This window comes from Phascolarctos cinereus, unplaced genomic scaffold (genome assembly GCF_003287225.1).
Source record: "Phascolarctos cinereus isolate Bilbo 61053 unplaced genomic scaffold, phaCin_HiC Scaffold_3;HRSCAF=262, whole genome shotgun sequence".
Lineage (NCBI taxonomy): Eukaryota > Metazoa > Chordata > Mammalia > Diprotodontia > Phascolarctidae > Phascolarctos > Phascolarctos cinereus.
The window spans coordinates 162,614,648-162,686,736 of record NW_027555736.1 but is presented as its reverse complement, the minus strand read 5'-3'; the positions used below and the strand labels follow the sequence as shown (position 1 = coordinate 162,686,736).

General features: G+C 38.1%; 1 protein-coding gene and 1 non-coding gene across 2 annotated transcripts; both read right to left on the bottom strand.

The window, feature by feature from the left end:
• Positions 1 to 42,332: 42,332 nt before the first annotated feature.
• Positions 42,333 to 70,309, bottom strand: CYP19A1 (cytochrome P450 family 19 subfamily A member 1). Its single transcript, XM_020985835.2, has 9 exons — positions 70,093 to 70,309; positions 66,767 to 66,917; positions 57,510 to 57,664; positions 55,164 to 55,340; positions 53,091 to 53,205; positions 48,439 to 48,553; positions 45,646 to 45,808; positions 44,858 to 45,099; positions 42,333 to 42,749 (listed from the first exon to the last, which is right to left on the bottom strand). Exons 1-9 carry the CDS (start codon positions 70,235 to 70,237, stop codon positions 42,504 to 42,506), a joined length of 1,509 nt encoding a protein of 502 aa, XP_020841494.2. The 5' UTR covers positions 70,238 to 70,309; the 3' UTR covers positions 42,333 to 42,503.
• On the bottom strand, positions 51,507 to 51,611 carry LOC144456471 (U6 spliceosomal RNA). The gene has a single exon (XR_013485559.1). It is a non-coding gene; the product is annotated as a U6 spliceosomal RNA (small nuclear RNA).
• Positions 70,310 to 72,089: the final 1,780 nt, after the last annotated feature.

Sequence of the window (72,089 nt, the reverse complement as noted above, 5' to 3'; positions counted from 1 at the left end):
TGTTCTATTGGTGGTCTCCATGAAATGTTAAAAGATTAGAGGTAAGCACATGGGGGAGATCATTTATAGAAGATTCATAGGAAAACAGAGACAAGAGTCACACAGAATGGGTAGTCATGAATAGGTTGCCATTTGAACTGATGGAGGAGTTACTCACATTGATGAGATCACAGAGCTCCTAGGGCAGGGGTGGGGAATCTGTGGCCCTCTAAGTCCTCAAGTGTGGCTCTTTGAATCCAAAATTCATAGAACAAATCCCCTTAATAAAAGGATTTGTTCCGTAAAACTTGGACTCAGTCAAAAAGCCTCACCCAAGGACCTAGAAGGCCACATGTGGCCTTGCGGACACAGGTTCCCCACCCCGTCCTCCTGTATTCTTTAAGAAAACAGGGCTGTCTGTGCTTTCTACTTTAATACATATGGAAATCTTATAACCATTATCTTCCTCCGCCCTTACCACTGATTAAGGAGAGACTTTTTTTTTAATCTAGGCAGGTAATTGGAGTAGTAGAGTACAGAATTAGGAATCAAGAAGACCTGTGTTCAAATTTGGCCTTAGTTAATTCCTAGCTATACGACCCTGGGCAAGGCACTTAACCTCTTAGCCTTACTTTTCTTACCTATAAAATGAATGGCACCTACCTCATAGGGATTGTTGTGAGAATCAAATGAGATAATACAGACAGCTCCTACTTTGTGCCAATAATGAATCCTGTGAAGTGGTCACATGGTCAGCATTCCCCCATATATTTCCATTGGACTGGAACCTATCACCATATTTTTACATACCTATAATTTTAAATCATATGAATTCAACTACGTGAGACCACTGCAGGGGATTCATTATTCACAATAATCAGGACTGGTGGTATATGTAAAACACTTTGCAAACCTTAAAGCCCTGTATAAATATTAGCTTTGAATATTATTATTAAAGTCTCAAATGTGCATTTTGACATGAGCTTTTGATGATGGCAGATCAGTTGTTCCTTGAAATTTTGGGCTGTCAAAAGCAGACACATTTTCCCAACACAGCTGCATTACCTGGAATAGCATTAACAATAGTGCCTGATACCTGCTTAGACTGCTGGGGAATGTTAGCGTGCATGTTTTGTGTGTGTGTGTTTGCATGCATGCTCACGTGCGTGTATGTGTTTTGTTCTATTTTCCATCTGGTGACTTTTGTTTTCTTCTAAATAGTGCCGTTGAAATCCTTTCCATAAGCGCAATCTTGACAATAAACACCATGAATGGGTAGGAAGAAAAAAGGATACATTCTGGATGCAGATCATTGCTGAGTGTTTCCCTAAATTGCTGGTAGAGGGTATGCTGAACAGATGAAGAGAAGGCAAATGTTGAATGCCAATTGAAAGACCTATCACAACTAGAATATTTATCTGGTCTAAATAAATTAGATACTAACTAGTTATATGCCCTGGACAAGTCCCATACCTCCCCTCGTCCTCAGAAATTGCATCTATAAAATGGAGATAAAAATAGCACCTGTCTCATAGAGCAGATTGTGTTAGACGCAGCTTACTGCAGTGGTGAGAGCACTAGTTCTGACATCAAAGAACTTGGGTTCAAATCCTGTCTCTGGTGCTCCCTACCTGTGTGACTTTGGGCAAGTCATTTGCTTAGCCTCCCTGGGCCTCAGTTTCCTTATCTGTAAAATGAGGGAATTGGAGTAGATGATCTCTGAGTCCTTTCCAGACCTAAATCTGTGATCTTATGAAATGGTAACTAATTATCTTTATTGAAAAGCAGGTTTCTTCAACAGGTCAATCAATGAACTAGGGAGAACTAAGCAGCTGGCCTCATAACTGGCTGCCACTGCTACTTCCCTTTATTCCCCATGTCTGGATTTCAGGATTTCCAGTAGAGAGATCAGTGTGACTTGGACATGACTCTGAGAGGTCTGTAATTGAGGAGGTGGAAAATCAGTGTGATCCCAAAGGAGAAACTGAATGAATAAGATCCTTGTAAGTTGGGTAAATTATCTTTACCTAGCCCAGGGGTGAGGAACCTGTGGCCTAGAGGCTACATGTGGCCCTCTAGGTCCTCAACTGCTGCCCTTTGACTGAATCCAAACTTCATCGAACAAAATCGCCTTAATAAAAGGGTTTGCTCTGTAAAACTTGGACTTAGTCAAAAGGTCACACTCAAGGACCTAGAAGGCCACTTGTGGCCTCAAGGCTGCAGGTTCCCCATCCCTGAACTAGCCCATAAAGATGACTCCATCTACCCAAAGGAAAAAAAGTTCCCCCTGGAACTGCTTTAGGTGTCTCATAAGTTTTAACATGCCGTCTCATGATCAAAAATTTATTTGATGAACTTTTCTATTGTATGTACAATTTGTTCCTTGTCCCAAAAGTTCTTTAGAATTATTTCATTTAGTCTCGTATTATTTTAAAAACCATCCTTTAAGGGACTTTTATTGAATATAATTTTGTTGCATTATAATCAGTAAGTAATGTGTTTAGTATTTCTGCTTTTCTTTTCTTTTCTTTCTTTCTTTTTTTTTTTGGTAAGGTTTTTATGCACTAACATACGGCCAGTTTTTATAAAGGTGCTATGTACAGCAGAAAGTTATGTAAATTATTTTCTATTTCTGGTTTAGTAATTGCCAGAGATTAAATTTTTCTAAAGTTCTATTCAGATCTTGATTTTCTTTCTTGTTTATCTTTTCATTAGATTTGTCTAGGGTTGAATATGGTACACTAAATTTCCTCACTATGATGGTTTTGCTCTCTATTTCTCCATACAATTCAATTAACTTTTCCTTTAAGTATTTAGTTGGATATTGTGTGAATATAAGTATTGATATTGATTCATTATCTGTGGTACCTTTATGAACAATATATTTTCCCCAACTATGTCTTTTTATCTTGTCTATATCCAATTTATTGTAACCTTATCTGAAAACATGATTGCTACCTTTGCTTTTCTGAGTTTATCTAAAACATAATTGATTTTACTCAGCCCTTCTACATGAATCTTTGTGTTTCTTGTAAATAACATATTGTCAGATTCTGCTTTCTCTATTATCCTTTTTTATTTTATGGGTGAATTCATCCCATTCACACTCACAATTGTTAATTGTACATTTCCCTCTATCTTGTCCTCTTGTAGTTTTTCTCTCTTAGCTCCTACCTCACTCTTTACAAACAAGAAGGTGACAAGAGAGGGAGTTTGTCTGACTCTTGTGATCTTAGAAATAAAACAACCTATATCCTCTCTGCTTGAGCTTCTCTTTTACCCTTACCTTACCCTTTCTACTCCCAGGCTCTTATTCTTTCTTGTTTTCTTTCTAATCATCCCTCTATGTTCTTTCCTCCAACAATTGAGTTTGTTTTGCTTTTCATTACTTCTTTACTTCTTTTACCTTCCCTCATAGATCCCTATCTTCTACTCCCTTGTCTCTGTCCCTTACTCTGTCCCTTTTGAGTTCAATATATTTCTATACTGAAATCTTTATGTGTGTATATGTATTGTGTGTGTGTGTTTGTAACTGTGTTTAATCTTCCTTTTTCAGATTCAGATGAAAATGCTTCATAAGATACCTTTCTCCTCAACCCTTCCACCATGATTATGTATCCTTTATCCTATGTACCTCTATTATGCAACAATGATTTCCTTCCACTTATTTCTTTTTTCTTCTGCCAGTATGTCCCCCATTCCTTCCATTTTTGTCTTCATCTAATACCATTAAAATGTAGCAAAACCACCCATAGACCCTCTGTCATTTTAACTTTTCTCTATGTCCCTTAAATATATTAGTGTTTTGAGAAGACATTTGTTTCTTAGCTTCCTATTAATATCTAAACAATTCATCCTCACAAATTCCCTTTCAATTAAACAGATGTGTATACCTTTCTATCTTGTTCTTGGCACCTGTGTTTCTGTCTTAAAATGTCTATTCAGTTCTGACCTTTTCATCAGAAATGCTTGGAAATACTCTATTCCACCAAAGGTCCATTTCTCCTCCTGTATGACTGAGCTTAGTTATGGTGGCTAGGTGATCCTTGGCTGTATGCTGTTATCTCTTGCCTTTTCAAATATCCTATTCCAAGCTCTCTTCTTTACAGTAACAATTCTTGTGTTATTATTGTAGCCTCTGGGAACTCAGACTCCTTATTTTTGGTTATTTGTAGTATCTTTTCTTTGACCTGGAAGCTCTGGGTTTTGGCTATGAGATATAAAACTATTTTTTTTCACTTTGGAGTTTATTTAAGGAGATGACCAGTGGATTCTTTTCTTTTTCTCTTTGTCTTCTGGTTCTAAGAATTTTTAGTAGTTTTAATTTATAACTTTTTAAAATATGGTTTCCAGATTTTTTCCCTCTTCCGGATTGTGGTTTTTAGAGAGTCCAATAATTCTTAAATTATCCAGGTCAATTGTTGTTCTTCTCATTCACCTTGATATCTAGGTTAGAGTGTCTACCCTTGAATGAAGTTCCCCAACTGAATGGTATGGATAGGATCTACTGGTCCTGTATGGTTTAATATAGTGGCCCAGGCTAGGACAGTTCTTAAAGGGACTGCATCTGCTCAGTGTTTGGCTCTTCCTGGGAGCTCTTTCTTGCCATAGGGCTCTCAGACCTCTCCCTGCTGTAGGCTGTATCTGAGGTCCTTCCGCCGTGACGCTGTCTTCAGGGGCTACTCCCTTACTGAGTTCTTACTCCAGGTGTTATGGACTGCTTTTACTGGATTTTGCTTAGTGTTTTTCCCTTGCAGCTGAGTCACTAGTCTCATTGGATCTACTGGGATGAGATTTCTTTTTTTTTTTTGAAGCATTTTTGTTTTTTTATATACAAAATACAGGAAAGATTTTGTAAAATCTAAAACATTACAATTACTATGTATATTGGTACTAGCCATGAGGGGAGAAGAGCTAATGGTACAAGTGGCAAGAGAACAAAAAGGAGATAAAAACAGGTTTACGACAATACATTTTTTGCTACAATAGACAATCTGAAGAAAATGTCCTACCACATGTACTGTACACAGCTTTAAAAACATTGAAAAAAAAAGCCATCACTGGGTTGGGACGAGATTTCTGTAGGATTGTAGTCATCTCTGCAGATTCCTGGGTTTAGTGGAGGAGTCTAGAGTTGATTCTTCCTATGTTTTTCTAGAGTGCTGTACCTCTAAGCATCAATGGAATTCTTTCAAAAGATCTGGGATTCTTTGCATCCTAGGATGCTACCATCTGTTTATAATCCCCTCTAAAATCTACTATCTACTTCCTTTGCCACAAAGCTAACTTTGTATTTTATGCTGGCAGCAAGTCTTTGATAATGCTAGAGATTTGATACAATCCAAATTTAACAAAGATCTGTGAGGTATCTTGAAGCACAGGATGAAGATATAGAATATAAATGCTACCAGGAGGTACATCCATGCCAACTGCTGTGTCTAACAATAGCTATCTTATGTTACCCAGGATTCAATTGTTTTGATGTTGAACCAAGTCTTGTGTTTATCATACATTTTGAGATCCTGAACAAAAGAGAGAGATTAAAGAGTGATGCTTGACTCAGCCTTGAACTCCTTGGCTGACACAAGTGTTGAATGTTCAGGGAGGAGCTTAGCACCATCCTCAAAAAGCAGCTGTGTGATCTTTGTCCTAAATGGCCTATAGGTCACTTTGAGCTTTTGTGGAATTGCCTCATGTCATGTAGGTCACTTCTTGCTCCTCAGTTTTTGATTCCTACAAACCGTATCAGGAAGTATCATTGAGTACATTGTTTAACTTAATGGCGTATCAAATTTTGTTATTTCGCAGTTGATCATTTATCCAATCTAAGTGTCCACATCACCTAGAGTTGACTGTGAGCTTCCACTGTTTCCATCAATACCCTAATATGCCCAAACTCTAATGGATCTATGATCTTATCAGTGTGTGTATTGCAAAGATACTGATCAAAGTTCACCCAAGCTTTCCCATCCTGGACTTTTGTCCCTAGACTCCTATAAATTTATCTTATGGATTTTGTTCAGCATTCTGGGATTCTTTCTACATTTTGACATTGTGGGAATATCAATGGGGCATCTAAGCTATCCATCAAGTATACCTTACTCTGGCTACATGACCAACCTATCTTTTTTTATGGGTATAAAGTTCTTTGATAGCATCCTTCACACCATTTCTCTTACATAATTCCTTACTTGTGAAGCACTGTAGCACATATACCCATCAGAGGCCCTTTCCTTTACCTGTGAATGATCTTAACTTCAGTTCTTCAGAAGCCTTAATATTCCATGACTCATGGCCATAGAACACTACCAGAAGAATATTGGTATTAAAAATGGGCTTTTATTTGAGAGAAAAGTTTAGGGTTATTAAAAGACTTGCAGAGTTTTCCAAAAGCAATCCAGGAGAGTTTTCATCATCAGTAAAAGAATTTGCAGTTGTCTTTGCTATGTCACTGTTATTGATCTCTGAAAAATAGAGATGGGGGAGAAAGACAGACAAAGGAGAGAAGGGGGGGGAGAACAAGATTAGAGGTGGACAAAATTGTTCCACTTATAGAAAGGGAAGAATATAGATTCTTTAAATTATAGAACAGTGAACTTGATTTCAATCCATGTTTCTAAAGACACTTAGAAAGAGAGTGATCATTACGAGCCAACATGATTTCATCAAGAGCAAGTCATGTATGTGAAGGCATTGAAGACTCCCATTGTGATGTAAATATTATCTGAAAGTGAAAACCATTCAGGGTTGACTGAAAGTGATCCCTCAGTACTGGACTTCCATTGTTCATATAACTTATAGTACAAACAGAAGTCATGCTGGTCCAATGTTACTCTTCCACATTGTGGCTCTTCCTTTTGCCTCTACTTTCATTTTTTTTTTTTGGCATGGCTGTTATGATGATTGGTAAAATGCCACAGATAGAGTACATCTGGATTTCAACAAAGAATTTAACAAAGTCTCTCACATTATTTGGGTAAAGAAGGCAATGCAAGGCAAGAAACATTTATTAAGTGCCTACAATATGTTGGGCAATGTGCTAAGTGCAGGAAATACAAATATAAGCAAAAAGAAGGACAGTTATTGCCTTCAAGGAGCTTACGTTCTAATATGGAAAGACTTCACATAAATAGGAGCTGCATAGTGGTGGGGAAGAGAGAAAAGTGGTGGAAGTGATAGTACCCACATGTGGACATGGTAGTAAGGTCCAGGAAATCAGAAGCAGACCCAGGAGAGAAATGCAGGGTGACTTACCTGGGTCCCTCCTCAAAATGGAGGCCCTAGGATGAATGTACCAATACAAGAAAGGAACTGACATGTTCCGGGGTGAAAAGGGTACAGAGGTGGAAGGAGTATTTCAGGGTGAGGAAACCCCTCAATAGTTGAGGGAGATTTCAAATTAAGACAGCAACTGAAGCATGGTGGCAAAGTCCAGGAAGTCAGAAGCAGAGCTGGGAGGGAAATAAAGGTTGGCTGGCCTTGGCCCCTACCAAAATGGAGGTCCCAAGAGTTACACACAGATGAGAGGAAGGGGCTGGCACGTGGTGGGATATTACTCTAGGATGAAAAGGCCAAAGGGATAGATAGATGTTCCAAGGTAAAGAGGCCCCAGGAAGTGAGGGAAGTTCCAGGATGAAACAGCAGCAATAGAAGAAGATCCCCATGGTAGAGAGACACTCTAGGGTGAGAAGACGTCAGGGATGGATGGATATTCCATGGCCCCAGGCACAGGAATAAGACAGGGAAGAGTGGGACAGATAATCTGATTCAGAAATGATTGAAAGACTGGACTTTCCAAATAGTTACTAATGGATAAACATCAATTTGGGAAAGAATTCTCCAAAGGAGAGGCCAGGGATCTGTCCCTGACCCTGTTCTGTTCAACAATTTTTAATCAGTGACTTGGATGAAGTAATAGATGGGATATTCATCAAATTTGTGAGTGACCAAATCTTAGAAGGATGGCCAATGTGTTAGAGACAGAATCAAGGCATAATTGAAGTCTAGAGCAATGGGCCTAATCTAGTAAGATGAAATTCCATAGTCTTACATTTAAATTCAAAACATTACACAAATACAGAATACAGGCCATATGGCCAGTCAAAAAATATCTAAGGGTTTTAGAGGGCTGTAGCCTTAGTGTGAATTAATAGCACACAGAAGCAAATAAGATTAGACAATTTTAGGCCACAGCAATAGAAGCATAGGATGTAGAACAATAGAGGAGATAGTCCTCTTATACTTTGCTGTGGTCAGGCCAGACATCTTGTGTTCAGTTCCACATTTTAGGAAGGAATTGGTAAGACAACACACCCAGCAGAGGGTGACCAGGATTATGAGGGGACTATAGACAATACTATACAGAAAATTGCTAAAGAAAAACCAGAGTCAGAGCCAATAAACACATATTAAGCACCTACTATGTCCCAGGCAGAGGGAAGCTAGGAGGTGTAGTAGGTAGAGTGCTGGCCCTGGAGTCTGGAGGACCTGAGTTCAAATCTGGCCTCAGATACTTACTAGCTATGTGACCCTGGGTAAGTCACTTAACCCTGTTTGCCACAGTTTCCTCATCTGTAAAATAAGCTGGAGAAGGAAATGGCAAACCACTCCAGTATCTTTGCCAAGAAAACCCCAAATGGGGTTGCAAAGTGTTGGGCACAACTGAAAATGATTGAACACATATCCTAGGCACTGTGCTAAGTGCTGATTTTACAAAGAAAGTTATAAGACAGTGCCTGCCCTCAAGGAGCTCACAATCTAAAAAGAGGGGACAATACATACCTGAAAAATGGTTCTCTAGCCTTTGCCTGAAAACTTCCAATTGGGGTGAGGGGAGACACGGCTTCCTGAGTCAGCCCATTCCATTTTTGGAAAACTCTAATTGCTAGAATGTTTTCCTGATGTCAAGCTTAAATTTGCCTATTAGCATCTTTCCACCATCATTCCTAGTTCTGACCTCTGGAGCCAAATGGAACAGGTGCAATCCCTCTTGCACTACGAGAGCCTTTCACATAGTTAAAAGCAGCCATCTTGTCCCCCTAATTTCTTCTCCAAAGCTTATCTTCTCCAGTCTAAACATTCCTTCAAATGATTGTCATATGAATTCTGGGTCTTTCAACATGTTGCTTACCCTCCTCTGTATGCTCCCAGCTTATCAATTCCTAAATTATAGTGCCCAGAAATAAGCACAATACTCCAGAGATGATTGTCTGACCATCTAGAACAGAAAGGCACGTAGGTCAATGAGCCCAAAGGGTTTCTTCAAATTGGGAAATAAGTCTACAGGGGGAATAGCAGTTGAAGAGAGCTCTCAACCTGGAGTCAGGAAGACCTAAGTTCAAATCCAACCTAGATACTTACTAGCTGTGTGATCCTGGCTAAGTCACTTGGCTTCTATTTGTCTCAGTTTCCTTATCTGTAAAATGAGGATAGTAATGGCACAGGATTGTTGTGAGAATCAAATGAGATGATATGCATAAAATACTTTGCAAACCTTAGAGTTCTATACAGATGATAGCTATTATTATATGCTAATGATGATGATGATGATGATGATGATAGCTAACATTTATATCATGCTTATTTTGTGCCAGGCTCTATGCTAATCACTTTACAGATATTTGATCCTCACAACAACCCTGGGAGATAGATGCTATTATGATCCACATTTTGTAGATGAAGAATCATGTCTCTGAGGCTGGCTCTCTATCCACTCTGGTATGATGCCTCTCATCAAGTTTTCTCTTCCAGGAACAAAGCTGTTGCCATGTGTGAACTGCATCTGGTTGGCCGGATTTACTGTAATCTTGCCAGGTGAAACCACCCTCTGTAGTCAGAGTCCTATGGTGTAATGGAAAGAGCACAGCATTTGGAGTCAGGAGGCCAAGGTTTGAATTCCCACTCTGCTATTTGCTAGGTTGGTGAGCTCAGGCAAGCCACATCTCACTCCTTTGAATCTTGTTTTCTCTGTCTATTAAAATAGAGAGTTGAATTACATGATTTTCAAAGTCTCTTTCAGCTTTACCCATTATATGCTTGGATCCTTAAGTTGAACATGTCAGAAAATGTTATCAGTCTTTAGTATCACTGGATATAATTTTGTGTATGTTTCATCTATTTAAATCTAGGCATCTTGTTTTAATAATGCATTGCAAAGGAAATATGATTTGGAAGGAAAATCACGGGACTTCGAAGATGTATCAATTGTACACTCATACAAGCACAAAGGGGATGAAAAGCTCTCTGATGATCATCCAGGAATATTCCTCTTAGCTATTTTGGGAAGAAATCATTGTGAAGTATACCAAATAGATTAGTCACTCATGTCTATGACAGAGGTATTTTACCTCAAAGTCAATGGGCTTTCATCCCCTTCAATCAATCAAAGGAGATATGTTTATTAAGAGTCTACTATGTGCCACTCATTGACCTAGGGACAGGGGATACAAAGACAAAAATTAAATAGTCCCTGCCCTCAGGGAGCTTATATTCTATAAAGGGACCCAACAAGGTAATTTAGAGGGGGAAGAACTAGGGGCTGAGGAACATTGGCAAAGGATGCATGTAGGAGTGGGTGTTTGAGCTGAGCTTTGGAAGATGTTTGGGATTCTGAGAGGCAGGAGTGAGGAGGGCGTGTATTCCAAGCACAGGTGACAGACAGCCCATATATGCAAAGGCTTGGAGCTGGGAGATGGAACACTGAAAATGAGGAACAGTAAGAAATCCAGTTTGATTGAACTTAAGAGTGAGTGGGGGGGGGGGGGAAGCTAGGTGGCACAGTAGATAGAGCACTGGCCCTGAAGTCAGGAGGACCTGAGCTCAAATCCAGCCTCAGACCAAACACTTGATACTTACTAGCTGTGTGACCCTGGGAAAATCATTTAACCCCAATTGCCTAAAAAAAAAAATGAGTGAAGGGGAGTAATCTATGATCACACTGGGAAGACAGGAGGAGCCAAGATAAGAACTCCCAAACAGAGGAATTTGTATTTGATCTTAGAGATAGGGAAAAGATCATAGAGTTTGCAGAAAAAGAAAGTTAAATGGTCAGATGAGTGTTAGGAATACCACTTTTGGTAGCTATGCGGAATCCTACAATATTCTTCCTTAAGCAGTGCACGAATGGCCTCATGACCGGTGGGTTGTGCTCATGGGCTTAGCTGAGATATTTGATTTTGTTCATTAAATTAGTTTATAAGAAATATTGTGAAATATGTCTCTAAAGGTTTATAAGCATACTCTATGAGGAAATGGTTTTGAGAGTGGCAGATGCAGAAAAAATACCAAATATAATTCCTATAATAGCATCACCAAGCAAAGCTGTGTTCTTCTGTGGCATCTTCTTAAAAAAATTATTATAGTGAAAAGAGCATGGACTCTGGAGTCAGAGGACCTGGGTTCAAATTCTCCTTCTGTTGCTTAATACCTGTATGGCCTTGGGCAAGTCACTTCATTCTTCTAGAGCCATATATTTCTTATCTATGAAATGACAGGGTTGTACTAGATTGCCTCTGAGGTCCCTGCCCAGTGTAAATTTATGATCCAATGATTGTGCCAATATTCTCCCATCTCTTTTTTTTTGGGGGGGGGTGAGGCAATTGGAGTTAAGTGACTTGCCCAGGGTCACGCAGCTAGTAAGTGTCAAGTGTCTGAGGCTGGATTTGAACTCAAGTCCTCCTGACTGTAGGGCCAGTGCTCTATCCACTGCACCACCTAGCTGCCCCTTGTGCCAATGTTCTCATGGATGTATCTAGGAATTCCAGAGATTAGAAAGGCCACTGGTAACCAAATGGCTTGATGGAGGGAGAGATTAGGTGTGATGGAGGAAGGGTACAAAAAGTTTATGGTATGAGCATATATCCCAAGGAAGTTGGTAACAAAAAGAAAGGCCTCATATTTACCAAGATATCTATAGCAGCACTTTGTGTAATAGCAAAGAACTAAAAACAAAATAGATGGTCTTTGATTAGGGAATGTCTGACAAACTGTGGCCTGCAAATACAATGGAATATTGCTGCCCTGTAAGAAGTGATGACTGTGATCAATATGTTGTTGTTTGTCTTTCATTCTTGAAGAGGACCAATGACATCAGGAGGGGGCTGTCTTGACTTGAGTATGAATTGGATTTAAGTGAGGAGAGTTGTACAGAGTCGTCAACTTCACTCTCTCTTCCTGAGCCATAGAAGTGCAGTGGCAAGACTGAGTTAGCACGACTGGCCACGGCCGGGGTACAGTGGCTGACTGTGGGGTCTTTGATGTCTGAATAAGCTCTGTGTGCTCCACAGCGCCTGCTTTAGCTGCCTTCGTGACCGCTGGAACAAGTTGTTCTCGTCTAAGCATTCTGCTGGGGGCACTCTTCTAATGTTTGGGGTGGTCATCCTTCTAACTCACTGGTGAGTTTGAGTGTCGGTTATTCTCAACCTGGTTCAGCCTGTCCACCGACATGGTTTTACTGGGGTATAGCGGCTATGCATGCTACCGCTTCTTGAAGCCACAGATGAAGACGGACACCGAAGGTGTCCAAAGCATTAGCAGCTAAACCTCACACCAGAGGTTCTAGTCCTTCCTTAACACCCCATACACCTCAGTGATGATCAATATAGAGATGTATAGGAAGATGCATAGCACCCATACTTGGCATGCCCAGAATGGAGAAACAAGGAATATCAGGGAATTTAAACCTGGAAGGGTAATCGTCTAATCCAAAGTGAGGGCAAACTTCCTTGCCTAGCCCACTACACATAGCTGGCTCTGGACCAAGCCAGCCTTTGCTTCATATCCTTTCTAGCTGTGCACATAGACCATTTTGCCATATTCCCTTTAGCATCTTCTGCTTCCCACCTGTTGCTCTGGGCACAGTAATCATATCAATAGAACCATTGCTTTTGGAAAAGGTCTGTCAATTGACTGCTCTATGTATTAACTCACCATCCCTGGGACGTCTCAGACCAAAACTCCCTTCCTTAGCCACCATTCTGCTATGTGTGGTTTCCTTTCTAACAGAATGTATGTGTTTTGAGGGCAGGAACTATTTCACTTTGTGTTTTTGTATCTTTAATGCTTAGCACAGTGTCTTGTACATAGTAAGTGCCTGATACATGCCTTTGTACTCATTCATTCATTTTACAGATGATTTACAAAGGTCAGAGAGAAAAAGTGATTTTTCCAAGATCATACAAATTTGCAGGTGACAAAGCCAAGATTCAAATCTCTTTCTATTATAGTTCACTACCTTGGACATAGTGAAGGAGGTTAAAGGAGTGGTGATGTAATGATCTCACTCTTTTATGAACATAATTAAAGAATGTTGAAGAGAAAGAGAGAGAGAGACAGAGAGAGAGAGAGAGAGACAGAAAGAAAGAGAGAGAATTTGTAGAAATATCGTAAACTCAACAAGGATACAGGCAGGAACAGTAAAAAGGGAGATGGTGTGCTGTTGCTAGTTCCCACCAGCTCACAAGAGCTGACTGTTAAAATTTCAGTGTAAGCCTTTATACCTGAAATCAACAAATGCTACAAATTAGGGCTTGATGTATTGTTTTGTTGACTTTCTAGATTTAAGGAAATGAGGGAGGAACTGTCAATAACAGATTAAACTTTAAAATTTGTCATGCATACAATTTCTCCCCAAAAGCCCAGTGGTAAACATATACCAGCACAACTCTGGATATATGCAAGGTAATGATCATAAGCAGAACCAACTTTAACTATGGAGAGTTAATCATAAAGGGTGATTTAGAAAGTGTTGAAAAAAGTATAAGAACCAGAGGTTTGGGTCTGGCTTTGGAAAAGAGAGGACAAACATAAGAATAGAAACAGACCACTGCAATTATAAGTTTCTAACACTAATCTGTTTCATCATCTTTTTTCACCTTTTTTTGTAAAGGGAGATGGTGGGGAAAAGAAAAGAGAAAAAGTGTAAGAGGTTGTAATTGAGGAAAATACATAATTGTAACAGTAAACATAGATAGGATGAACTCACCCATAAAACAGAGAAAGGTAGCAATGGATTAGAAAGCAGAGCTCATAAAAATCTCATTTATAAGAAACACATTTGAAACAAAATGATTCACACAAAGTTAAAATGAGAGGCCAGAGCGGAACTTATTACACTTCAGGTGAATTTAAAAAATCAAGGGTAGCAATCATAATTTTAGACACGGGAGAAATAGAAAGCAAGTTTAATAATTGTGGGCCTAAAAATGTTCCCTTCAGACCTAGACAAAACTAACAAAAATTAATTATCTGGATGGAATTTTAGAAAAGTTACATGTGATAAAACTCTAGTGATTATTGAATAGGAACAGAAAAATACACATATTTTTAATTGTTCATGGCACCTTCATGAAAATGAAATTCATATGAACTGGCACATAAAAATCTCATACACAGATTCAGAAAAGCAAAACTATTAAAAACAAGCTTTATTCATCACAATGCACCAAAATTATAATCAAGAAATCTCCTTTAAGAAGGATTCAAATTCAAATGTATATAAAATACTTTAATCCTAGAGATTTTATGGGTCAAAAACAGATCATAGAAATTATAATTAACTTCACTTAAAAAAATCCCATACCATACTGAGACAATATAGTCACAGTAGTCCTAGGGCAAAATTTATATCTCTTAACACTTTCCTCAACAAAAGAGAGAAAAAAACAAATCAATTAACTGGGCACTAAAAAGATAGAAAAGCAAAAAAATGAAAAACTCCAATTAAATACAAATTAGAAATTCTGAAAGTCAAAGAAGAGATAAAGTTGAATAAATTAGGTATGTTGAATTGATAAGGAAAAGTAGGATCTATTTAAAAAATTAGCAAAATATAAACTGTCATCTAATCTGATAAAAAGAGGAAAAGAAATTCTAATATCAATAACACAAAAAAGAATCACAACAAATTAGAAGGAAATAAAATTTTAGAAAATATTGTATTCAGTTGTATGATGAAAAAACTGGTAATAAATGAAATGGATTAATATTTTTAAAAATAAAAAAATCTAAATGAACCCCACCTTTATGCCTTATTCTCTGGACTCCCCTACCTCCTAGTCATTAGCCTTCTTACCCTGGAAATGATTCTGTCTTGTAGCCTTCTCTTATGATTGGTGAGTTCCCTTGCCTGGGCTTTTTTGCTTGTATTTGCATCCTCAGTACTTAGCATAGTGCTGGACATACAGTAAGTGCTTAATAGATATCTTTCTTCCTTCCTTCCTTCCTTCCTTCCTTCCTTCCTTCCTTCCTTCCTTCCTTCCTTCCTTCCTTCCTTCCTTCCTTCCTTTCTTCCTTCCTTCCTTCCTTCCTTTCTTCCTTCTATCTTATCTATCTGAGAAAGGGAGAATCTCAGAAAAGAAATTGAACCAGAAGTAAAAGAACTCCGAAAGAAAAAAACAACAACCCAGGAACAGATGCATTTATTAGTGAATCCAATCAAATATTCAAAGAACAAATGTTTCCAATATTTCCAAAGAACAAGTAATTCCAATATTACATAAATTGTTTGCAAAAATAAGCAAAGAAGGGGTCCTAACAGACTCATTCTATGATAAAAATATGATCCTAATACCTAGATCGCAGAGAAATGAAGCAGAGAAAGAACCAAAATCTCTAATGAATAGCAATGCAAAAGCATTTAATAAAACATTAGAGGTTACAACAACTTATTTTTAAAAATTGTACACTATTACCAAGTTGGATTTGTGTAGAGGAATGTAAAATTAGTTCAATATTAGGAAAATTATTGTAATAATAGAACACAGTTATGACAAAACCAGAAAATGATAATTGTTGGAAAGGCTGTGGAAGGATAGGCACACTAATGTACTATTAGTGGAGCTATGAAATGGTCCAACTGTTCTGGATAACAATTTGGAACTGTATACCAAAATTCACTAAATCACACATACTTTTACCCAGGAGTGCTATAACCAAGTTAAACCCTAAAAAAAGGACAGAAAAAAAAAGAGTGAAGGATTCATCTGCATAAAAATATTTACAGTGTCACTTTTAGTGTTGCAAAGAACTAGAAACAAAGTATCTTCCCATCAACTAGGGAATGGCTTTGAAAAATTGTAATATAAGAATGTAATGGGATATTTTTGTGCTGTAAGAAATAAAGAAAGGGAAGAATTCAGAGAAATCTGAAAGGACTTTTACGAACTGAAGAAAAGTAAATGAGCAGAACCAGGAGCATAATTTACACATTGTAAAGAAAAATAGTTGCAAAAAACTTAAGAACTAGGATTGAGGCAAATCAATTACAACTTCAGAATACTAATGTTGAAACATGTTTTCCACCTCTTTTCAAGTGATGGACTAGAAGTAAATATATTTTCAGACATAACTAATATGGATTTATTTTGCTTGCTACCTTTTCCCCAAACCTAGACAATTCAGAGACTGGAAATTGGTTAGCCTGTTTCCACTCCATTCATAGAGAGGAGTTGATCATTATTAAATCTTTCGAAGGACATCAACTAGTCAATATTAATAAGGTAGAGAGGCAACATTGAATAATATAGTGGTTAGAAAGCTGGCCTCAGATTCAGGAAGACCTGGGTTCAACGCCTTACTCTAATACACACTGGCATTGTGCCCCCAACAAGTTATTTAACAACTTAGTGCCCCAGGCAATTCTCTAAGATTATAAAATGCAGGGGATGCTTTAATCTTTATTCCTTTAATATAAGCAGAATTTGCTTACTAACATAAATTAGTGGGTTCTTCGAAAACTTGACAAGTGAAATGTTACAGAGCTCCATTTGTTGCATAGGGACAATTTTGTTGCTGGAGAAATCTCCCAAATTATGATCCCATGATCGTTACATTAGGATTTTTGCAACATTAGGTAGGATTTGGTTCTAATAAATTAAAGATGTTTTTGGGGAACCATGTTGGTTGAGTGTAATGTGGGGTTTGACAGCCAATATTTTTCTTTTAAGTAAATTCCCAGAATGTATAACATGCTCATATTCAAATGTTAGTTCGAAGATACTTCCCCAAATCAAATAGTTTGGAATACCTGTATCTCTGTACAGATAAACAAAAGTTGGCTCTTCACATGGAACATAGGACTCAACTGCTATTTGAAGTATTTACTATGTAGCATTTATTATGATGTGAATTATCTGAGAAAGTAGGAGAGACTAATGAATAGTTGCCAGCACACCTTGATCTGAAATACTGATTTTTTTTTTGCTGAAATATATTTTCACTGTATGCCATCTACTGGTCAGTATTTAGATGACAGGGCTTCCATTAAAAACCAGGATAAGAACCAAATGAAATCAAATAGAATAGACCTGATTGGAGATTAGGCTAAACTAAAAAACACTAGACTAGAATTTTAGTGCTGGAGGGAAGCTTGGAGACCATTAGAATCTCCCTTCCACTTGTTCTAGAAATGAGAAAACTGGGGGTTCAGATAAAATAAAATAAGCAAGACAAAACAAACCCTCCCCCTCCTTGGCCTTCACCCTAAACTGCACACAATCTACGTGTCCAATGAATAGGAAGTGGCTGAATAAATTGTGGCATGTCAATGTGGTGGAATATTCTTGTGGCACCATGGAAATGACAACTCTAAAGCGTGCAAAGGGATATGGAAAGACATAGAAAGTAATGCAGAGGAAGAAAGCAAAATCAGAAAAACAACATGTAAGCTGACTATGACCATATAAAACAATAACAAAAGCAAAATATAAGATTTTTCAGGGGAAAGGAACATAGAAGCAAATGTTTTTATTTTGTTGTAACTTACACAGATTTTTTTTTTTAGGCAATTGGGGTTAAGTGACTTGCCCAGGGTCACACAGCTAGTGAGTGTCAAGTGTTTGGTCTCTTCAGGGCCAGTGCTCTATCCACTGCGCTACCTAGTTGCCCCTATCTTATGCAGATTTTAAACACGATTTTAAAAAATAAAATTGTAAATAGTTGGAACTTTATAACTTTTTGTATAATTTCAATTTGGAAATTTTGTTGGTTCTGTTGATGGTTAATCAGTTTATAAAACAAATTGTCCCTAAGTCCATTGGCATCCACACAATGTCGAGAAATCTAGAGAATGGATCTCTGCCTAGGATTATGTTCTATACCATTTGATAGAGTACTAAAATCAAAGAGATCAATCAATTAATAAATACTTATTAAGCCTCAATTATGTGCCAAATACTGAAATCACAGAGACACCAAAATATTGAATGAATAAAAATAACTTTAAAAAATTTAACATATTTTATAAATAGAGTGTATACTCCTTGAGGGCAGGGATTGTTTAATTTTTGTCTTCGTACCCTCCCACCTAATAGTACCAGGGACACACTAGGTGCTTAATAAATATATGTTGGTTGGTTGATTACTTAATATTAATTTCAAGTTCATTTAAAAACTTTTAAGTAATAAACTTTTCATAGAGAATTTATGGCAATTCTATTAAGAATTCTTAAAAAACCGTCCCAAAATTACAAAGAAGATATTTTGTGTCTTTAATTCTTACTGTGATTAGAAATCTCCTATATTCTTCAGGATGCTATCAGAATTAGAGCTGAGGTCCCTAAGACTCACCTCCAATGCCCTTGTCTCATATTCTGTCTGAGTCAGGGGTACCAAGGCACTTCTATGCCTGATGGTGTGTGTATTTCGTAGCTGTCCCTCATAGGACTCAGTGCTTGTAATCTCCCTTTCCCTCCCCTCCCAGCGTTGAAACAAGAATTTATAGCCCCTGTAAGGTGATAAGAAAGAAAGTATACAATAATCCTTGACATTTGATCATTGAGTGAATGATATTCCTTTGTAGCATTGTAGGATTATAGATTTAAACCTAGAAGGGACCTCAGAAGCCTCTTCATTTTACAAATAAGGAAACTGAGGCCCGATGAGACACTACTCAAAGTAGTGTCAGAAGTGTGACTTAATGCCAGGTTTCTGGCTCCTCTTTCCCATGATCTATGCCATAGATGAAGAGTGGGGTTGGGCAAAAAGCTTTAGGAGCAGTGTGGGGATTGAATATTGACCATAGATGGGAAGTGGATGTATGTGGAGAACTGGAGTTTGTTTCCAGAAATGATAGTCTGAGCTGGGGTGGAGGAATAAGTATTTCATACTCATTTATCATTTTAACATTCTTATCCTAAAGTTCTTAGAATTAAGTTCAACACAAACATTTATGCAGCACCTACTCTGTTACAGATGCCAAGATGAAAGACAACAGTCTCTGTTCTCAGGGAGTTTATAAATTAATCTGATGTATACATCATTACAATGATGATGATGATGATGATGATAACAATAATAATCATGACAACTATCTAGCATTTATATAGCACCTACTGCATACCAAACATCGTGTTAAGCACTTTACAAATGTATCATTTGATCTCATTTGATACAAAGGGCTTTGGCACTCACACAGATTAGTATAGCTAGGGTGAAAAGAATAGGGGTAAAGGAGCAATGGAGGCAGAGTGTCCTAGGAACATCTTAGGAAAGAGAGATCATTTACAGTTGTAGCATTGAGGAAGGCTTCATAGAGGAGTTGGCATCAGACTTTGTGCCTAGGAGAAAGGATTTCAACAAGCTGAGGCAAGAAAGGAATAAATTTCAGACTTCACCATCAGGTGGTGATGTTTAGCAAGGTTTGGACATTTAGGTGGCAAACAAAAGCAAAAGAAAAGTCACTCTCCTCCTCCTCCTCTTCCCTCTTTGGAATTTTGAGTGCAGATCAGAATCTTTTTCCAACTCCTACCTTAGCTGGCCAAATTGTGAGACTCCTTAAATCACCCTCTGCAATCTGCCCTTGAAGGAAGCCTTTGAATTGCTAAAGAAAGGACTAAGGGGAGGGAGGAGTGAACTCCCTTGGGTGAGTTATTTATCTTGAAGAAAAGCTAGAGGCCTTTTACTATCTAAATCAAACTACTAAATAGCCTAGGGTAAATACTTTTGAGTCCTGTGGCTCATCTACTCTGCTATTTAGAATCTCATAAGTGTTACTGATAAAATAAAATATCTTTTTTTTAAATTTAGTTCAGCCCTCAGCTAGGGGAAAAGGAAAAACCTGTAGCATTTTATTTCTATATACCCAAAACTATTCATTGGTTCTCTCCATTGCAATCCCACCCTATACATAATTAATAAGGGACAAAAATCACATAGAAGTTATGACCAATTATAGTTTTATATGAAAATATCAAGAAATTTAAAAAACAGATAAATGAATTAGGAAATGGCTGCCAAACTGCAAGAAGGGGAAGAGTAAGTCAGTCAACAAACATTTTGGGCGCACATTGTGCCAGGTGCTATGCTAAGTGTAGGGAGACAAAGAAAGGTTAAAAAAAAGTCCCTGCCCTCAAGGAGTTCACAGTTCAATGGTGGAGACAACACGTGAACAACTATAAACAAACAAGGTAAGTAGAGATTGGAGGTAATCTCAGAGGGAAGGCACTAAGATTTAGTAGTTGGAAAGGCTTTAGTTTCCTCATCTGTAAAAGGAGCTGGAGAAGGAAAAGGCAAACCACTCCAGCATCCCTGCCAAGGACTCCCCCAACTCTCCCCCCCAAAAAGGGGACACAAAGAGTTGGACACCATTGAAACAACTGAACAGCAACAGCAACACAGAAAGGCCAGGTCACCAGGTTATGAAGGCCTTCAAAAGCCCAGCAGAGGATTATATATGGGACCTTGGAGGTACTAGGGAGACACTGGAATTTACTGAGCCTTTGTGGGGGTAGAGGGCGCGGTCACATGGTCACCACTATAGTAGCTGAATGGAATAAGTATTTAGTTATTTATTTTTTAACATGCTTCAATCTGCATTCAAACTCCATCATTCTTTTTTTGAGTGTGGATAGCATTTTCCAACATGAGGCCTTTGGAGATGTCTTAGATCCTTGTATTGCTGAGAAGGGTTAAGTTTATCAATATCAGTCATCGCACAACTTGGCTGTTACTGTGTACAATGTTCTCCTGGTTCTGCTCATTTCACTGAGCATCAGACCATAGAAGTCTTTCCAGGTTTTTCTGAAGTCAGCCTGTTCATCATTTCTTATAGCACAATAATATTCCATTACATTCATATATCACAACTTGGTCAGCCATTCCCCAATTTCTAATTCTTTGCCACCACAAAAAGAGCCGTTATAAATATTTTCCTTTTCCCATTTGTATAATCTCTCTGGGACACAGCCCTAGAAGTGCTATTGCTGGGTCAAAGGGCATGCGCATTTTTATAGCCCTATGGGCATAGTTCCAAATTGCTCTCCAAATGGTTGGATCAGTTCACAACCCCACCAACAATGCATTAGTGTTCCAATTTTCCCATGTCTTCTCCAACATTTATCATTTTCCTGTTTTTGTCATGTTGGGCAATCTGATAGGTGTGATGTGGTACCTCAGAATTGTTTTGTTTGCGTTTCTCTAATCAATAGTGATTTAGAGCATTTTTTCATATGACTGTGGATGGCTTTAATTTCTTCATCTGAGAACTGCCTGTTCATATCCTTTGACCATTTATCAATTGGGGAATGACTTGTATTCTTATAGATTTGACTTAATTCTCTATATATTTTAGAAATGAAACCCTTATTAGAGAGACTAGTTGTAAAAATTCTTTCCCAATTTTCTACCTTCTTTCTAATCTTTGTTGCATTCACTTTGTGCAAAAGCTTTTCAATTTAATTTGATCAAAGTTATCCATTTTGCTTTTCATAATGTTCTGTATCTCCTGTTTGGTCTTAAATTCTTCTGTTCTCCATAAATCTGATAGGTAAACAATTCCTTGCTCTCCCAGTTTGCTTATGGTATTAGCCTTTATATCTAAATCATGAACCCATTTTGACTTTATTTTGGCATATGGTGAGAGATTTTGATCTATGCCTAGTTTCTGCCATGCTCTTTTCCAGTTTTCCCAGCAGTTTTTGTCAAAGAGTGGGTTCTTATCCCAGAAGCTGGGGTCTTTGGGTTTATCAAATAATAGATTACTATAGTCATTGAGTACTGTGTCTTGTATACTTAACCTATTCCACTGATCCACCAGTCTATTTCTTAGCCAGTAACAAGCAGTTTTGATGATTGCTGCTTTATAATACAATTTAAGATCTGGAATGGCTAGGCCACCTTCCCCTGCATTTCTTTTCATTAGTTCCCTTGATATTCTGGACCTTTTGTTTGGAATAAGTATTTATTAAGTAGCCACTATGTACCCAGCACTATGCTAAGCAATTCACAAATATTATCTCATTTGATCCTTACAACAACCCTTTGAGGCAGGTGCTATTATTAATCTAATTTTACAGAAGAGGAAACTGAGGCAGATAGCAGTTAAGTGACTTGCTTAGGTTCACACAACTGTTAAATATTTGAGTCTGGTTTAGGGACTCAGGTCTTCCTGACTTGAGGCTCAGAGCTCTAGCCACTGTGTTGTCGGGGAGAGACTTGAGATAGGGAATACAACCACAATGCAACTGCAATAGTCCCTGTGTTAGGTGGTGGGGTAGAACTACAGTAGACAAGAGTGTCAGTCCATTCCAACCACCCGTTTCTTCTCAGGAGTTTGAATAAGGGTGAGCAGAGGGTTCTAGTTACATTGACACCCTCTGTTTCAATCTCCATTCAAAGCATGGGCTGTGCCATTTCTATATTCCAGACTGTTAGACCATAGTCCACCATTACACTCTTGCTTCCATATATGCTTCTCTAGAAACTGAAACTGAATCTCCTGTATAAATGAGTTTCCCCCTCAGCTACCTCCATTCCACATACTTCCCCTCCAATCTCATAATCTTTCTTCCACCAGGCTAGAATAGGGAAACAGAGTCTTTCTGTACCATACTTCACAGAAGTCCATGCCACCAAGTTCCTTAGCCATTTTCTGCCCTTGGAAAGCCCTTGAGAGGAGAATGACCTGGGTTAACAGGTTTGTAACAGTGACTACCTAGTCCCCCCCACTGCTTGAAGGCTAACTGTGGTGTATTTTACCCAGGCCTCCAGGGCTCTCGTATTCCCTTCAGGGAGCTGGAAAGTGTCTATTCTCTGTCATTGGCTCAAACCTCCATAGGTTATGTTCTCCCAGTTTTAGGGATCCAAGCACCACAGAGTCATTTAGCCAATTTACAGTCAGATTAGCTTTTACAAAGCAATATTTACTTCATCTGTATAGCAAGAGCAAATGCTTCTCTCCTCCCAATACTTGGGGTGCATAATCCCCACCTTTCACCTTGGGGTATAATCCCTTCTGTACTCCTTCAGTGTCTGGGAAGGGAAGTAGATGAGATTCACAGTTTAGTTCAGTACCTGTGGGGCATTAACACCTCCCTCTCCAAGTTCCATGTTCCTGCCTTGGCTTGTCAGGTTTTCCTTGTTGGGCTGGCAGCATCATCTGTCCTAGAATCCTGGCTTCAAGGGTACCATGGCTCAAGTTCCCAAGACCTGGTACTCTACTGCCTAAGCTTAGAACTGAAAAGGGCAACTGAAACAACCCCAAATTCCATTTCTCGGGGCCACAGGGCCTAAGGATGGAGGAGGCGGACCTTCTCCCCACTGAGGTATGCTATAAATGAATAAGACCTAAACCCCTGGACACTGGACACTGGACATTGAACACTGGAAAGAGAGATTGAAACTCTCTGTATAGTGGTTTTAAAGTGTAGCCTGTTCTGGCCAAACAGCCAATGGAAAGGGGCTACTCCCACTCATGTAGTAGGGGAATACAGGATGTCTTCTCCCAAAAGCCCGTCCCTGCCACCTCCCACATAAATGCTTCCATCTTAGGTGATCTGCGCACACACTAAAGCTGGTTAACGTGGGTACTGAGGAGGGTATAGGATGAAATTGAGGAACAGCTATTATTCCAGGTAGGCTGAAACATAGACTGCCTTTAGTTGAGTGTTGCTCAGTCATTTTCAGTCATGTCCAACTCTTCGTGACCCCATTTGGAGTTTTCTTGGCAGAGACACTGGAATAGTTTGCCATTTCCTTCTCCAGTTCATTTTACAGATGAGGAAATGAAGGCAAACAGGGTAAAGTGACTTCCCCAGGGCCACACAGCTAGTAAGTATTTGAGGCCACATTTGAACTCATAAAGATGAGTCTTCCTGAAACTAAGCCCTGTGCTCTATCCGCTGTGCCACCTATCTGCCCCTGTAGGTGAGTAGAGTAAAATCAGATTGGAAAGGTGGATTGGGGCTGGGTATATACAGTGTTAAATGCCAGGCTATGGAAAGACCACTGAAAAAGTCTTGGTCTGGTAGTCAGTTAATCAGTAAGTATTTATAAAATGCCGAGTACTATGGAAGGTGTTGGAAATACAGACAGAAACATTCGAGACAGAAAGAAAAAAAGAAAGGGGAGAATGGAAGACAGCAAGCATTTATTAAATATCTACTGTATTCCAGGCACTGTAGTAAGTGCTTTACAAATATTATCTCATCTGATCCTCATATCAACCTTGGAAGGTAGGCACTATTATTATCATCCTCATTGACACTTCCAGAAAGAAGGAAAGGAGGAAAAGAGGTAAAGAGAAAAGGAAGGAGGGAAGAAAAAGAGGAAGGGGGAAGAAGGAAAAAAGGAAAGGAGGAAAATGAGGAAGGAGGAAAAGACAAAAAGGAAGGAAAGAAAGAGAAAGGGAGAGAAGGAGAAAAGGAAAGAAGAAGGGAAGGAAGAAGTGAAGGAAGGAAGGAGGAGAGGAATAAACAAGGAAAGGAGGAAAGGGAGAAAGGAGGGAAAGACAAAAGGAGGGAAGGAGGAAACAAGAAAAGGAGGAAACAAGAAAGGAAAAAAGGAAGGAAAGGAGGAGGAAGAGAGGAAAAGAAAAAAGGGAGGAAGGAAAGAAAAGGGAAAGGGAGGAAGGAGGGAAGGAGGAAACAAGAAAAGGAGGAAGGAAGAAAGGAAAAAAGGAAGGAAAGGAGGAAGAAGGGAAAAGAAAAAAGGAAGGAAGGAGAGGAGGAAGAAACAATGAAAGGAGAAAAGGGAGGAAGGAGAGAAGAAAGGGAAGAAGAAAAGTCCCTTTTCATTCCATTGGAAGGAAATCACCTACACACATATTAACAGACACAAAAGTACTTATGAGTAATTTCACCATGTAGAAAGAAGGGGGAGTTGTTAGCAGTAGGCGGGCTCAGGAAAAGCCTCAGTTAGGAAGGTAGAAAACACTTAAGCTGAGATCTGAAGGAAGTTCAGCATTCTAAGAAGCACAGGTGAGGAAGGACTGCATTTCGGGTATGGAAAAGAGTATATTCAAAAGCCTGGAGATAGGAGATGGAGTGACATGAGTGAAGAAACAAGTAAGCCAGGTAAGAGACTTGAGTTTTAGTTTCAGGCCTTCCATTATCTAACTGTGTGACCTTGAGTAAGTCCTCTTCTTCTCTCTGGGCTTCAGTTTCCACATCTGTAAAAACGAAAGGGGCAGAAGAGTCTCTAGGGCTCCTGCCATCTCTAACAAACATCCTGTAATTCCATGATTCTCTGTATTGCTTTCTGGTAATGATTTTTCACCCAAGTACTACTTAGTTGCTAGGTTTCCTCCCTGTTACCTCCTGGCATTTGATCCAGGTCTGAACTTCACCTAGAATCTAAGCTATTGACTGAGCACACTTACTGTGAGCAAAACACAACAAAGATAAGAAAGTCTGAGCCCCTGCCCTCAAGGAGCTTACACTCCAGTAAGGGAGACAAGGGAGACAAACAATTGTAGTAAAAGGTAGGATGAGATAAATGTCATTAGAGGTACAAGAGGCATGCTGAGGAGTTGGAGAAGAGAAAGACCAAATCTACTTAGGAAATGAGGGAAAACTTCATGGAGGAGGTGACATTTAAAGTGAACTTTGAAGTGTGGATAGAATTTTGATAGGCAGAAATGCAAGGAGTGGGCATTATAAGTAGAGTGAACAGTATGATGAAAGATGCTGTGGCTGGAAAATATTAGGCATATTCAGGGCCTAGGGAGCTCTCTGTTCAGTTCAGAATAGCCGTAAGTGCTGACCAGATTGGTAAAGCTCATTTGCTATGTAAAAACAGGTTAAAGGAAGGTGTGTAGCCTGGAGAAGAGAAGATTTGGTTGGGCCTGATGGTGGGAGTAAGAGGGCCTTGATATCTATCTTCAAGCATTAAAGGGCTGTTCAGTGGAATAAGGAATAGACTTATTTAGATTAGTCCAAGAGGGCAGAATTAGGAAAAATGAGTGGAAGGTATAAAAAACCAGGTTTAGATTTGATTGAAGGACACTCTTCCAAAATAATCAGAACTATCTCAAAGGGTGTTGGGTTACCTTTGGAGGCAGTGGGTTCCCTTACACAGGAGGTCTTCAAGCAAAGGCTTGTCAGATATGTTGTGGATGGGATTCTTGTTCAGGCATGGTTTAAATTAGTTGGCCTCTAAGGTCCCTTATGAATCTGAGAGTTTTTTGAATCTATAAGTACAGAGGGATGTGTAGGGGCTTAATGGAAGACAAGACTAGAAAAGAATGAAAAACAAGGCAGCTTTCATAGGAATGGAAGAGGAAAAGCCATAACCTTTTATTTGTCAATAGTCCATTACATTGGTCAAAATACATTCACAGAAAAGATAATGGTCATGTACACTGATAGTCACTGAATTCCAAAGAATGGCAGTGGGATTTTTAACATACCAAACTACCATTTCTTTTCACTCTAAATTCAAACATTTTCACAATACCTGATTATAAAAGCACAGTAACAACAGTAGAACACCATATTTTTAGGTAATAAATGCAGACCTACCCTAAAACTTCAAAACAATGTTTAACCACTTGTAGATTGCTTAGAGGACCAAGAGGATAGCACTTAAAAAAAAAAAAAGGAAACAATCTGAGACTGACTTTTACCGTACAGATTTAACGGTGACCCTTTGGGTATGTCTATACATCAACCAACCCCATGGATGTGGGATGGTGTCGAAATGAAGAAGAAATGTCACCAGTCCATGATATTGTGAAACTTTTTGATCCTGTTGCCTGTGTAGACATAGCCTTGGATCCAAAACTCTTTTTTTTTCCCACAAGTTTTTATTTGGCACAAATTTCTTTTATGGTAAAGCACCAGGTACAGAATGACATTATCAAAATACCAAAGGAAACATGGGTCTGAGGTAGCTACCTACCATAGCTAAGCCAGTTTCTCACCCAAATAACCAGGAAGTAATCCGTTCTCAGGAAGAAATGATCTTGATTATGTAGGAAAAAAGGAAACTTTGATGACATTAAATACATTTTTCAATAGGTCTTTTCATGATTTACTTATTTATGGCATGAACTCAAAATCGAACTTCTTGAAAAAAATAAAGTGAAAGAAACTATGATTTGAGGACCATCCCTGGAACACATTCATTCAAACAAGGGTGAAAGAAACACCAGACGATTGTGTAGAGCAGTGGTTCTGAAAGTGGGGTCTAGGGACCCCCGGAAATCCCTATGACCCTTTCAAGGGGTCCACAAGGTTAAAACTATTTTCATAAAAGTATTGAGAAATTTTCATTTCTGACATGGTAAAAATAGCTAGATATAACCCACATAAAACAAAGGTCTCATGAGAGGAGGTCCTCAAAAATTGTTAAGAGTGTAAAGGAGTGCTGAGATGAAAAATTTTGAGAATCACTGGTCTACAGAATTTACATATTGTACCACATCTGTTGTGTGTTTCAGTGTCCATCTGTCTGGGGTTTGACATTGATCTTCATGTCTGATCATGTGCCTGTAACTGAGCAAAGAAAATTATGACACGGCCCAAAATATGCAACATGTATCGATGCAGAAGCCAAGACCTTGAATAACCAGGTAGCTAAGACAGAGACATTGGGAGTAGAAGCACTTTAAGACACTGCTTCAGAGGCCGCCCTCACAACCTCCTTACTCCTTCTGCCATTTTAGATTTACCTTCTTACATCTATACTATTAGTCACTCTCTTCAGTTTCCCCATGGCTAAACTAGTTCTGAGGGGGCAGCTAGGTGCTGCAGTGGATAGAGTTCCAGTTCCTGAGTTCAAATCTAGCCTCAGACACTTAACTAGCTGTGTGACTCTGGGCAAGTCACTTAACCCTGTTTGCCTCAGTTTCCTCATCTGCCAAATGAGCTGGAGAAGGAAATGGCAAACCGCTCCAGTATCTCTACCAAGAAAACCCTAACTGGGGCCATGAGGAGTCAGACTCAACTGAACAGCAACAAATTAGTTCCAGTCCCTTGACTTTGCCTCTTTTAACCACATATTTCCTTCCTTCCCTGTCTCGTCTAGAAGCAGCTGTGCTGTCAGAGGACATATGGGAAGAAGAGGTTCTAAGTTAGGCAGAGGTGACATGAAGGGGAGGGCAGGGCACTGAGAGAGAAGGGAGAAGTCTGAATGAGTAGGAGACCAAGGAAATGAAAAACTCTCTATATACATACATATCAGAGAATTAGCTTATTTTATGCCAGACTTCAAAAATAGCATTTCCCCCCTTATTTGTGTCCGATGAGTTCTTCTGGTTCCAGTACTTATGTCTGAACTGGTTAAGGTCTAGGCTTGTGTGTCCATGAGCTACTGGTATCTGTAAATATGCCAATAGACTGCTTTTCCTGATCTGTTCTTAAAAGAATTTTTTAAAAAATGTCCTAACAATGTGATTTCATTGGTGTAGGAAGATCCTAGAGTCTGAGGAAATTCCAATCAATGTAGCTGGAGGCCTACTTGCTTTGGGGTGCTGAGATTGTTAAACCGTTTGCCCAGATTCACTCAACCAATATTTGTTAGAGACGGGACTTGAACCCAGGTCTTTCTGATGCTGAGATAGTTCACTATCCATTCCAGGGGTGAGGAACCTGCAGCCTCGAGGCCACATGTGGCCCTCTAGGTCCTCAAATGCAGCCCTTTGACTGAGTCCAAGTCTTACGGAACAAATGACCTTAATAAAAGAATTTGTTCTGTAAAACTTGAACTCAGTCAAAAGGCTGTACCCAAGGACCTAGAAGGCCACATGTGGCCTCAAGGCCACAGGTTCCCCTCCCTTGCATTATACCATACTGCCTCCAATAACAGGATATTTTATTTGAATACTTTGTATGACTGTCCCAACTTTGGAATTGATTTTGCCTGGGTAGACACAAATTGAAATGGATTCTTTTAGGCCATCTATTATAAAATAAATTATATATTTTAGCTATATGAGATAATATTCATTTCATGAATAATCATTCTGGTCTCTATTTCTTCTTCTGCAAGATGAGGGGGCTGAACTAGATAGTCTATCCTATGAGGTCCCTTCTCACGTTGGCTCTGTGATCCCATGGCCTATTTTCTAAGAAACCACACAGTACTTTAGGTCTCTTTAGGTACTTCTGGAAAAACAAAACAAAACATTTCCATTCCAGATGTTGGTTCAACTCTCTGAGGCCCTACCTGTTCTCTATATCAGTTTAGGGTAACAATGGCTGTGGGAAAGGCCATAAACCAAATGTGTTTGAAGCTTCAAGATGTCTTGATTAAAAGTGCTGTGGAAGACTGTCTATGCCATTAGATCGGAGGAGGCCTGCAGAGGAAGACCATGTGTTAGGTACAGTGGAGACAATGAAACCAGTAACTTATCACAATGCTTTTTTTTTTTGGTAGGTGCCTTGGCTATTGGGTTTACTCTGCTCTTACTTTCTGTGGGGTTCTGTAAAAAGGAAGGAGGAAAGCTAGGCATGGAGGTATCATCATCATACACCTATAATAAATATACCTGCAATAAAATAAATCAGACACCTGTAATTAAAGAAAGAGGCGAGTGGAGAGGACTCCAGAGACCGCTAGTGAGCATTAATAAGAGTGAGACTTTATTTTAGTTCCCAGATCTTCCAGGTTCAGGGAGACCTATCCTTGCCTCCATTGTTCCCTTCTTTCCTTTCTTTCCCTTCTCTCTCTCTTCTTCCCTCCCTCCTCTTCTCTTTCCTTTCTTCCTCATTTTATATTTCTCTCCCTTCCTTCTTTTCTTCCAGAAACTCCTTTGGTTCACTGATAATCTGTAGAGAAATTACACTAATGGATCTATTTAAAACAGGTTCAGTTTTTTATCTAGTGATAAACTCATTTTGATCCTTTCCCCAAAAGCCTGAGTAATACTAGAGTAGTTCTCCTCTTGTAGGTGTGGCTCAAATAAATAAACAAACAAATAAATAAATATGTATGTGTGTATGTATGTGTGTGTGTGTTTTGTGTGTGTATGTATATATGTGTGTGTATATGTATATATGTGTATGTATACATACATATATATATATATATATATATATGTACATATATATGAATGAAAGGCAGAGGTGAGGTGATAATGCAAAGATAACTCAACAAAATCACCAGCTACTGAGGAAAAGAGTGACTGGGGAGGGAGCAGGACTTGAATTATCTAGACTGGACATCAATAGCAATGGAATCCATCAGAAGAAAACTCAGATCTCTGTTTCCCTTTTCCTCCTAAACAAAGATGATGATCATGTCTCTGTGTTGGGATTTATTTTTTTTATGAACCCAACTGGAGAATATTGCTTGAAAAGCCATGTCTAGTTCATCACTATTTAGCTACATGGTTTAGCTATGGAAATTACTATAACCATATCAATTCCAGTAGAATTAATAGCAATTGTTCAGAAACCCAAGGATAAATGAAAAATGTTGTTTAAATCCTTATTCACTATTCCCCCCCCCATTTTCCCAAGAGACTAAAGTCATTTTAACTAGAACTTTCATATGCTAAGTCTAGACATAAGTGGTGCTCTCCAATGAAATGGAGAATTGAAGCAATTAATTGGGTAATTCAGAGGTACAATAAAGTAAGAGACCAGTGTCATTTCTTTCTCTTTACTTCATTTTGACTGACTAAACAGTCTGAGATGTTGATTCTCCTATTTGGGCTCTGGAACCTGTTAACTCTGTCATTCTGGGCCCAGAGGGTAAAAAACTACTTTTTAGGAAAAAAAAAATCTATGATTTTATTGATATAAGAAAGTCCCAAGTGTGGAAACTCCCTCCAATCATATAGGTTGGCACCTTCTCTGCAACCTCTAGCCTTAGAAAATGGCCTGGAACCCTGAGGAATTAAATACCTTTCCCAAGGTCACATAGTCAATATGTGTCAGGGGTAAAGCGGTTGAAGATATAGAAGTATTGCACATCTTCCCTACCAGTGGCTTTCTCTTATACACACCAACACTGAAGCTGACACCAGGGCCCACAGCTCTGTTGGCAGCTCTAATTCAAGTGGAAATAAGCCAGAGAATTTCCTCAGCTGGTAATCGGTTATAGAGTTTAACAAATGCAATAGAGTCAAGAAAACTGGGTTCTTAACCAGTTGTGTGATCTTGGACAAGTCACAACCTACACTGATAGAATATTAAAGTTGGAAGAGAGCTAATCCAACCATCTTATTTAGGGTTAAGAAATAGAGGACCTAAGAAATTAGGACAAAAAATGAGTTAATGGCAAAAAAGGTTGACTTTTATGTCCAGTGCTCCTTCTATAATAACTCAAATTAATGGTTTACCAATAGTTTTCCTTGCAACAACCCATGAGGTAGTAATATAAGTATTATTATCTTCATTTTATTGTTGAGGAAACTAAGGCTTAGAAAGATGACTCAGCTGGTAAATGACAAAGCCAAGATTGAACCCAGTTTGCTGTCATGATTCTAAGTCCAACATTCTATCCATTATACCACTTGTCTCCTATCAGTAATATATGATATCTAAATATATGGTAACTAAAATTTCTGAGAAAGTATTGATAGTAATAAGAAAAAACACATTTTTATATTCTATTCTTATTGTATTGTTATATTTCATGACTTATAAATAAAATTATTTTGGAGGTAGAAGTTGAAAATTATATACATTTAAAAAATCTGTCCTCATCGATGTCACCTTTTAAAATTAGTAGATCCATTTTACTGTTTTTGCTGGGCATTTTATTGAATTGTGAATAAATATCATAACACACTCTAACTTTTCAGAAAAATAAGCATTGATGATTCATCTCTATGACACAGAATAAGAAGCAAAATGCTGCATAAGTGATTCATTTCAGTCTGGCATTATTTAATGTAAAATCAGATTGTTCCCTGGTACTGACTGGCATGACAGCTTTAACATGCTCTATTTCCAACCTGGGCTAGTTTTCCTCTCTTTAGCCCACCTAGTGCCCCATCCTCTCACCATTCCAGAAGAGTCACCATATTAATGCCAAGCTTCATGCAGAAACACCTCAATGTAGTTTAGAGCTCCCAAACTCAAAAGATCCTCTAGCTGCAGCCTCCCTCGTAACTGTGATTACAGGGATATCCCACCATTCCCAGCTGTTAAGCATTTTTAACCTTAGGTAACAACAGCTCTTATTTGTAGAGTGCTTTAATGTTTGCAAGTCACCTTTGAGGTAGGTAATGAGAGTATTATTCCCAATGTATAGATGAGAAAACTGAGGCTCTCAGAAGACTTTACAGTTTCAGCTTAGGTGACATCTATATGACTTGGCTGAATCAACCCAAAAGATCTAGTGGGTCTAATTTTCTCAGTTTCATTAAACTGACCATTCTACATGATTCCAGAAAACTCTGACCTTGTGTCTTGTAGTGACCTCAGTAACAGCCTTCAGGTGTTTGGAGGGATTTAGCATGAATAATAACAGAACAAGAAGAAGCCAAAGCAGATGTTTCAGTTTAAGAGATTCGTCTTTGAAGATTAATTGCTAGAAAAGAATTCTCAGGTCTGAGCACTGTGGAATGAACATTTGAGGGCAATGTTCATGAAATTCATAAAGTCTCTGTCTTTGGAGATTTTAAAGGTGATGTGGCTATTTACAGTTATGGGACAGGAAGAGTATGGGACTATGAGAAGCAAAGGAAATGACAAGATATCTTAGTCCTGTAGTTGCAATCGATGGATCATGGTGAAATGAACAGAGTAATTTTGCCATATTAGATTTTGATTCTTTCAGACTCTATATCGGGCATAGAGGCCAATTCTCCTCGGCACAAGTGAAGGGGAGGACTGGCAATTACACTAACCTACTAGGAAATCCAAGCCGGAAATCCTATTTCCCCCCTCAGTTATCTAGGTAACTGGAAGAAAGATTTTGTTGATTTCTCCCTTGAATCACATGAGCAATTGTGGCTCATGCTCATTGTGTGAACATGAATTAAACCTATTTTAATAACTCCAACCATCCAAATAACAGCTAAGTCATCAGAGGTTAATGTATTATCAAGAAAAGTGTTTGAGGTCTAGAGAATAAGGAGATAGAACCATGGTTACCAACCTGGGATATGCTTACCCCTGAGGGATATAAGAGACTTGTCAAGGGGGCATGGAGAACCTTTGGTAAATAATGATAGTATCCTACTGAAAATTTTCCAAACTTGTGGTGTTAGTGGAAAGTACTGTTATGTACCAAATACACTTTTCTTTATGAAAAACATATCTATTTTATTTCCTATGTGCAGATTCATGGCAAACTCCAGCATTTATTTCTTTTCATAATGAATGGGAATGTTTATGTTTCATAATGTATGGGAAGGCTTACTGAAAGATAAGGGGAATAGAGATTGTAAAATGTTGGGAACCCTTGCCATAATTACCTCTTACAAAATCTGGAATGAGTAGAATCTCTGCAAAATTTCCACTATCCTGTAATAATCAAAAGGAAAGAGGTAATAATATAACATAATAATAATAATAATAATAATAATAGCATTTTATAGTATCTACTATGTGCCAGGCCCTGTGTTAAGCACTTTACAAATAAGATCTCATTTGATACTTCTGGGTCAGCACAAAAAATGGGGACAAAAGATCAGTAGGATCTGTCCAAAACACTTTAGGGAAGCCACCTGACATTATAAGAAAGAATGGTGAATGGGGACTTCTGGGAAGAAATAGAGAAAGGTCTTCAATTTACAGCTCAGAAAGGGCTAAAGAGATCAATCCCTTCTTTTTATAAATGAAAAAAACTGAGGCCCAGACAGGTTAAGTGTCTGAGGTTACACAGGTGATAGCATAAGGTTAGTTTGAATCTGGCTCCTCTGACTCCAAAACCATCACTCTTCATTGTATTTACCACACTGTCCTCCATAGAAAAGGTAGATTTCATGAAGCGAAAGGAAAAAAAAAATGACAGAAGGTAGCTAGGGTTGAACAACAGGTACAACAAGAAAACATCAGGTAGACAACAACTCTTGCTAAGGAAAAGATACAGAACAGCCCCGCTTCAGAAGAAAAGCCTTCTCTGAGATGATATAGTTCATTCATTTAAGAAACATTTATTAAGCACCGACTGTATGTCAGTTTAGCGGGAGATTGAAATTGAGGGGAGAAGGGTAAAGACCAAAGATAAAGATGACAACAATCTTATAGAAAGAGCCCAAGAAAAATTATAAGTAGAAATGCTGTAGGTGGGCAGTCAAGACAGTCAAGTCAGTAGGTGTTTACTAAGCACTGACTATGTGCCAGGACTGTGCTTGGTGCTGGAGGCATAGGGACAAACGGAAGAAGTGAGAAAGATATTTTAAGGAAGTCTTGAAGAATTAATGATGTAAAGTACAAATAGAAATAATAACAGGTAATATGAATAACATGAGCATGCAGAAGGAAACCTATAAAACTGTAAACAAAGAATTAGAAAAATAGGAGAAGGGAATGAAAATTTGAAGAAGTTTGTGCATTGATAAGGGACTGAAATGCAGTTAAATATGGGAATATTTAAAAATTATTTATTTATTTTTTAGGGAAGAATAGTAACTATGTTCAGTAATGGGCATAGGAGACAGAAGGTTGGCCGTGGAGCCAGGAAGGTCTAGGTTCAAGACTTGTGTCTGACAGACTAGTTATGTGACCATGGGCAAGTCATTTAACTCCTCAGTGCCTATCAATCTACTCTAGAAGATTTCAAATTATCTGGGAATCATTGAACTACATCTTGGTAGAAGGGTTACCATAATGGAGGTTTCCTACATGGATAAAATTATAGAACTAGAACCCCTCCAAATACACACACACACACACACACACACACACACACACATACATACATCCTATCCAATTTAAAAAAAAAAGCCTGTGAAGCTCATGTGCATATGGAAGTACTTTGAGAAATGTAAAACACCATATAAATGTCAGTCAATTAGTCAAAAAGCATTTATTAAGTGCTTACTATGTGCCAGGCACTGTAGGGGATAATTGCTATGACATCTTGTCTACTTAAAGATGGCACTAGGATCAGAGATCTAGCAGGAGGTGTGTATGTGGAAGCCAAAAAATGGCTGAATAGTTTGATCATACAGTAATGACATACGGTCAGTAAGATAGCCAAACCTAGATTGTCAGTGTTTATATTTAGACTCAGCTCAAAGTGATGCCAAAAGTCAGAGGTATCTCTGCCCACCACCTCACCAAGAACAGCTGATCTCAACACTCTTTAGCATGGATGAATAAATATGACTAGTTTAGCACTCACCTCCTCTCTCCTATGTACTGATATAGCTCACTAGTAACTGGTGGTTAAGAAAGCCAGAGCCTTAGTTTATTATATTTAACGAGATCATGGTATTTTAAACTGGAAGGGACCTTTGGAGACCATCTTCTCCAGCCTTCTCATTTCACAGATGAGGAAACTGAGGCACAGAGAGGTTTAAGTGACTTGCCCAAGGTTACACAGGATTTTAACCTCTGTTCTCTCACTATAGACTCTGTCCATTACATCATGGTTGTTGTTTTCATGTAAGGTTGACAAAGCTGACTGAAGGTAGGAGACAGAAATCATTGGTCTCTTCAACAGGGGACTGCAATCATATATTTTTCAAAATTTTAATTCTGATTCATTGTGCTAAGTAAAACACATAAATGCTTCTCAGGGGACTCACAATCGTAGTGTGATATATGAAGAGGTAGAAGGGAACTCAGAAGCCATATTGACAACCTTATTTTATAGACAAGGAAACTGAGATCCAGAGAAGTAAAAATGGCTTGCCAAAGAACACAAAGGTACCAAGTTGTAGAGTTGGGATTTGAACCCAAGTTGTCTGTCTCCCAATCAAGTACTTATTGTATTATACTGTGTTTTCAAACATAGCATTACAACAACTGAAAATGGTATTTGTTTTCTCTTTGCACTTGCTCAGGCATGTTCTACCCAGTTCCAGGGCTATATCCCTGTTGTCTTGGCCTTTTTTCTTGAAATCATGCCTTTTTTTCCCTTTGTGTTTGAGTTTCGCTGTTGTTGAAGAGTCTGTAAACATCTGCTCTAGAAGTGGGAAGGAGGATGCTGAGGGAAGAATATCAAGAGGCTGCCAGGGCCAGCAGAGAGAGATGAGACTCATATCTTAGTGATTTAACTGGCTTAGCCATGGAAATGAGGGTCATCTGTATCATTCCTCATTTTCTCTAGATGAATTCAATCTATGTTTGCCCCTTACCTTCCTCCCTCCCCATTTCCCTTGCAGTTGGGCACAAAAAGAATCATTTTTGAAGTACCATTTGAAATATCTCCTAAGCAAATGTTTATGTTGTGCGTACACGGCCAATGTCACCCTGCAGTAGCAAGTTAAGAGACACATAGAGCTGTATAAAGTTTTCTTTTTTTCAGATTAGTAGGGTACCATCTGAAAGCTATTATGAAATAGTGACTAAAGTGCTGCCTTTGGAATCTGGAAGATCTGAACTCACATCTTGCCTGATATTTACTAGCTGTGTGACTATAGACAAGGCATTTAATCTTTCTGAGCCTCAGTTTCCTCATCAATAAAATGGGAATAATAATACCCATGGCATCTATCTCATGGAACTATTGTGAAGCTCAGATGAAAATGCTGAATGTAAAGTACTTTGTAAACTTTAAAGGACTTTAGAAATGTTAGCTACTTTATCATTTGGTATCATTTAGCCCAAATCATCAACTTAGTGAGTAAATGACACCTTTTTCTGTGGAAAAAGTTAATGTGTCCCCTCTTATGACTAACTTTCTACCAAAGTAAACATAGGTATGGTGGAAAAAAATTTATTCATGTTTATAAGGAGAAAAAGTAGGCTATGTAATGTTGATATTAATGACTGGAAAGGAATTAGCGTATACCCTTGTGAATTGAAGCACCAAACCCTGTAGCGTGGAGAGAATCATTACTTTAACTTCCAGCCTTAGAATCAAAGAATATAAGATAATCTAGTCCAACTCATAAATAAGCAAGAATTTCCTCAATAATATTTTTAAACAAGTGGTCACTCAGTCTCTGCTTGAAGACTTCCAATGGTGGGTTGCTCAGTACTTCCCTAGACACCCCCGAGGGAATTCCACTTTGTGTCAGCTAGTTGTTAGGACGACTGTCTTTCTATTTGACTAAAACCTGCCTCTCTAGAACTTTCACCTGCTGCTCTTACTCTGCCCTTTGGTGCCAAGCAGACAAGTAAAATTTCTCTTCCACAGGACAGTCCTTCCGAGGCTTGAAAACTTCTAGCATATGCCTGATGTCTTCCTTTCACTATCTTAGTTGATTTTACTGTGGGCAAGCTCCAGCTTGTCAGTCACTATCCTTTATGGCGGCCCGAGTTGAACATAATAGCCAGGGAAGAATATAGTGTGTTTAAAACTTCTCTCTTTTTCTGGACGTTATACCTCGTGAATGCAGCCTAAGATTACATTTGCTTTTGTAAGCTGCCATATCTCACTGTGGTTTCATAGCGAACTTACAATCTACTAAAATCCCCCGAGTTTTTTGTTTCGATATGAGCTGTGTCTTGAACAAGTGATTTTTTTGAACCCAAAGATGGGAGGGGAGACACAGATAGGAGATGCAACACATTATTTATATTTTAGTGTTAATGAAGTTTTTAATTAGTTTGTTGAGTGCTGCTCTTGATAAGAGGGGCAGAAAAGCAACCTTGGTCATGGTGAGCGAGGGGACAAAGGGTTACATAGAAAGGGGAACAACGAGCAAAGAAATGGTATGTAAAGGGTGCAAAAGACAAATTTCCCAATTTTTGTCTAAGATCTGAAACAATTAAATGTCTTGCCCTAATTTTCTAGCTTACTAGTAGTAAAATGCCACATATTGGAGATAAATAAATTTATAATCAGCCAATACGCACTTATAAGTGCCTGCTCTGTTCCAGGAACCGTGCTAGCTGTTAGAGATACAAAATACAAAGAATGAAATAATCCCTACTCAGCTGCCCATGCTCTTTTAATTTAGTAATGTATGCAAAAGCTCAAGGAATGAGTATATAGATAGAAGTGATTTCAACATAGTTACAGTTTTACAGAAATAAAAAGTACATATCTGGTTGTGTTTACCCAATGACAAATACCTGGGTAACTGGGAAATCTGCTGGATTAACAAAGGAACATTTCAGGTTTTACCAAGATGTTTGGTGTCCTGGTAAAATATAGAGATGGTGCCACTGTTGATCCAGTTATCTTGGCTACAGTAAGTACTGGTTTGATGAATTGCTGCAGTCACCAGGGCTGAAATTAAGGAAATGCACTGTGTTGTGCTCTGGTTTGCTGAATGGGATACTGAATGGACTATTTTTTTCTGCATTATGACTGCCAAAAATCATTAATAATTGGGAATGTCTCTAGTTATTAGGTTATAGCTGAACTGAACCTGGTGGGTCACTCTTGAAAACAAGTGTTTTCAAATTAATAAAATCACTACCATTTGAATAGCACTTTCACACATATGATATTATTTGAAATCCTTTGAGTCTTTCCCTTTGGCAAGGGAAAATATTATTCTCTCTGTTTTACATATGAAGAAAACGGAACCACAGACCTTAAAGTCAAAAAACTAGTAAGTTTCAGAGCTGGCATGAAAACTTGGGTTTTCTGAACTCTTAGTTCAGGAGGGAGAAAAAAAAAACCTTTTGGGGACTGATCAGAATATGGCAAATATCAATCAGATTGCTGGTGAAGAAACTTTGTCTGCTCACAATACATATGGAAGCTTTTGACAAACATGAAGGAGTTGGGATAAGGATAATATCTGATTTTTATATTTTTAGTCACTGACTGGGTTTCTTTGAAGTAAGTCTAACTAAAAGTACCATGTCAAAACTAAGCAATTCATTATTTATAACAAATCTAATTTGGAGGTGCTCTCTGGAAACGATAATGTAATCACTGAGGTATGGGATACCATATACTTATGAAGTAGGTACAGTGAAAGATTGCAAATTCTGGAGGAAGGGGATGTAGGCTTGAATCCTGGCTCTACCATTTATTACCTTTCACCTCTCTGGGCCTCAGTTTCCTCATTTGTTATATTAGAGTGTAGGACTAGAAGACCTCTCAGGTCCATACTACTTCTAAGTCTGTGATCTGATACTGAATAAGGAGAGCCCATTTAGCATCTCTGCATTCTGTATAGTAACAGGCAGCAATGAAGAGGCCTTGAACTAGCCGTCAAAAGACCCAGGTTCAACTCTTACTTCAAACTTCCTAGCTATGTGACCATGGGCAAGTCATTATTTCACAGGCTTGTTGTACCCTGTAATCACTGTGTACCCTTTAACGTGCTATAGACATGCACATGCACTACATTCTTACAAGTGGACCAATCCCATGTGCTACAGGTGGGTAATAGAGCCATGAAAAGTAAAGGCTATTTCTTAGAAAGTGCCGGCAGGAATTTTACTTGAGTATTTTCTTCTAGGTGGAGGAACATGGGAATGGACTAGAGTGGGGATTTCTAGTAAACTGTTAAGTGGGAGGGGAAATTGTTGCCCACATGTGCCATGTTGTACAATAGAATGAATGCTTCCACGAACGTTCTGGGCTTAGGGGACAAGGCCTGATGCAGAATAAAGCAAAACTCTGGCTATTCTGTAAGAGCCTTACCAGCTCATCTTCTCTCTCTGATCAGTGACACATCGTGGGTTCCTAGTTATGCTAGGGTGTTAGTGTTGGCAGCTTAGAGGGGTGTGTGTGTGTGTGTGTGTGTGTGTGTGTGTGTGTTTTTCACTTCAGTACTTACTGTTGTGAAATACAGAGAAGAAGAAAGCCTATTCTTCTTCTGTGCCAAGGAGATAGCATTTTCTATACTTTCCTTAGCTTGAGAATAAAGTTCTTTGAGTGCCAACATGGAAACACATGATGGAAAGTTTATGGCATGCTCAGGGAGACCTGATTTGACCATAGAGAAAGCCCTTAGTGCATGCATTTTGTTGATACTACATACATTAGGATGCTTATGGAATTGATGATAAAATACAGTTCATAGTAAATTCAAAGATGACCATTAAGTTCTTGAAAACATGAGGCAAAATTCTGTGGAGAAAATTGAATTTTCAAGCCTTTGGCTCTCAACAGTCTTTTGAAAAACCAATACTATTTCAAATACCTGGGGCCAGGCCAATACAATATATAAGTATTTGTCTGGACAGGCAAAGCATAGCAAAAAGCTGAACAGTCGTTTAGATTATTTGATTTTGGCAGAGAGTCAATTTTGATAAGATGGCAACTTCAGACTTTTTTTCCTCAGTAGACTTTTGGACTGCATTATCCATAAAATTGTCTCAACTTTCCATTATAAGTGAATGTGGAAACACAAGCTCTTTCTAGGTTATAGGGCACCAACACATCTGGTCCATCTGATTTAACATGACTATCCTTTAAGGCTCTGCTGTAAGGCAAGAAACCAGTAGTAATTTGGCGCCAAGCCTGCCTAGCCTGCACTATGTAGATCCAGAGAGAAGTCAAGAAAAGATAAGGGCAGTGAGCACTGAATGAATCTAAGCATGGCAAACAACAAATAATGCAAACCTGCCAGTGTTCCTTTTGAGAGTTTAAATTGTTTAGATAGTCTTGAATGTATTACTCTGGCTTCAGATACACCCATATTTACGAAGACATAAGTAAGTGAAAGGTTGGGCAATCATCTAGTGAATCTGAGTCATGTAGACAATCTAAACAATTTAAGTTAATAAAACTATCTTTTCTTTAAGTAGCTGGTACTCATTCCCTGAATTCTCTGGATAACTGCCTCAACTCTGCACTTTTACTTGGCTTGTGGCAACAGTCACTGATGCTGACTGAGTACTCATTATGTGTAGTACTTTCCACATGCTGTACTAGATGCTGCATGAAGAATACAAAATAAAAATACAGAACATAGTCTCTGCCCTCTAGGACCTTACAATCTTTTCCCTTACATAAACTAGGTTTGTACAATACCAAACTTCAGGATGAAAACTGAAAATATCAGTCAAATATCAGGATGATTGGCTTATTTAATGCCAGATATCTGGATATTTACAAACGTCTAGATAACCATGAAATTTTCAGTTTTACATGTATGTTTGGTATTATTTAGCTGTAGCCACAATGTCTGCAGGGTAGGAATTCAAGTGGATCTTTAGTAACTACTCAGTTTGATTACTGGGGACAACCATTCTACACATTCCAAGCACAAATCTTGTTCATGGATAGACAGTGGCGAAATAAACCATGTAACTGCCAAATCTCGACTTCATTCTTCGATGTGTAGAAGACCTGAGGTAGGAAAACAAAAATACTGGAATGGCTTCCGCTTCAACTCTGCTCCTCATTCATTTGCCACCTTGGGTTTGGAGGATGTGGAGAGAGGGGGATGAAGCTAAGAAGAAAGTGAGGCATGAGGAAAAGGTGGATAAATGATTGTAGAAGAGGAAGACGGATGGAGATAGATTCTGGAATGGTTTGTACCAACTCAAGAGTCAAGGCATAGAAGAATTAGAATTCATTTATCCTGTCTCCCCTCTAACCTCAAGGAATGAGTGTGTAGACATATGTTAAGTGATTTCAATATAGTCACAATTTTAATATTTCATAGTCAACTCTCCATTACCTATGCTACTGTCATAAGATTTAGATAATTTTAAAAGTTTTCATATTCAACTTTGGAATGTAACATGTGATTTCTCCCCCCCCCCCATAGTTGACTGACCTTCTAGAGTAGATAACCAAGAGTTAACTGTGTATAGTTTGTGGTTGTATGCACACAAAGTCAAATGCTGCATTTTTAATCATTTACCTGTTCAATTTAATCTGCGCAGGAAAAGCTGGATGACATACCCAAATCCTTTTTTTATCCATAACAGATTTCTTTTGCTCATATCACCTAGATAGTTGCTTGAGTTCTCCAATTCATTCTGCTTGGGTACATGCAGCCTTAAATAATATCTGCAATAGCCATTCAAATGCTCTTCAAGATAGGTCACCAGAGATCCCATAACAATTCAGAACTGTGATTTACTGGGGGGCCTATCCTTCCCAAAGCACATCTGTGTAATTGGGTCCTTTAAAAAGGCTACCATTTTTCTCTGTTAACATTTTTTATCTCAAACTAAAAATGTCTTTTTCCCATAGTCTGTTATAGGTTTGAAGATGACAGAATTCCAGTTTGCTAACAATCTGTAAGTCCTGGGCCTGCAAAACATTATAGGCAGCTAAATATTCATCATAAGAATGATACTACCTGGGAAGGGTGGATGTTTGTCAGATGAACTACAGATGAGGAATGTTTTCAAGAAGATGCTGAATAATCATCTTTATTATTCTTGGCATTTTTCTGAATTTCTTGGAATAAAAATCATTTCCAGAAAGTCCCTAGTCTCATCTGGATGCAAAGACAAGTCATTTTTTTTCTGAATGCGTTCAAGACAACATCCTGTCAATGTCTGCACGTGGAACCTCCTCAGAACTGTAACAAGGATGACTTTCATCATTACCATGGCAATATATTTTCCTGCACAACCACGGGGGCCAAAACCAAATGGTTGAAAATAACGATGAGGAACCTGTGAGAACAAACAGACAATTAGACAAGTATGTGAAAGGCAAATGGCATTTATCTAACACTAAAAAAATTGGGTTGGTCTGATTTGTTAAGGGTTATCTTAACAGCAAGCAAGTAAGTGTCAAGACCACTGAGTCAGGGTTCTGCTCATCTAACCATATAGTTCTTTTCTAGTAGATTAATTACAATGAATCAAGCTGAAAAAGTTTTTCCAGTTCAGTTTGATTTATCTAATACAGTTTCAATATTGGATGGCTCCTGCATTTTTTTCAAATGAATATATTTTAAAGTAAAACAGCATAGACAGTTTCCTAACAACTAATGTTAACAAATATGGCAAGTTTATAGCAACAAGATGGAAGATGTCTCAGATCCACTACCAATTTCCAAATCACTAAGACAGAAAATATTTCGATGAGACACAAGACTGCTGGATAATTTTTGAAATATCAAATATGTAGAATTTTGATCTACATGATGCCAAGCCTTGAAATATTTGGAAATAACTGATTTTCCTCATTTTTTTTATCCAGATGATTGGGATTGTTTAGAAATCAATTGTTCATAAAACAGAATCCAATTAATTCAAACCCCAAATGTTTTTACTTTGATTATCTGGATGGATGGTATATTGGCAAAGTCTATATTCTACATACGAGGTATAAGTAATCTCATTGCCTAAATAACTTGAGTTAAGGCCATTCTTTTGCCTGAAACATGAAATAACTGAATCAGTATCTATGCAAATAAATTTAGATGGGATGAAAAAATTTGGCCTTTACCAAACAGCACGATTTATTTACATAAGAAGAACCTGCTACTCCTAGGGCCATCCTCATGATGAATCAAATGGCCCAAAACTTTTTGTCCCATTGGACACAAATGAACACATAAGTCTATATTTAGTCATATGCCTTATTTTTACTAAGATCTAATTATTTCTGCATAATACCAAAATAATCATTTAATTCATAGAATCATTGGATTTTTGGCCTACATTGGAACTTGAATATTATCTACTACATCAGTTTCATTTTACAAAAGAGGCAAGAAACTAAGATCTGGAGAGGTTTAATGACTAGTCATACACCTAGTAAGTGGAGTCAGTCAATTAATTCTTGATAAAAAGATAGTCAAAACACTTGTTTGACATAGTATAAACAGAACAACACATTGATTGGAATTTTTTACTGTTTAACCATTTGTACTCATACATCAGAGGATCATATAGAGAGCTAGAAGGGACCTTTGAGGTCATCTCAGTCTAATGGTGTCAAACTCAAATAGAAACAGATTATCTATGTCATATTGTATTTTTATTTATTTTGTTAAATGTTTCCCAATTACCTTTTTAATCTGATTCCAGCAACACTTAGGAGCTTCTCAGGGCAATGAATTTGACACCTCAGATCTAGTTTAATCTCACTTTTACAGAAAATGAAACTGAGCCTCAGAGAAGCTAAATGACTTGTCCAGAGTCATGGGGGTGGGTTAGGGGTTATTAATAAGCAACAGGGCTAAGATATAAACCAAGGTCTCTTTCATTCACCCCAATTCTCTTTACATAGTACCACATTGCCTAGGTGGTACCATGGTAGAGAGCACTGGGCCTGGCATCAGGAAGAACTGAGTTCAAACCAGGTCTCGGATATTTACTAGCTGTGTGACCTTGGGCAAGTCACTTAACTTTTGTCTGTCTCAGTTTCTTCAACTGTAAAATAGGGATAATAATAGTACCTACCTCCCAGGATTTGTGTGAGGATCAAATGAGATATGTGTAAAGTACTCAACATATATCTGACATATAGCAGGGGCTTAACAAATTCTTGTTCTCTTCCTCTTCCTCACTCCCCTATTCCCCCTTCCCTTCCCTAATGTATGAAAAGTTTGCTGGTTTGGGGTGGGCTGTAAGAATAGGGCAAATTAGACTCTACTCCAAAGAAGGGAAAATGTGCATTTCTTGTGAGGAAAGTGGGAGTCAAAAAGGGTGACTTTTGTTTGGTGTAAAAATATCTACTCAGAATATTCAGCATTTTAATTTTTTTTCAATTTTACACTTAAAGGAGAGGTATAGTTTAATTTCTTAAATGCCCAAGACAGATATCTTACATTCTTTGCAAAGTTTTCAAGAGTAAATTCATTCGGTTTGGGGAAAAACTCAAGTCTATGCATCCTTCCAATATTCAAGATAATGTTAGTTCCCCTTTTCACTGGATAACCATCAATCACATCATCTTGCAAAGCCTTGCGCATGACCAAGTCCACAACAGGTTGGTATCTCAGGCTCTCATAAATGAAACTTTCAACCACTTTTAATTTTTGCACATCACCAAACTTAATGTCTCTCTCACCTGTAGGAATATTACAAAAAGAATAAAGGAAGTTAATGTTATCTTCATTATAATATAGGCACTTGAGCTATCACAGTTACAAAGATCAGTTTTTGAAGGGTTTCGTTGAATAATTTTAAAAGTTTGTATTACCAATGCATTGTATCTAAAACCTAGATTCCAGGGGCCACTTGGCTCCATTAGAAGAATGTAAACCATCAAAGATACAGGTGCCTATCTTATTCTTAAATCTTGTGGACATTTGGCCTTCATGGTTTTACATGCCACCCACTTTACAGTTGGTAATGCCAATATGGGTGCTTTTTAGTATTCACATAATTTTATTCTACCTGGTGAAAAAAACTTAAGTTTCAGTATCCTGAGATAAACCCTAAATGGTTTAATCGTCAAGTGGCAAAAAGATCGTTTTATTATTTTGCTCTCTGGACAAGTCATTTAAATTTTGTGTTTAACTTCAAGTTTTTCAGCCATAAGAAGGGAACTCTCTGACCAAACTGTTTTGGAGCACCACTGATTTAACTGAGGCTTTTTTCTTATAGTCCTTACCAATAACTGTCTGGATTTCATTCATTACTGCTTCTTCAACCTTTGGATGCTTTGCAATCAACAGTAGCATGAAGTACACAGTGACAGACAGAGTGTCAGGGGCAGCGATCAACATTTCCAGAATGCATTGGTTCACATTCTCACCTGTCAAGTCTCCACGCCCCTGGAAAATGCAAAGAGGTTTAAAAAAAATGACAGTAAAAATCAAAGTGCTGAGGAAAGTAAAGTGAGGTTTAATATTCAGAACAAGAATCTGTGAAGTATTTGGGAATGGTTTAAAAAACAAGGAAATCCATATTTTCATTGTAATTAAATAGTAATAAATATCCACAGGAAGCTGAAGATTTAGATGCAAACCGAAAAATTCAGCCACCCAGCCCATTACTTCCAAATACCTGACTACTTGGTGTTATTTAGATATCTGAATGTCTACCTTAAGGGTTTGGCTTTCTTTTGTTTGGTATGGTAATAACATAATCATATCTTCAATTCTGAAATGTAAGGGGTATGTGTGTGTGTGTGTGTGTGTGTGTGTGTGTGTGTGTGTGTGTGCATGTGCACACCCGAGTGTACACAGGTGCTCACAGCGGGGGATAGGGACATTCTATTGCATGGAATAAAGTGAGGATGTATAGCATTGCCAAGGTGACCAGGCCCAGAGGGTATGGGACTTTTCTCTGAAGGCTTTTAAGCTCCCAGTACAAAACATGTCTTGACAGTGGTTGGGAACAGGGCTGTAGTTAACAATTGTTGTATACCCCAAAGCTTGGCTTTTATGGGTAACTAGAAGGTAACCAGACTACTGAATGCAACATTTTTGGACGTCTAATATGAGTGAAAAACACAGTGGTTCTAGAGATAAACTACTTGAGTTCTGACCTTGCTTCTATTGCATTATTACCTGTGTGATAACCTAAATCAAGTCACCTAACCTCTCTAGGTCTCAGTTTCTTCATCTGTAAAATGAAGGTATTGGTCTAGATAGCCTCTGAGGCCCCTCCCCCTCTAGATTTATGATCCTGTTAAACATATTCCACGCATGCACCCACACACACACACACACACATGCATGCAGTCACACTCACAGGCACACACACAGGCACACACTCATGCAAAAACTAGGAAAGTTTGCCCTCTATGGATTTATCATACATCTAGTCTGGTGTCAGATTGTATTCAGTCAGTTGGGCCAATTCACATCACCAGCCAATTCGATGTGAAGCAGTCCAATCAAATGTTTGGCATAGGGAAGAAGACACAGCTGGTTAAATGAAATGTTCACTTTTCGACCAGTTTTTGAGGCATTGTATAGCTAGCTACAGCTTCATAACCTTGGATGTCAGTCCAAATCAAAAGTTCCTTCATCTCCAAAATTTTAAAAGAAATAAATATTTAAAAGAAATAAAAAGCTTGAACTCAGTTTTTTCTTAGTAGATAGACTTCTATTATTCCATAAAAGATACTTCTTTAAATTGTCACCCTTCTCTTTTAATCTTTCTTTAACCAAACTCCTCTCCTCTCTCTTCCCAGGATAATACTAAAAATACGGCTCTACCTATATATTTAGATCTCATTACGAATGCTTTGGCTTTTATGTTGATCTCAGATATGGCTAATTCTAGCCTCACAAGCCCCTAGTGGGACAAACTATTATGAAAGTACTGATCTAGTTAGTACATATTTAATGAAGATTGAGGGAATTATAGAATGGACCCTCCAGCCAGCATGGATGCCCCAAGTCTCTGTTAAATATTTGGGACTCTGAATGTTAGGTAGAGCCCTAAAAAAGAGTTTGGCCAACGGAGATTAGGTCGGAGGAAACAGGATTATGGTCCTTAATGCTCTATATTTACTTGGTTTCTGGAGCATGCTCCCCAGTTTTGTTCTGTCCACAAGTAACTTCTTATCCCCAAAGCCAAGTCAGTCCAAGATATAGTATTACATATCCTCAGAGGAGAGCTATGCACTCACAGATGCTGATGATGGGACAAAATTTCAACAATGTCTTATTTTAAACATTCTCATGACCACCATTGAAACCCTACTTCTCTATGACAGGTTTTCACACCTTCATCTTGCCATTAAACCTTGCTGGTTAACTTAATAGACAATCAGATTTTCATTTTTTCCCTAGCCAATAGAGCCAAATTCTGTCATATAGCCATTAGACTGCAGTAGTGAAAATTATCCAAACTGTTAATTGAGACCAATATTTGCTTAGAAAAAGATATTCTGAAGAACCAACCAAAGAATTTTTCAGCCCAGTTATTGAATGGGTTTAAGTCAAATTTGCACTAGGTGTGCCTTCATGACTTTATTATAGAAGCATAGTGACTTGTACCAGCTAAGAGACAATGCATTTTTAAATTTGATTTGAGAAGACACTAGTATATGGTTAAGAACTTCCAATAAGACCACATCTAATGTTCATAACTATCTGCTTGTTTAGGGATATATGTGCATATATATGTACATATTCAAACATATGTGTTTATACATATATAGACATATATTTCTCTATCCACATATATATTCTACAAAGAAAATTAGTCATCATCTTAAGGTTATTGTTTACCAAAATATAGGGCTCATATAGTTACCTGGATAATTTAGACTAAAAAACAATCCATTGAGGAAAAAACTACTTTAGCTTGAATTTTATGTAGATCATCAGCTTTCCTCTAATGAACTTGTAGGATAACTATTCTACCCATCATTTCACTTTGACTAAGTAGACACAAGTAATACAAACAAGCATAAAAGCCTGTTTCTATGCTAAACTGTTGACTGTACCTGGGCAAAAATCAATTGTGAAGCAAAATCCATACAATCTTCCAGTTTATCATCTGTGGAAAGTCTGTGTCTTTTTTCCTCTATTAAAATTTCTAGGGCATCCTTCAAATCCTTGCTGAAATAAAAATAAACAAAATTAATCTACCCTCGTTCATCTCAGTTCTAGGCAACATATCTGCCATTTGTTTAAATAAGGTGTTCAATCTTGATTAAAACCATTTGTGCCAATAAATAAATGAAACTGAAATTTTATAAGTATATTTGAATTCCATATATTTTGTATTTCACAACAGTGAGTCAGGGTCAATTGACACTTTTATATGCTAAAGCTATATACAAAGTGTCCCAAATGTCTTAGTGGAACTTTAATAGCTTAAAACTTCACTAAGACTTTTGAGACACCCTGAATATTAACACATATATGTTTGTACATATGTATATGACTACTATGATCTATCACTCATGAAGCTGACATACACATACATATATAACATGTATGTAAGTTTATATATTTGCATACATATAGTCTTAGAGAATTCCCTAAAGCAGCGCTATCAAACTAGAATAGAAATGAGCCATTGTATTTCCCATTGTAATCTGGTTTCAGATTTTCTTGGGAGTGTTTTACCCACTAAGCTGAAACACTTCTGGCCTAGAGCAACAAGAGGCTACTGATGTATATGGGTATGTATATGCAGATGTGCATAATATACATGTGTATATTATGTGTATATAAATACTTATATACAACACATATGTACACTATATAAATATACATATATACAGGACAGGCAAATATAATGTTCATATAAGTCTATTCATGTGTGTATAGCTACATCTCTTCCTCCCACCAACACAGATCCTACAAATACATATACTTGCATATATGCTGTATATGGAAGTGGCTCTGGATTCTCAATGGCTACACTAGTGGAGCACATTTTGGAAAGGTTTAAAGTGAAGGCCAGGTGACAGACTGTATATCTATTATAAGAACAGCACCTTAGCTGAATTCAGAAAGACTCTTCACCAGATTAGATGGTGGGTGACTAATTTTTCATCCACGGCCACTCCTGAAGGCTCTCTAGTAGTAGTCCATGGGGGGGTTGGGTCTATGTTGGAGGAGTGAGTACTCATAATGATGAAATTACTGATAACAGAGGTTTAGAAATACACACATACATAATTTGTTGTTGTTCAGTCATTTTTCAATCCTGTCTGACTCTTTGTGACCCCATTTGGGATTTTCTTGGCAAAGATACTGGAGTGGTTTGCCATTTCCTTCTCCAGCTTATTTTACAGATGAGGAAACTGAGGCAAACAGGGTTAAGTGACTCTTCCAGGATCACACAACCAGTAAGTGTCTGAGGCCAGATTTAAACTCAGGAAGATGAGTCTTCCTGACTCCTGGACCAGCACAATATCCACTTCCTTCTCAAAAACACTGACCCTAGAGTCAGAGATTCATTGTTGTTGTTCAATTGTGTCCCACTCTTTGTGACCCCATGGCCTCTGCTGACAATGGGATTTTCTAGGCAAAGATGCTAGAGTGGTTTGTCCTTTCCTTCTCCAGGAGACTAAAGCAAATAGAGGTCAAGTGTCTTGCCCAGGGTCACATGGCTACTAAGTATTGGAGGCCATATTTAAACTCAAGTCTTCCTGACTCCAGGCCCAGCACTCTATCCACTGAGCCTCTAGCTGCGACATATACATATACAATACATACATATTTATGTGTGTATATATGGACATACATTATATATGCTATACATGTACACACGTGTGTCTGTATATGTATATATGCATGGTGATATAGTAGAATGAGGAGTAGATCAAGATTTAAGAGACCTAAGTACTAGTCTTATTTTTGCCACTAATGAAATAAATATATCTCTTTGGGTAGGTCCTGTAACTTCTCTTGGCCTTAGTTTTGTCATCTGTAAAATGCATATGTTGCACTAAATTATATGTAATATCCTTTCTGGATCCTTTCTGGATCTGTCTATCTACCTTCAGGATGTACCATCTTTGGGTAAATCATACTTATAAATCAGGTGTTGGGGATAGAAAGACAAAAGTCTTGCCTTCAAGGGTTTTGTAATCTACTGAGGAGAGATAACACATACATAAATGTGATAAGTACAAAATATACAAGTTATTTTTTGGAAGGCATTAGCATTTGGGGTGATCAGGAAAGACTTCAGTTAGAAAGTAGCCCTCGTGCTGCGCCTTGAAGGAAGTTAGGGATTTGAGGAGGCAAAGGAGAGAAGGGACATTTCAGGTAGGATAACCAGTACAAAGGCCTGGAAAAGGTCATGGAGTTCTATGACTGAGAAGCAGTAAAGAAGGCCACTGCAATCTGGGCGGACTGCAATGTTTGTGAAGAAGACTAATGCAGACATAATATGGCTAAAAGGGTAGGATGGGACCATATTGTGAAGGAGCAAAGTAGTTAACATTTGATCCTAGAGGTAATAGGGTGCAAATAGAGAAGATTAATTAGGAAAGCAACATGGTCCAACCTGCACTTTAGGGAAATCACTTTGGCAGCTGAATGGAGTATAGAATGGGGTGGGGAGAGGACTGAGGCGAATAGAACAATTAGGAGGCTACCATAATAGTCAACAAGAGGTTTTTGGAACTTGAACTGGAGCACCATGTGAGTGGAGAGGAGGTCATTTGTAGGAGATGTTATAGAATCAGAAAAGATAAGATTTGGCAACTGTCTGGATACATGTGATGAGTTACAGTGAAAAGTCAAGGACAATACAACAAGGTTGAGAGCTTAGGGGACTAGAAGGAGAGTAGTGCTCCTGACAAAAAGGGGGAAGTTAGGAAGATATACAGACTAGGGGGGAAGGGGGAGAACAGATAATGAGTTCTGCTTTGGACATGTAGAGTTTAAGATGCTTATAGGACATCTAGTTTGAAATGTTTAATAGGAAACTAGTGATTCAAGACTGGAGCTCAGGAGAAAGATTCTGTGTGTCTGCATCTATCTCTGTTTTTCTTTACATATCTAAGAGACCTTTTTTTAATTTAGGAATTTTCTTTTTTATTATGAACTTAAGAATATGGAATGTTTCATAAAATTGCATGTCATCCTTTTAAAGGAGTCATACTCATCTTTTCTTTATTGCTCCAATGTTCGTATATATTCTGCTGAAGAGAATACTGCATATAGGAATAGTTACATATTATTCCTAATGAAGGGCATGAAACAGTAAAAAAATTAAGAAGACATTTTGTAGGCTTGTGGGTTCCTTTGGTCTGATAATGGAATATTGTTGATTTCCCACATGAAATTGGGAGTAAAATGGAGAAAACAGGCAGCTTCTCAATTTCTCCTAATATAGCTATCACATTCTTTTGTTGGGAATACTGTAAATCCCATGCCAATAAAGATTCCATATTAAAATGTAAATCCTCCCAAAACAAAACAGTAATTATTTTTCTCATATACCATTTTGGTTTATCTCTATATGAGGCACCTAGGAGGCACAATGGATAGAGTGCTATGCCTAGAATCAGGAAAACCTGAGTTCAAAACCAGCCTACTAGCTGTGTGACCCTGGGTAAGTCATTTAACCTCTGCTTGCCTCAGTTTCCTCATCTGTAAAATGGGAATAATGACAGCACCTACCTTACAGGGTTGTTGTGAGAGACAAATGAGATAACATTTGTGAAGTACTTAGCACAGTGCCTGACACGTAGTAAGGTACAACAATATTTGCTTGCTTCCTTCCTACCTATATGTTCCTTCAACCTTCAATTTTCAATTAATCATGAGTTCGCACTTTTTCTCTCATCAGAGTATGCTCAGATAGCCTGTGATTTGTAACTGCTCAACTTCCCAATGGGCCAGGCCAGTGTAAGTGATCAAAACTGCTAACTGTATATGTTCTATTTATTGATATTTTCAAGTCCTGACAAAAGATACCAAAACACACATACAATATTCCCTTCATAGCTAAAGAGCCACACAGTTTTGTTTCTAATTTCAATAATTTTCTTTTAACTTGAACTATTTCAGCCTTAAAGAATATTACAAATCCCTATAAGTTGGATTAATGAAAATTAATTCTGAAGTACCCTGACTCAGTGGCTCCATTTTTGAGAGTTAAAAAAGGGGTAGTGGAGCACAGGGGTTGTAGGCCCCTACATATTGGGATGTTTATGATTTGGGTTTTTTTTTTATATTTTGATGACTTTATTTCAATATAATTGGTTTCCTTTTTAATCCTATGTATTTTATTTTTTATTCTGGCAAGGGATCCATAGGCTTCAGCAGACTGCAAAAGGAGTCCATGACAAAAAAGGTTATGAACCTTGCTTTAGAGGAAAAAAAAGGTTATTATTAAATGATAGAAATGGGATGAGACAACCTTTCTGTCCAGCAAAACAACAGTGTTCCAGCCCCAAACTCCAGAGCACACAAATCACAGAAATAGTTCTACATCAAAAACACCCATCAGGAACATTTGTCCTTGGCGTTGTGCTCTGATCTAAGGTGGATAAAATGACATAACCTACTCATAACATAGCTCGCAAATGTGCCATTTATAAGAGAAAACTTATTGGAAAGGCAAACAAAGCAAAGTTAGAAGGGAAGAAATCTAACCTCTCAAATTTGCAAAGTTAGTGTTACTTACACAGACTTTTCATACTTCTTGTATAGCCAAGATATTTTAAAGAAGATGTCTGGTTTCAGAAGGAGAGCTTGCCAAGCATCAAAATAGCTCTGTATTTTGATCACAATGGCATTTTCTGAAAATAAGAACGAGAAACCAGTTTATACGTGAGTCAAAGAAGGCTACTTTGAACAGAGCATATTCCCCAAACAGTCCCAAATAGTAGGCTCTTAGCTATCTGTGGTTCTCTGTTGGGCAAAACAATATCAATTTCAATGGGAGTTTTAGCCAAGTGAGAAACACGGCATGATTCAGGCTTTCAATTATTCAGTTCGCCTATCTACGTCTCTGCATTGGCCAAATGAGCTAGGTAATTCTCAGCTCCTCCATTCTGGGTTTTGTTGACACAGGCCAGAGCCTCACACATACCATAGGACAAGCCTCCATGGCCACACAATTCAAACCCATGCTATTCTCTAGGAGAAGAGTGGAAATCAGTAGTTGTAGGAGGCAAGGTCCCAGGAATGGTACCTAAGAATAGGAAGAGCAAAGAACCACTATTCCTTTTGCTGTTATAGAACTGCAAAATCCTCACTTCACTTGATGCTTTTGGGTAAACACAACCACAAGGTAGCCAGATCTGCACAGCCCAAATTACACAAGAGCATGTGGAGAAAAACCATATTTTTCTCAAATTACACCAGGCCTCATCAACACAGACTGAAATGTGGAATTGATTATTTGGTGAATCACCTGAGAAGGCAAGGGAATGTAAATAATCTGTCTGGCATTATTTAGGCTTCCTACATTCATGAGATAACTGACAATGCTTCATTTCCTTTTAAATATCCTCTACAAAATGGAGCTTTTATCTGAATTAATTATCAGATACTTATGAGATCTAAGGCTATTCTGAATTAGGTAATTTCTATATAGCATAGGCAAAGGGAGGTTTGGATGGGAGAGTGGCATATAGAATTCAGACTCTCACAGTTGGACAGTCATCTAGGCCAGGACAATCCCTTCTGGAACATGGTTAGCAGGTAGCCATCTGGCTCTGCTCTGAAGGTCTCCAGTGAGAGGGAATCTGAGACAGCTCTTTCCATACAGGATCAGCTCTAATTACTAAGAAGCTTTTAGTCATATTTAGTTGGAATCTGCTTCCCTGTAAATTTCATTGGTTCTAGATCTGACCTCTGGTGCAAAGCAGAGCAAGTATAATTCCTTTTCTATGTTAGAACTCTTCAAATCTTTTAAAATAATGATCATCCTTTCTCTTCCCTTTCTTCTCGCTCCCAAGCTCAACATCCCCAGTTCCTTCAAATGATCCTCTTGTGAGAGAGGCTTGAACCTCCATACCATTTTGGCGACTTGTATGTATGCACGTGCTCTGGCTTCTCAATATCCTTTCTAAAATGTGATGTCATACACTGGACACAATGGTTTGCATGTGGTACAAAAGGGCAGAGCACAGTGAGATTATCATCCTCATCATTCTGGCCCCTGCTTCTATAATTGCAACCTGATTGCTGCAGGTTTTTTGGTTTTGCTAAAATGTCATTTGCTATATAAATGTAAGCTACTCTCCGTTTCATATCATAAAAATATAGTTTTTCTATACTTTAGAGGAGGATGGGGAGTAGGTATTTCCACATATACAACTCCAAAATAATGGTTGGAGGTATATAAGAGTTCACCTTGGTTGGCAGCAGGCTGTTTCAACTAACAAACTGAACTCATTTTTTTGTTTTTAGCCTTCGGCTAAAATAGTAGCATTTTGTTAACTACACGAATTGAACTTCTACTACATGCAGAGCAATATTCCAGACCTGAATAGAAATATAAAATAAATAGAAGACATAGTTCCTATCCTAAAAGAACTCACAGTCATATGGGAAGCAAAACATACACACTCGGAAAAATAAAACCCATAAGATTAGTTAAATATATAGTCAAGGGCAAATTCATAAACAGAACATGAGTACAGGTGTCTTCTCCTATCTCTCCTTTCTCCTTGCAAAGGGAAGAATCTGGCTGGCTCTCTCATCAATAAAAGGACAAAGTATAACATGACAAGAACAAGATTTTCAGTACCATCCAGAGGGATCCCCAAGAAGAGGACATTGGAGGTATCCAACATAATGCGTCTCATGAGGTTCAGCACATTGACATAACCCAATTCATTGGTGACATCCTCCAGTTTGTCCAGATGAATTATAGTTGAGTTAACACAAACAGCCACCATGCGCACAAGGCCTGGCCCAGACAAAGCTAAAAAGCACATATATATATATATAAAACAGTCAGTAAACCAGGATTAAAATCAAAATAATTCATTAAGGTGAAGTCCACAGTCCAGAAGTAGAACTAAAGACTCCCAGTTACTCAATGGCTTGAGCACATCTAACACTCTGGGTTTTTGCCTGTGTGTTAAAGAGATTGAAATACTGTATAAGACAAACTTTTGTCTCACAAAGGCAGACATGGCTTTAAGGGGAATGCTTAACATTTGCTCCAAAAGGCTAGATACACAGACAAAAGGAAGTTCAGAGTGGAGCAAGGAAATGGTGCATTCTATCAATGTAGATACATATCCAGAGTCTAGGATATTCCAAGGGAAAAATTCCTCAGAAGCAAGAATGTTAGCCCAGTTTTCTGAATTGCTGAACTTCTTCAGCTTCACTTCACTATCACTTCAGGAGATGTAGCCAGACAGCTCATAGTTCACCAAACTGCCACAAATGAATGTTCTGCTGGGGCAGAGAATAAACATGAAACTGTTGCCTTGGGGGATGAAAGATAGTTTCACCAAGAAATTCAGCTAACCCTTGGCGATCACTTAAAAACACCAATGCATCAGTTTAATTTCAATAGGCAATGTGAATTCACTTGATCTCACAGACAGTTAGGTGGGGTCCAGTTTTGTGGACTAGTTACAGTCTATGCATCTCTTAGGATTCTACTTGTAGAGAAGGAAGAAATGTCAAAGGGAGCCTGATAATTAAGAAAATCCTATTACCTCTTTAGTGCCAGGAAAGTTGTTGGTGAAGGCTAACTGCTCTTAATAAGTCTGAGTAAAGAGCATTGAATTTGGAATCAGAGACTTGGGTTTGAAAATCCCAGCTATCACTTATTATAGATATGACTTCAGGCAAACCACTTAAATTTTCTGGGCCTCAGTTTCCTCATCCTGAACATGAAGGCATTGGACTAGGCAACTTCTAATAGCCCTTACAGCTCTAAGTCTATGATCCTTTGTTCCTTTTTGACTTGGATGATCCTGATACAGGGGGAGGGGGTAATTATCATAAGTACTCATAAGGAAAGTACAGGAAATATGCCCTTTCCCCCCATAGTCTGTGCATTTACTTAGCCACCGCAGATTAATTTTCCCCAACATGTGTCAGGTCTGTGAGAAGGCAGGGCTGTCTTCAGGATAGCTGTAGTAGTTTTACAATTCAATAGCCATGTGGATGAACATCTGGGTGAGGGCTTGTCTGACACTTGTGTACTTTTCTCCTATTCTAGAAGCCATGCAAATGGGGTCTCATCTGCTATATAGTTTTAGTTAGCTTTTTGGCACAGTACACTCCAATTACACCTATACAACATCTGAATGTGAAAATAACCATACAAGCCCAGATCCATGGTCCATCTAGAACAATGGACAGAGGCATTGAAGAATGAGTTATACCAAAGCATACCTATCTTCTTCAATATTTACCTCAAAGGTTAGTAATGTACACTCAGAACATCTCAGTTTACTCTGAAACCTCATGTGGCCCAGTGGCATGAGCTCTGGATTGGGAGTTCCTAGGCCTGGGCTCAGGTGCTGACTCTGCGCCACGGTTGAGGTTTTTGCAAGGAAGGGACAGTGTGATTTCACAGATATTGTGAGCTCTTGGTAAGGAATTTCCCCTCCCAGGGCACAGGAACACCTTTATAACTTATAGTCTTAGACATTTGCCTGGGACATTGAGAGGATCAGTGTCTAGAACCACAGCAACCAAGACGTCTCAGAAGCAGGATTTGAACCAAGAAAGGACATATCTCTTAACCAATTTGCTTCTCAGTTTTGTCATACGTAATATGAGAAAGTTAGATTTTATTACCTATAATGTCTCTTAGCTCTATTAACTCTATGATCTGTCATCCGTGAATATATCACTTTCAAAATATCTGATCAGTTCAATCAAGCCTGTTGTTTGGCATTGGATAGAGAAAACTTTTTAGGGACAAACAATTCTAGATTAAACTAACCAAACATGCAGAGACGTTCTCTTCTTCTGTCTCATGAGGGAGCCGTTCTCATCCAAAGGGAAGACTAAAATTCAGATTGGCACCTCAGTCCACAAAATAACAGGATTGAGTTATTATCAAAATTCACAGACAGAGGGGAAAAAAGAAAGTAAGGATGTAAGCCCAGAATAACTTGATTACCTTTTGTAAAGAAAGGTCGAATAACTTTCCAGAGATCTGGGTTGTTATTAAATATGACACCATTTTCATGCATTCCAATGCACTGTAACCCAAGTTTGCTTCCAAATCTAGAAATATAGTGACTATGTTTCATTATATGGAACATACTTGAAGACCTGAGAAGATAGAAGAAAATATAGAAAATTTTTATTATTAGGAAATGCTCTTTCACAAATAGGAATAATCTTACAAATAGAAACTGATTCATACATATACTTTCCATCTTTTACACAGCTGTCAAAGTGATTTTCCTTAAGCCCAACTCTGACCATGCTACTCCCCTACTCAATAAACTCCAGTGGCTTCCTATTGCCTCAGAGATAAAATTTAAACTCCTCTGTTTGGCACTTCACAGCCCAGCCCCGACACATCTTTTCAGACTTATTATACATTACTTCCTTCCTGTATTTTATGGCCCAGCCAAATTAGCTCTCTCTCTTCCTCAGATACAGCATTCTATTTCCCATCTCCAAGACCTTGCACTGTCTGTAACCTATATTGGAATGAATTCCTTCCTTACCTCCACATCACGGATTCCTGTCCTTCCTTAAAGGCGTAGCTCAAATACCACCTTCTCCACAGAGACCTTCCTGATCCTTTCCAGCTTCCAGTGACCTCTCTCCCTAAGTACTCTGTATTTAATTACCATGCATTTATTTGGTAAATAGTTATATGTGTACATATTATCTCCCTCTGAGAGAAGAGTCATGAAAGTAAGAATTGTTTCATTTTTTTGTATCTGTATACCCAGCAGCTAACACAGTGCCTGGATCATAGCAGGCTCTTAATAAATGCTTTTGATTGATAGTGAAGATTCAGTTAGTGTTTTCAGAAGATACCAGGAAAATGTTTTATGATGCTAGAGAAGCGTAAAGAGATGAAGAGAGCTGGGGAAACAGTTTGGAGATCCCTGTTAAGACAACCCAGGAGATTCTCTATCTATTCTTCTGTAAGAGTGGAATAGACAGTGAGAAGACACCGGTGTGGTTAAGACCTCATTGTCCTAGTCTTCTACCAAAAACTGTCCCCCTAATACCACCAACCACCACCCATAGTTTCTAGTCAAGTTTGGTTTCTTCTGCTCAGTTTTGAGATAGATTTTAAAGAATGATAAAGATAGGTAGAGAGAAAGAAGAGGGAAAGAGGGGGCCTTTGCCATTGTTGCAGTGGTAGCCATTATATTTCAGCCTCTCAAGATTGAAGGAATTTTTTCCTGTTAAGGAATTTTTCCTGTTTCCTTGGCAACTTGCCCTGCCTGGTGGTTCACAAGCTAAGCTATAATTACATCTGGAGGAACTATCTCATGAGCTATGCTGGACAAGGACAAGGTACCAAGATTTCCAATGCAACCCATTGGTCATAGAGTATTCTCCTATAGTGCAGTAGGCGATTCATGATAATAGTGCTCATGTCCAATACAGCAATGAGAACTTGAATGTTCTGTTGTAGCAAGGGAAACTAAAATAAAAATAAAACAGAGCAAAGTCAATAATTCAGGTCAATTTTTTTTTTATGCAGACCACTGTGGTCCCATTATTTTCCAAATCCAAAGTACTAGCTTTCACCGACTAGCAGTGCTTAGATTGACTCCCTTGTAAGACGAAGAAATTGAGAGTGAAAATAAATTACTGTGGGCAAGAGGTATTCTAAAAAGTAAGTTCCTTGAGAGCAAGAATTGTTTCATTCTTTGTATTTACGTGCCTGTAACTTAGTACAGTGCCTAGAACATAGAACACTAATAAATGCTTATTGGTTTGTTGACTGATTGAGAAGGTTCTGGGGGGAGAGGTCAGTTAATCTGTTGTCACGTAACAGCTCTGCTCTGGCTGAATCAATCAATCAATAAACATGTATTAATCACTTACAATACTTAACAACTCTACCAAGGACAAAGGCTAAATCCTCAGAGTGCTCAAGGATACAGCTGCCACAAATCAGGCTAAACAAACTGGTAGACCCAGTCTTTGGCCCACTCCCCCAACTTCCACTGGGGAAGATTACAGAAGAATCACCAGAGATTGGTCAGTGTCAGCAAAAAGCAGGCAGTTCTTCCATTGGACTGGAGATACAGCAAAGGGAGTTAGAGCATTGTCAGTTCTGCATGACCAAAACAAAGTGAAGAATGGAGGTAGTGATTTATATATTGTGAAAGATAGTGTGCGTGTGTGTGTGTGTGTGGTGTGTGTGTGTTTGCCACACGCCCTAGGAGTTAACTCCTCAGCAACGTCTCACGTATAGATTATTTTTTCCAGTCTGCCATTATCCTTTTGGCTGTAGAGACCTAGACTGAATGTTTTGATGAGAACAGTTTTTAATCATGAGATACTTATCCTGTCTGGGCATTGTTAGAAACAAACAGAATTTTTTTGTTTTGTTTTGGTTTTTGTTGGCTAAGCAATGGGGTTAAGTGACTTGCCCAGGGTCATACAGCCAGTAAGTGTTATGTGTCTGAGATCACATTTGAACTCAGGTCCTCTTGAATCCAGGGCAGGTGCTGTATCCACTGCACCACCTAGCTGCCCAGAAACAAACAGAATTTAAAGAATACAGTTAACCCCTCATCACAGCATTCATTACCTTTAGGACAACACCAGTTTCAAAATTAATAATAATGATATTGATAATAATAGCTAGCATGTATATAATGCTTGGAGATTTGCAAAACACTTTACATGTGTTAGCTTGTCTGAACCTCAACACAACTGTATGAGGTAGATGGTATTGCCATTTTACAGATAAAGAAAGTGTGGCTAAGGTGGGCTAAATAACATTAGATCATGTCTATACAGTAATTACTTATGTCTTTTCGACAGCCCTCATCAAACAAATCGACACATTTTTGTTTAACAATGTAAACTGAGAGTTGTTTTTTAACCCAAATTATACAGTTACTAAGACTCAATTTAAGTATGTGTGTAAGCCTTAACAATTTCATTCTGTTTAATCAACCACACTGAAATGTCTCACTTAATAAACATTTGAACTAATAGCAAAGCAAATAAAGGAAAACAAGTAATTGAAGGCACAGGTAACCTAAAGTCTAAATACTGATGAACCAAAAATCTTTCAGAAAAAAAAGATTCCATCTTTGAATCAAAGTACTCAGTGTTAAAGATAATATTCTCCTGCCTTCATCCCAAATAACCTAATGCAGAGTTTTGTAAAGTTCTTTTTTCCCTCTCTTTAACAAACAAATAAAGATGACAGAAAATTCTTCTGTTTAATTCTAGGGTCTTCCTTCAATGCAGACAGTGTAACAAATAGCATAAAACTATTGTCTCAGATGGAAAAGCCACTCTATACTGGGGTTGGACACCTCAAAACACAGAGATCAGAGACCCCAAGTTTACTTGGTACCTGCCCCAATATCTCTTGTGATTATAACAGATATTTGGTGGTGAACTCCCTGCTCTCAAAAAAAAAAAATCTGAAATGCAAACAAAAAGTTAAGGTATAGAGCAGAGCACAGCAAGAACACTTTAGGATGCTTTCTGAATACATAACCTTTTTTTTTGACTGAAGTCTCTTTTGCACTTGTTTAAACTAAATTGCTTGGTGCAACTCCGTCAGAAAATTGTTGATAATTTTTTTTGTTTGTTTTCTGTAGGTTTCCTTCAGTCAGTAAATTGTGCTGTTGCCTGAAAATAATGTCCAATAGAGGGAGCTAACATCTTAAAAATGCTGAGCCAGAAACTAAACCAAGGACAAAAAAGAGAGAGAGATTGTAGGGTTGATCACACATTCAGAGCTGGAGCTCTACCTTAGTAGTCCAGTCACCTTATTTTACAGCTAAAAAAAACCTGCAGCCCAGTTTGGGGAAAGAGCTTGTCTGAGATCACGTGGGCTGTAAGCACTGGAATCTACATTTGAATTGAGTTCTTCTAACTTCACGTCTCATGCTCTTTCCACTAAAGCAGCTGGCAAAAACCATAGTGCACTGCCTCCAGTCAGAAGGCATGGATTTGAATGCTACCGCTAATGTATACCATCTGTATGACCTTGGCAAGTCACTTTAACTCCCTCAGGCCTAGGTTTCCTCAACTGTAAACGAGGGGATGAAAGTAGATGGTCCCTGAGATTCCTTACAGGGAATGTCATTATTTTTTTATTGTATATTATTATATAAAGGGAAATCTATTATTTATAACCAGTTTCTGTGGTGCACACATACATATACATATGTCGAACTTCTTTCAATAGAAGACCAGTAATTAACAAAGTCATGGACAAAGTTCTTGAAATGAAAGCATTTAACATGGTTGGATCACGTGTTGTGGTCCAGCTCTATGGGCCAACCCTCTCCACCCCCCAGGTCCACCCACACAACACTGTCTCCTGCTTTGTGCCTTTGCCTGGAACACTCCTCTGCCTCACCTCCCCCTCTTGGAATCTCTGTTTCCTACAAGACTCGGCTTAAGTGCTACCTACTCCAGGAGCCCTCTCATATTCCCCCAACTTTTAGTGTTTTCTCCTCTGGGCACTATAGACGGTCAGTATATACGTGGTCAATATATACTTAGTATATGCTGTATATACATAGTCAGTCAATAAACAATATTAAGTACCTACCATAAGCTACGTACATATATAAATACAAACATGTTGTCTACCCTGTTAGAATATAAGCCCCCTGAGGTCAGGAACTGCTTTGCTTTTGACTTTGTATCACCATTGCACAGAGACTGGCACAGAGTAGGAACTTAATAAGTACTTGTTAATTGATTGATTTTATATAACCTGACAATTTGATTGTTATGAAGATATTATAGATAGAATGTTAGAGCAGGAGTCAGGAAGACTTGGATTCAAATTGTGCCTCTGATTATAACTAGTTGGGTAACCTTGGGCAAGGCAGCTAGGTATAGCAGCAGATAGATTGCTAGGCCTGGAGTCAGAAGACCTGAGTTCAAATCCAGCCTTAGATAGTTACAAACTGTGTGACCTTGGGCAAGTCACTTAACCTCTGTCTGCTTCACTTTCCTCATTTGTAAAATAGGGATAATAGCATTTATCTCCTAGGGTTATTATGAGGCTACAATAAGATAATATTTATAAAACACTTTGCAAACCTTAAAGTGTTATATAAGGGCTAGCTATCTTAGCCAGCTAGGTAGTAGAGGGATTAGAGCACTAGGTCCGGAGTCAGGAAGACCTAAGTTCAAATCTCACCTTCCACACTTCCTAGCTGGGTATTGTTGGGTAAGTCACTTGACTTCTGTCTGCCTCAATTTTTCAACTGTAAAATGGGAATAATAGTGCTTTCCCCCCAGAGTTGTTATGAGGAACAAGTGAGAAAATGTTTGTACACTTGGCAGAGGGTAGGCATTTAATAAATGCTTGCTTTTTCACTTCACCTTCCAGGGCCTCCATCAAATTACTGAATTAAATGAGTCATAGACAATTTGCAATCTGCATTGGTGGAGGGAATTTCCACACCAGTAGGCCATGAGCAATCCCTAAGTTCTCGCCTGCCCAAGCACCCTTCACTGCCCTTATAATATACAAAGCCTGTGGAATTAGTCATTTCTTTATAGCCTCAATACATTTCCAATATGACTGGGAAGGAGATCCGCTTAGCAATAAATGATGACATCAACCTGGTCTGTTTAAGGTCATCCAAAACCAATTCTGAGCCTGCCTTAAGTCTTTCTGTAAGGACAGTAATCGACTTCAATAAATACCCTAGAAGAGGAAGAGCTCTACTTAAAGAGTAAATGCTTGATCTTGAATCTGCTGCTGGGCTAATGCTTTCCTCAGAGAACTTTATGCTATTACTTTCCAGGGTCCACTCTTCTCCCACAACTCTATTTTTAACTAAATCTTCTTAAAAGTTTGATTGAATTCACTGAATTCATCAATTGAGTCCAGGAAGAAAGCTTCTCCAGAGTAATACAGAAGCATAGGTAATTCTATGATAGCCAGGGTTACCTGTCTGGAAGCTCTCTCAGGAAGTCTAAATTCAGAATCTGGTGCCTTTCTTTTCAGAAAGACCCTCCTCCTATGAAAGGCCCTTGGGGTTGGTTCAACCCACACACGTTTAAACTGAGACTCATATGTCCTCTAGCCCTTGAGAACTTGGTAGATATCATCAACTCAGGTCAGAAACCCTGAAGTTAATGGGACCATTTCACCTATTTGATGAGGAAAGAAGGTTCAGGGCAGGCAGAAGCCCAGATGGGACAGGTAAGGCATTGGGCAGGCAAGAATGGCTAAATGGTGAGTGGTAGGAGATTGAGCAGGCCACAGTAAATGTCCTTATCTACTAGCCAACGTTTCAAATAGCAAAGGGGGCATTCTTAAGACAGCTGATTGCATAAGTAGCCAAAATACTGACTTTCTAAATGAACGTAAATTAAGTGGTTCAGATGGAAAATTAGTTTTAACTTGTTATCCAGAATTCTGTCCAAAGTAGAAAAAAGGGGCAAAAATCAAAAGTATGTTTTGGCCATTGGGGTGCTTTAGGGTGGCCATTTGCATTAAATCATATAAACATTATCTAATAGGCATTTCTGGAAGCTCTATAATACCACCTGAATGTAAAAGAAAATAATCCAAATAGTCAAATACTTGTAGACCAAGCTCAAATATCTGGATATTAATTCCACCCCCTCCCCAATTGTCCTCCAAATGACTAGTTCAAGAAAGATATAGCTACATTCCAGGTAATTTGGTAATTCTTTTAAGCTGTGAAGGTCTTATTTAGTACACTTAAACAACAATTTATTAATTTATAGTCTTGACCTGAAGTAAGACAATTTGCAAAGGTACTTATTTTTTTAAATAGACCTATGATTTCATGGGCATAGGAAATTCTAAAAATGGGGATCAAACATTTGCATTGTAACTGGCAGTCTTAGAGTTGCTGTCACACTTAGATGTTAAGTGACTATCACCCTTTTCAGAATAATATTTTAAAATGCATAATAATAACAATAGCTAGCATTTATATAGTGCTTTTGAGGTTTGCAAAGCGCTTTACAAATATTCTCTCATTTATCCTCACAACAACCATGGGGGTGTAAGGTCTATTATTATCCCCATTTTATAGATGAAGAAACTGAGGCAGGAAGCAGTTAAATGACTTGCCCAGAATCAGATAGCTAGTAAGTGTTTGAGGATGAACTTGAACTCAGATCTTCACCAGGCCACTTAGCTGCCATGAAATTTCAAAAATACATAAAATATATTACAAAGGAAACCAATTATATTGAAATAAAGTTATCAAACTATTTAAAAAACAAATACATAGACCTCAAGTTAAGAACTCTTGGGGTACATGACTACACATCTATAACCTGTATCGACATGCTTGCCTTTTCAATGAGGGTGGGTGGGGAGGGAGGAGGGGAGAAAATTTGTAACCCAAAATTTTAAAAATACATATTAAAAAAAATTAAATAGAAATAAAATTTTAAAAAAGAACTCTTGGGGTAGATGATGTCTAAGATCCCTTTCAGTTCTCCATCTATGTTAACTTTTGTTTTCATATCACATTCATTTACCAGCCCACCTCTTCAAATTGAACCTTCCATTGAGACAAAGAAAAACAATTAAACAAAAGTATCTGATAGCAGAGATCAGGTCTGACAATATTCTGCAATATAATATTCTTCTCTGGTAGTCTTTCCTCCTCAACCCCCCACGAGGGAGGAAATCAATTTCATTTCTATCTTCTATAGAACTTTCCTTGGTTTTCCTGTTATCCAGGATCATCTTCCTTTGAGTGATCTTTCCAGGTACATCACCATAGTCTCACACACACACACACACACAAATGTTCTCATGTTTCTCTAAATTCCTTATTCATAATTTCATACTACACAATAATATTAAATTACATTCATACACCATGGCCTTTTCAGCCATGCCCTAGCATTGGTCACCCACTTTGTTTCCAATTCTTTGCTACCACAAAGAATGCTGCTATGAATGTTTTGGTATATAGTCAATCATTTTGGCCTTTGATTTCTTTGAGTGTACATGTCCAGTAAGAGTACGGTGAGTCAAAGAGTATGGACAGTTTAGATATTTTGTTTGTTTAATTCTACAGTGAAATCCAGAAAGGCTGGACCACTTCACAGCTCTCTCAATACCAACAACATTTTACAGATGAGGAAACTGAGGCAGACAGCTAAGTGATTTGCCCATTGTCACACAACTAGTAAGTGTCTGAAGACAAATTTGAACTCAGGTCTTCTTGACTCCAGGCCCTGGTGCTCTATCCATTCTGTCACCTTTTTCCCATGTTTTTTGCTGCTTCCTAGGGTACGAAGTGAAACGTCAGAGTCTTAAAAACTTCCCCTTCCCTCATTATTACTGGCTTAGAACATATTTTCATATGTCCATTTATAGTTTGTAATCCTTTTGAAAATTGTCCATATCCTTTGACCCTTTATCTACTAGAGAGAGGCCCATTCTACTTTGGATAGTTTCAATTGTTAAGAAATTTTTCCTTATAGGTAGCCTAAATCTACCTTTCTGCAACTTCTATTGTTCCCTGCTCTGCTTTCTGGGGTCAGGAAGAACACTGTGCCTCTCTTAATGTAGCCTAAAATCACATTAACTTATTTTGGCTGTCACATCACAGCCAAAATTAGACCAGTGTTAGAAAGGCAATTTGGACAATTCAGTCCCTCAAAACTTTTTTTTTCTCAGTAATTTATTTTTTCTAGATTTATTCAGAAATTGCTTTCTTCTACCCATCAGTTGGACCATGTACAATCTCGTTTTCCACATAAGCAACTTGGGCTGTAAAATGCAACTGGCTTGTTTTTCGGTGATCTGCCCATTTGATAGAACAGAGTAGTACAGAACTGGAAATACATTAAGATCTTCCCTCAAGCAAACTGGACCAGCCAGATTTGCCTTTGTTATAATCCAATAATACTGTTAATTCAGCTTTTAAAATTGGCTTTTAAAACCCTCATTAATATCGATATTATATAATCTACTAATCCTCTGTCAAGATTTGTCAGAGAACTATTCAACTTTCCAATGTTTTGCCTATAAAGGTCTCTATTTGAGCAAAATCTAAATTATTCAGTCTGTCTGTACTATTCAATTTTATCAGGTAAACAGGTCAGCTATGTACCTTACCTTCCTTGTAATTACACAAAAATAGAAAACATCTTAAGACAATGAAATAACTATTATTCAAAATAAAAATCCCAAATTAAAACTTTATAATGTTATTTCTTAAAAGATTAAAAAATATTTACTTGCTTATAATGAGTGTCTCCTCTCCAGCGATCCATACTCTCATAAATTCACCATACATCTTGTTGTAATAGTTACAGGCACTGCCTATTCCCATCCATAGGAATCTGCCATGTGAAAGGAGGGGCCCAATTCCCATACAGTAGCCAGGACCTAGAAAAAATATTCAAAATATAATTACCATCTTAGCCCACATTAAAAACCAGATGCCATTTTCATATCATGTAAATTCTTTTACATCTGAATTCTAATGCAAATTCTTGAGTTACCTTGAAAATTTATTTCAATTATAATTTAATTTAATTTAATGTAAGTAGTATTACTTTGAAGAATTTTCTCCTTTCATAAATAAGCGATAATTAAATAGATGAAGTAGTTCAATTTAATATCAGTCCTACTAAAGCCTAAGTGAACTGGGGGTACACTGAGTTCTCATTTTGTATAATTTTGTTTATTAGTTGTTCAGGTAACAAATTCAGGAATTTTAGTGAAAGAAAGCTAGCTAAACCATTTTAATTGTCTAACAATGCTCCAAATCTGGCTTTTGTGTAAAAAAAAATAGCGACTGAGTCAAGGTTAAACTGAATGGTCATTTTGGAGTAACCATTTTACAGATTACTGAACTGAGAGATCATGTGAGTCCTACAACTTTGTAATGATAATAATGTCTATCAAAGCATGTAATTTCACTTTTAAACACTGCTTCATTGGGAAAGGAGAACTTTAGGCTAAACAAAGTGGGCCAAAGAATTGAACAATTATCCAATGCCTGATCAATGCCAGCCAATCTGGATCATCTGGGCCCAATGATCCATTTCCTACCCCCAACAGATGTTTTTAATTCAAATAATTGACTCGATTCCCCACTTCACATTGCTTATGCAAACACATCCAGAGAATTGCAAAGGCACTTAATCCATCACACTGATGAAAAATTTCATATACTGTTCATTTCAAAGCACGAAAAGGAGTGATATGAATTTAACTGGTTGTAGTAAAAAGTTTTTTTTTTAAATTTTGAGATAGTTTTGTGGTTTTATTATAAAATAACCTTTTAAATTTTCTTCCTTTTAATCTCAAACTGTCAATGACATTACATTTATTGGGAAGGGAGCGCTATGAAACATCCTTTCCATCACCAGCCCAAGTGAACTTGAGGTTTATAGAATTAAATGTACAATCATAGAATCATAAAATTTTGAAGCTGGATGATCATCTAGTCCTACCCCTTCAAGTAGCAAATGAGGAAACGGAGGTCCTGGGATGTGAAGTTCCCTCCCTAAGGTCAGACAGCCAGCTGGTGGCAGACCTGGGATTAGAATCCAGGTTGTCAGACTCACAATCTTGACAACATAAGCTTTGATCTAAATTATCTGAACTAGTTCTCTAGTTCACCAAATAACTATCAATACTTAGTTTTACGATGGCTAGATTAGAGAAGCCACAAAGACAGCCTCTCTTCCACCCCTTAAGAAGATGGCTGTCATTTTATTTCAGATAAAAAGCAAGAAAACAAAATGATCATTACACACACACACACACACACACACACACACACACACACACACACACACACCAGAGCGTGCATGCACATACATATGTGAATTTAAAAATAAGATAACAACATATGGTTGTTTTTATAATAGCACAAATCTTTGAACTCAGGAACCAGCTTTTATATTTAAACCATCCCACACAGTTCTAACAAAGAACTGATCAACCAGTTTTCATTAGTTTTTCATAGAGGTAATTATTTTGTAACATGAACAATAACAAATTCTGAAGGCATTTTTATTAGATTTATGCATATGTCCTAAGAGGTAAGATTTCCAAACATTTACTCTTTAGGGAATCCTTTTAAGCCATTTCTACATGGTGCTAAACATTTGGATTAAAACAAAAATCCATTCAAATATCTGGATGTTTTAATCTACATAATTTGATAACATCTGGAGATATGGAAAGAAATGACTGAAATCCTAAATTTTTCACTTTTCATCCTAAAATTTGGCATTGTGTCAAAATAGCCCTAATATTTACTTAGAAAAATCACCTATGATTTTAAAATAGAAAGATATAGCTAACAAAAGCCATAGTTTAATTCAGCAAACCAAGTAAAGAACTAGGAATTTATAGACTTTGAAACTAATAATCCCAATGAGGTTTAATTTACTCACTGATAGTCTCACAGAAATATCAGAAAGCTGATGACGATTTTTTGCCCGTTCTAATGATCAATTGTATGTCAACTGATCAAATTGTGCTCTTGCTAAAATCAGCTGTTAAATTAGCCCAAAGCATCAGGCTGAGGCAAGTGGAGAGGCAAGCAATTATTTCGATAATTCAGGGGAAAATATTCCATCATTATTTAGCTACTCTGCCAAAGCTAGGCGTTTGGTTCTACCCTAACTTGCCTAGTTATCTCCGGCTATGCAGACCAGACTTTCAAAAGCTTAATAAGCATGCTTATGAACCACAATTACAGACAAAATTTGACACATTTCAAGAGTCCTGCCATGAGAAGTTTTAGGTAAAAACTAAAGACATAAATACTCACAGGAAATCTTCTGGGCAATCCCCAAAACAACAGCTTTGTAGCGCTTGTGACTTGCAAAATCTGGATAATCGTCTCAATTTTTTAGTTTTGTCTCCCTATGGATTTCATTGTAGTGATTTATAGCAGAACTTAAGGTGGGAAATGAAAGGAATGGAGACAATTGCTTCTCTCCCTTCTCTACCCCAGCGCCCATCCAGCCTTGACCACTAAGCCTGACCACCTTCTTGAGAAAGAGGAGAGGAGAGAAAGAATAGAAGGAAAAGAGGGAGGGAGGTCGGAGGCAAAGTAGGAGGGAAAGTTGAAAGAGCTGCTGAAGGCTATCCAGAGTTCACCTGCTAAGAAAAAGCGGAATGAAATGAAAATTGTCATTAAAAAAAAAAAGAAGAAGAATTGGAATTAAATTTCCAACATCCCCTCATTCTACCTCATTTCAAACATCAGTTTAAGAGGATACTTTTGCCAAGTGTACCTTAGGAAAGAAAGTGAAGTGTAGAACAGAGGCATTTATTTAGATGGTTTTAAAGGGCTGGATGGATTTTAAGTGACCTGACAACTGACTTAAAAACAAAAAATTTGGCTTGGATTATCTAGAAGACTACTTCAATTCTACAGTTCACTAGTAGAACCCTGGCTATAGGATTCACACCATGCTAGTAGCCTTTTATTCTGTCTTTATGCTATTGTGCAAGATTTTCTCCATCTCTGTTGCCCCAAAACCCAAATAAATTTTCTGCTAAGCCACAAAATAAATGCTTTTCACCTCCATTTTACCTGGTATTGAGGAAGTGTCTTCATAACTCCAAATCATGAGGAGAAAGCAGGTGAGGAGGAGGATTGGCATAGTAGCAGCTGGCATTGCCTCAGGTACCATGCTGGTGAGATTGTAATGCATTGGGTTGAGCATTTCCAGGATCATCTTGTCTTTCTTGCCTTCAGGGAATACTGTTTTAAAACCTACAGAATGGCAGAAATAATGGAGAAGTCCAATACAACTTTAAACTACAACTCACATTCCCCCTGCAAAGTACCCTCTAGTATAGGTATCCCCACCAAATGCAAGCTTTGATTTATAATATGATTGGACACTTAGAAAAGACAGATTTGTGGTTACAAGTCAAAATAAGTAATTAGAAGATAGACTCCTTGGCTTGAAATAATTTCTGACCTTGGTAGTCTTTCTCAAGTTCTTTTAGACACTTGACCTGATAAGACGTTGATATCTTTAAAATTGCCCTTGAGTTAGAAGAGTGACGTGCACACCAGCTAGGGCACCAAATTTCTAACCAAAATAAAAGGAGATGAAGTTCATTCCAGAGATTGAATCATCTCATAAACTCAGCTGAAGGTTCTATTTTGAAAATCTGCCTTTTAAAACAAAAACCAAATCCTTTCCCCCTACCCCCTTGTCCAAACCCAGGTCTGTGAACTGGGAGCTTCCAAGATAAGATGTTGCTTCTTAGGGTACTGAAGAGATTTTGTTCAGGGCCTTCAGATGATTTAATTTGAACTCAATTCTACAGTTCTCACTCAGAAAAATCTCTTGGCTTTAACGGGATCCAAGATCTTCAAGACATTACTGAATCTTAAGCAATACCAGTGGGAGCCACTAGTAGGCCGAAGTCATAGATAAAAGAGAAAAGGAAAAAGAAAGGGAGAAAAAGAGAGGGGAAGGAGAGTTGAAGAGAAGGATGAGAAAAGGCTGATTATATTCTAGGAAATGGTAGGATGCCCATAATCAATACAGGCCACTGAGTGAAATCAATGCTGCATGCCCTCTCTATTAGAGCAACCACATTTTATTTTTACTTTCTGGTTATCCTGTGTTATTCATAGGTATACTGCTCAATCTGTCTTTTTCAATACAGAGGTTTCCAATAGGGGTTTATGCTCTCTGTGCTATGAGAATATAATGTTACAGGCCCTGGTCTAAGAGGCTCAGCTGCTTAGATGGATCTGTGTACTGAGGAAAGATACAAAATTAAGGTCTATAGTTTTCTCAGTGGCATATGGTGTATGCTATAATGTTTGACCTCATTTAGGAATTGTCCCAGCTTGGGTGATTAAGAATAACTCTGAAGTAGACTTAAGTAACATCTATGAAATACCAAAAATAGTCATGAAATCTCAATAATCCATGTGCTGTGAATACACCAACCATCCAGATTGCTTGAAATACAAAGATTTTTTTAAAAAATCAGTTTTCTTTTCATTCATTCATTCATTCATTCTATGAACATGTATTAAGTATTTATTATGAACAGGGCACTGTTTTGCTCCCTAATCTAGGCTCATCGATTTAGTACTGGAAAGGATTTTAGATATCTGGTCTAGCCTTTTCATTTTGCAAATAAGGTTCTGAGGCCCCGAGAGGTCAAGATCATGCAGCTGGTAGAGCTGGCATTCAAACTCACGTTGTTTGACTCCAGATCTAGCATTATTTTCATGATACAAGGCAGGGTATTTTTCCCCCCAGTAAGACCTCACTGGAATGCATCATAGTTACATGGTATGCTGCTTTTCAGGCCTTTCAGTTCTCTCTTACTACTTTTCATGATCCCATTTGGGGTTTTCTTGGCAAAGATACTGGAGTGGTTTACCCTTTCCTTCTCCAGTTCATTTGACACATGAGGAAACTGAGGCAAACAGGGTGAAGTGACTTGCCTAGGGTCACACAGATACTAAGTGTCTGAGGTCAGATTTGAACTGGAAAAGATGAATCTTCTTGACCTCAGATTTAGGACTTCTATCTGCTGCACCACTGAGCTGCC

Bases quoted from the DNA above. Each gene is read 5' to 3' on its own strand.
- CYP19A1 (XM_020985835.2), bottom strand. From the start codon at position 70,237: ATGATCCTGGAAATGCTCAACCCAATGCATTACAATCTCACCAGCATG. The intron at 45,809-48,438 runs GTACAGTCAACA...TGCATTTTCCAG, and splicing joins CACAATTGATTTTTGCCCAG to GGGCGTGGAGACTTGACAGG. The intron at 45,100-45,645 runs GTAAGGACTATA...ATATTCCTACAG, and splicing joins TGAAATCCAGACAGTTATTG to GTGAGAGAGACATTAAGTTT.